Source organism: Beta vulgaris, chromosome 7 (genome assembly GCF_026745355.1).
Source record: "Beta vulgaris subsp. vulgaris cultivar EL10 chromosome 7, EL10.2, whole genome shotgun sequence".
Lineage (NCBI taxonomy): Eukaryota > Viridiplantae > Streptophyta > Magnoliopsida > Caryophyllales > Amaranthaceae > Beta > Beta vulgaris.
Genome location: NC_079208.1, coordinates 60176827 through 60237774, shown reverse-complemented (window position 1 = coordinate 60237774; position 60948 = coordinate 60176827). Strand labels below are relative to the sequence as shown.

The following is a 60948-nucleotide window of genomic DNA, read 5'->3' as shown; positions in this document are numbered from 1 at the left end:
TTTCGGAAAATTTAGTATCGAGTGGGTGGATTTCCCACCTCTAGCATACTTTGATATGTGGGATCCAACTTAGCAACAATGATTGTCTTTGAATAGTCTGTTACATCTCGAAGTGGGGTTATCTATCTAGTGAATAAATGTAGTTCTTTTTTTAAAGAAAATGGGCATGCGCTTGCTCGCCTCGAGCGCGAAGTAGGTCCACCTCTGTAAATCATCTGTGAATTGTGATTGAAGATGCAGGATGTATATGTGCCTCTGAATGACGTACTGTCAGTTGTCTGGTAAGATATTACACACATCGTCCTGTGATGAACTTTCCACTGTCACATTGGTGTATATAGATACTCGTCAGCATATATGTCATTGATTCTATTCATGTCACTTGGATATGATTTATGTCAGTTTGTTGACACAAAATCATTTAGTCATTCATTGGATTGTTTTGTTCTGTAAGAAAAGTGCAGAGAACAGTTTCGTGCAACATGATAAGGTAATAATGTTATCTTTTCACATATGATTTGAAACTAGGAAAAAAAACTCTACAAATAAATTAGAAAATGCAAAGAAATATGGGAAATATACATATCTTTTTTTTTTTTTTCTTTTGGTTCAGGAATTTCTTTGGCGCACACATGGATTACTACTTTGTCTTGTTTAAAAGGATGCACAAGCTTTTAATGAGAATCAGTGAACTGGGTTAAATTTCTAGCTTGTTCCTCATGTACATAGATTCAGACTTTCTTGATGCAAAATTTACGATGAATTCGACCTCAGTCCATATCCTGACATAAGAAGTCCAATGAGAGCAATGCTTAAAATAGCGATCCATAAAAAAATACCAATACTGAGATCGGCTAGAACAAGGTGAGAACTAAAAGGAATTACTAAATAACTTAGTAGAATTGATATGACTGCAATCGAAGGTCCAAGCCTGAATCTGAGTTTGTACAAGTATTGTTAGTCAGACTCCAATATAATCTAATGTACTTACACTGATAACTGCATCTGTTAGCTCTTTTCCTCTTTTTTTCTTTTTGTCTGTCTAGTTCCAATTAGATAAGAGGACCATTGGTTTTCCTTCCCTGGCTATTTTTTTGTGCATTTTAACATGCATGTAGTATAGATGTTAAACTCTTTTAAGTTGGTTTCTTTAGTCATAACTTAAAATTAGTGGTCATTTTGGCCTGACTTTTAACATTGAATTGCATCATTTCTGTTTCAATGCTCAGTTTGAACTTTTGGCTAGTGTACTGTTTGTTCAAACTTAAAACTGGTTCTCTAGAATAGGTATAATAAGAATTTAGAGTACAAAATCTACTGTATGAGGATCTATTATTCTTGCATGCATCCTCTTGTTTTGCAAAATTCTGGGAACACAAATTTCAGAACTCTAATAACTGATTTGGCAGGCTACAAGTCTTCTTTACTCCTTCTGGACATCCTTAACTTTTAGCCTCATCTTCCTCCTTAAACTCAACTCCTCTCTCTTCCTCTTCTATCCTTTTAACACCACCAAATTTTCCTTCTCCACCCTCTCCATTATCATCATCTTCAACATCGTCGTCATCATCATCATAATCATCATCATCTTCAACAGTAATTTCATCATTATCATCTTCTTCAACAACATTGTTGTCATCATCATCATCTTCATCGTTTGGTTGGATAAAGGTTAAACGGAGTCGCCCGTCTTCCCTACTAGCTTGAAGACACTCATGTGTCGGTGTCCTAACCTCCTTCAACACAAATCTTCCATTTTTCCTGTAAGACTCAAAGGAAACAGACGGTTTTCCTGTCTGTCCTATGTAAGGTATTGGTGGAGGGAATATTGTCCTTCCATTGAGTCTTATCTTCCTGCAGTAAGAGTCATCTGAATGTCTTCTAACATGCAGTTTCTCTCCCAAATTATGGTGACTATTGTTGTTACTACAACCATTGTTCTGAGCCTCCATCTTCAAATCCTCCGTATCGTCCAAGCTCTCAGAACCTAACCCTTCAGTGCACAACTGCAGGCTGTCAGAATTCAGAGACGAAAAACTTTCACTCTTACAATGGTATGGTTGCAAGTACCCATCACTTGTCTTCTCATCTTGTTGATTCTCATTGTCAGACCATTGTGAAACTGAGTTAATAACAGGAAATGATGCTGCTGCTGATGCTGATGATGACGACGAAGGTGGTACAAAGAAAGACGATGATGATGATGATGATGATGATGGTGGTGGGAAAAAAGATGATGGTGATGTAGTTTGGTTAGGATGAGTTTCTTTGAAATGAAGTTCACCAAAGATCTCAGTAAAAGAGTGATCAAGAGGTGGTTTAAGAGTTCTTATATGTTTCCACGACGATAGCGAATCTATCAAGGAAGATGAAGTGGAGGAGTTGTTTTCTGGTATTGTGTTCTCAAAGATGTGTCTTAAGCTTCCACAGGTTGCCATTGCTATTTTTTCTTGAAGACTCTTTTTATGTTTTTATGCCTTCAATATGAAACCTGGATAAAAGTCAAAAGATTATGCGGTGTTAAAGAGAGTTTAGGTTGTCAAAGAAGGGAAGTAGAGAACATCACGGGATTGATGTGAAAACAGGGTTGATCTGTTCAAAGATATAACAGGACGGTGAGTTTCTTCTTATATTTATGGTATTTTTTTTTTTTAATCTTTTTTTGGGATAAGAAAAATCAGATCTTTTCTTTTTGGGATTGGAGAAATCAGAAATAATTGATTTGTGAGGTAGACCTCCTTTTTTCTTGTAAACCCTACAAAAAAAATATATTTTATATTAGTAATATATTTTATTTTCTTAAAGCACCAATAAAATCAAATCTATTTTTTTATGGAGCGAAAAGGAAAATCGATATTTTTTGTTAACAAAAATTTTGGATGTTTTTTTTTTTTTTTTTTCCTTTTGACAAAGACGATAAACAAGTTAACTCATGAATTCAGATGGGGTTGTTATATTTGCATATTTTGAATAATTCTAATAATCAAGGCCGTTTTTTTCAGAGTAATATTTAAAAAAAGGGTCGCGTTTTTTGCATTATGTAGTGTTGTTGGATGTTTAGCTTCTTTGAGAGAAGATATTTGTGAAAAGGGTGTGCTAGGTATTATTGGGTTGGAAGAGGTGGAAGAGAGTGGTGGAGTTGTTCTGTGAATGCATCTAATAAACTTATCTACCCCTTAGGTAGTTGCATGGGCTCACTATTTGTAGGTGAAGTTAAGTAGCAAATGGGAAATAAAGTGATGGGAATAAAGAGAAAGAGTGGAAGGTTCCTCTTTTTTTTTCTTTCCAATTAATTTCAGCCATTTGTTTTCACCTCTTTGATAGTGAGTGTGCATAGCAAATTGATGTGGGTTTGCTGTTTGCATGATACGGGTACCCTTGTATTATTCATGGCTAGATTCTCTTGATTTTCTTTAAATTATAAGATTTTCTTTTGGTAAATATTGGGCCCACAAGGATTGTATCTTAGGGGAGCAACTATGGTGGAGAAAATCCATAAGGGATTGGGTGTGGAAGGTAAATTGTGCTAGTATTTTGCTGAGAATTACTCTTGCTTAGGCTTGGCCAAGCACTACCTAGGCACGGTACGTTTGTGTCGTGTCGGATCAGTCAAATTCAAAATTAAGGCGTAAATATGAAATGGTTAGTTGTGTTGTGTGTAGGTATATAACCGTGATATTTTTGTTGTTGTGCATTTTTATGTCTCATGTTGTGTTGTATTTTTCCGTCCAAAAATTTTGATATTTGTATAGCCCGATAACCTAACACACACAATAGTAAGTTTGCCTCTCTTCCAATGCTAAAATTTGTCTTTTAGGTAAGGGAGAAAGTTATTTTCCTAATAGGAAGATAAATAGTGGTTGCTCTTGTACATAGGCATATCAAAGTCATGTTACCCAATTTGTATAGAAGAAAAGAGAAAGAGGGGGCATCAAAGCATTGGAAACTGATGAGTGGATGAGAGAAGGGGAAGAGGTTGTCTTCTAACTGCACGTTTGCACATCTCACATCATCCAACTTTTAAACATACCTAATTGTAGATTATTAAATGGTGAGAAATATTGCAAAAATTATGTGTGGGAGTATTGTAAAAAATACGAGCGTAAATTCGATGACTATAAATTGATGACAAACCACTAAAAGTAAGAAAACATTAGTTTTTGCATTAGGGTATGAGTGAAATGAGAGAGACAAAAAGAATAAATAATCGATAACCAGAAAAATTAGTCTAATCATTACATATACTATTAAAAAATGTACTTGAATTTCCAATTTCCATTTCTTAGCATTTTTTTATTGTAATTTTTTTGGTCAATATGAGGATATTCCCACCAAATCCCTAACAAGAGTTGTTCTTTAATTTTTTGACAAAGAGTTGTTCTTTATTGGAGATGAAATCACTGGCTACTCTACCATCTTTCTTGTCAAATTGTCAACTATAGACAAATAAAAGTAGTGACGCTAACCTCGATTGAAAGTGTCATCTTATATCATTTGCCTAATTATTGGTCAAGTAATTCCAAACTTCACTTTGGCATAGCCACTGATTATGCCATAACGTGGTATGATGTGCAAATAACTATGATTTATATAATCAAAATCCTAACCTTCTCTGTTGCTGTTATTTTATCAAAAGTTTTCAGGCATTGTTGTCAGTGAAATATAACAAGCTTGACTAGTACTGCTTAATGTATGTGCTTAATATATTTTGTGAGGTTAGACGCTGAGTTGATCTTAAATTAGCTCGTTCCGATTAATCGGCGAAAATCAAGTTTCACTTTTTTCTTTTCTTTTCTTCTCGTGAGATTTTTTTTGACAGAAATTTGTGAGTTGATACCAAAGATATAGCGTAGCTTTTTCTTATTTGAGGAGATCTAAGGACTTGCTCTAGCTATGTTTTGTAGAGTTATTTTACAACTCTAAAGAATTCACACGCGTCAAGATGACTTAGCTCTTTTTTGTTCAGGAAATAAGGATGGGATAATTGGGGAGAATAAGTTTACAAATTCCCTTTTTCTACAAAGGTACGATTGCTCTTTTTAGAAATATAGATAATAAAAAGTTGTTTTTTTTAATAATACAAAGTATTTACAGAATTCCTCAAAAAATTGTATTTACAAAAGTAATTCTTCACACTGCTAAAAGTGTAAGAAAGGTAGTGTTAGAAAGAAAGTTTCAAAAATAGAAAATTGTTCTTCCTTACCTTCTTCTCTTTGATTTTGCATTCATCCTCTTTTAATATTTTTGTTTGTTCTCTAACAATTCTTGTGAGCAACCCAATAAAGGGAAACAACTAACAAGTTAACTATTTTGTTAATCCTTGGAAGATATTCTTTCACGGAAAATCATTTTCCATTGAAATTTTTTTCCGTCAAACCAAACAGACCCCCAAAGAATCACACTTTTCCGAAGATTAACAGTGACAAGCACCAGTCTACGCTACGGGAGCCAGAGAATCCTGTTAGCTATCCGTGCTATGTCACATAAGATCATCCAGCTAGAGCACCCAGGAAGAAACTGGGGCAAAAAGAGATGGAAAGAAAAAAGAAAAAAGAAAAAAAAAATGAAAGCAAGTGAGAAGTGTTATCTCAATTTCAATCTTCTCCAAAACATACATGTGCAGTGAGCATACCACTTTGAATCAATGGGCAAAAACTACACATATGGTCTAAGCAGAGTTGCTTTTACCGCCATGCTTCGATACGCTCTATCCTTGAACTTACACAGCTAAGGTTGCTCTTGCTCATAGTCCTCGGCTTCTCTGTGGGTCCCACAGGAGGCCGCCTGTTTAATTGCACAGAATCTTTCCTGACAATGGAAATACTTGATTGAAACACGGGTCCCGAATGGATCTTTAGACTGGCTTGAAACCCCTTAAAAGATTGCCAGTGAAATGGAGAATCATCAGATTCATCTCCATCCTCGGACTGTTTGGCGTCATGGGGGCTATCAAAAGCAGGTTCATCATCAGATGAGTAGTGCTCAACTTCTGATCCCTCAGTTTCTTCAGCGAGATAATCTCCCAGACAAAGCTGTGATGGGCTTTGATGGCCGCTCTCATCAGAAGGTCCCGAACAGGAAGCAAAAGCAGGGTCTATCCTTGCGTCTTCTCTGTCTTGCAGTCTTTTTGTGATTAGAGTTTTGAGGAAGTTCATCACTTGAACAGCGTACATCAATGCAGTTAAAGGATCTGCCATCTACAGTAGAAAACAATTCATGACTAACAGCCTAAAAAAAGCCATTTCTCTTACAAGCATTCTTGTAAAATATAACAATCACTAAGAAGGCATATTATATTCCAGGATACAAAGCCTATCAATATTCAAACCCTCAAAAAGAAAAACCCCTCCCATACAAAGTTTATACTTCCTCTGTTTCTAAATAAGTGCAACACTTCTTGTTTTCACGTTTGCCAATGCATTATTTTAATCATTAATATCTTCAATTATCAATAAGTAAAAATTATAAAAAGTTGATATTATAAAAATTCACATTCACACGAATCTAACAAGATCCCATATATGTTTTTCCTAAAATGTAAATCACCAAAGCTAATTAAAGTTTAAACTGTGAATAAACACTATGCAAATGTTGCACTTATTCAGAAACGGAGGAAGTATAAAGATATAAGAGTCAAGAATGGTGACAAAAATCAAAATTTCTGACAGAATTACCATCATATCAAGAAATCTTGCTGCTACTATTTGAAGTCAATGAGGCAGGTACCATTACCTGTGTCATATTTGGAGCAAACACCATAGCAATGTTGTGAGCATTCATCTTATTGTAGAGTTCTTCTTGAACAACATCGGCCATCAGGTTGATGGCCCAGTCAAGCAGAGCACTCTCTGTTGGAGGGAGCAGGCTCACAAGCTCGATACAATCTTCTTCAGACTGACACTGCATCACGTCCTCAGGTGCCAAAGGATCCAGAACTCCGGTTGGAAGTTCTCTAAACCAAGCCTAGAGAGCACGAAAAAATGAAGTGAGCTTAACAAATTGGCTGAAAAGACCTTAATTTATTCGCAAATTTTTTTTCAAGTTGATGTCGTGGCCCAAGAAAAGTAAAATGAGAAGGTAAAGATAATAATAAACAATTGGTGGGACGATTCAAAAAACAGAAAAAAAAAAGTGGGTAAACTAAGAAGGGACAACTTAGAAAAGAAAATGGATAAACAGTAAACTAATAAAAACTAGAGGGACTCAATCGGTGCAGCACTCTTGTCCATTGCAATTACCATGAAGTAGATCTTTCCGTGGATTATGTTCACCAATAATAGTGATTCAAACTAAAAAAAGGTTATTGAAATCTTGTTAAGAGTCCGAAAAAGTGAGTACATTGCTGCACAAAGGACAATTACGGCCAAGAAAGGGCCTAAACCACGTTGCAGATGCCACTGAGCTGAATTTATGAAGCAAATCTAGTGACTACAAACACTATATGACTCGCATTTCATGTAATTTCAAACAGTTCTCTACAAAAGATACACATTCAACCAAAAACAAGATCACTTGTCAATGTATAGCAAATTTATACCTTGATAAGACCGGCCAGACAATGAATATCTATGTCATCTGGTATAATACCCCCATTTAATTGGTCTCTAACAAACTCCTCCTGATTGTTGTCTCCAGTAATTCTAAAAATTCCTTCCTCCTGCAAACAAATATTTATCACTTTTAATAGCACGATTGCTAGAGCATACACATGAAAAGCACATTTGAAAGGAGAGGAACATCCAGCGACCGATAATCTCCAACCAACTCAAAATGGGGGTGAATGCAATGACATCATCAATGACAATAAAGAATACAGAGAGGATGCAAGAGATAGCATGTACCTGCAAGCCTCCTTGAGCATAGAGACACCTTTGCATCAAAATAAGTATCGTTGGCACACAGTTGCCTCTAGAGTCGTATGAGAGTTGCATGGATTCCGTGGAAACACCAAAGACTGATGTACTGCATATGCAAATGAGTCAAGGATAAGAGAAAGCAAAACAACAATGCACAGTACAAGGAGCCATATCATAAAGGTAGGAGGACTGTATACTATGTTCACTAAGGAAAAGACCAAAACTTTCATCCTGATGATTGACATAGAGGATCTTCAGTCAACCATACTACTTTTTCCCCCAAACTCCTACATGGCATGCTTGCCTACATCCCTACCTCACACTCAATCTACTCATTCAGCAGCCTATACATGCATATATCACCTCAGCACCTTCTCATTCAGCTACATCAGCTGAGACTATTTCTTGTACCACATCTTCTGCTCCTTTTAGAAGATCAAGCAGAACCCAACCTCATAGTGGCTTAATGACAATGGCACTCCTACATCTCTCCCTGTAGATAATCTAGCTTTCCAAAGAATTCAACCTGAGCTCATTCGCTTCCACACCAGATTGACAACACTATTGCTGATCCTCTACATTTTAAACATTCTAACAAACATCATCACAGGGAGCAAGCTATAGATATAAAGTAAAAACTCTTGAGCAAAGCAATGCTCACGAGGTGACCACCTTACCACCCAGAAAAAAAAAAAAAAAAAAAAAAACCATGGGTGTAAGTGGTCGCACAAAACCATGTACCGAACTACCAATATCTATTCAGAGATCTTAATTTTGCAAACAAAATTTTGGTGAAGATTGCAGTGAGTTTCCCCAGTACCTAAAATGGCTACGGTCAGAACTTTACAGCTCACTGGCTACGGCAGCAATCTAAAACTGAGTTACAACTCAAGCAGATGATTGATTCTAATGTGGTAATCTTGAATAGAATATATACATGACATTTTCATAAGCTTATACATGAGTTATTCTTGTTGAGGGGGAGTCACTTCCTCTCAAGCTACAATCTCATCAGGTTTGCAAAATGCAAGCTCAAACAAGCTCAAGGCAGTAGTTTATCAAACTGTTACTATCTTAGAAGTACAGTCCAAGGCAGATCACAGCTTATTGATCATGTGTTATGATCACAGGATTACCTTGGAGCTCATCTATGATGGTTTACAAACTTTGACATAACTCCCCTTAAGACTATGTTGTCTGATACATTCAATATAAAAGACCTCAGTCCTCTTAAGAGCTTCTTAGTTAGCACCTCAAAGGAAGTATACTTGTTGACCTCAAAGAAGTCATTATGACCTCCTCCAAACCTCTTAGCCTTCCTATAACTCACCCCACATAGGGGGTGTCCTTTGCCGAATGCCACTCCTTATCAAAGACTTCTTGTATAACTTATTTGCCTCACCATAACCAGATTGATATAGCCTTCTTGATCCATAAACTCACAATCGTTCATATATTGACGCTAAGAGGCTTCTTCGGCACTTAGAATTTCAACTCGGTTCACTTTTAGCCTCAATGTGCATACTATGATAGTGACTAGGAGAGCTTCCCTCTGACCAAGAAGTTGATATCTGGTTTCTGCATTTGTTGGGAAAGCACAGGTCTAATGCTGAATTAGTATATAAGCCATGGGTCTAATCATTTGTTAAGGCACTTGGCAGTGTTGACAACATACTATACTGAGATGCGACAGCCAAACAACTTCAGCAATGGCAGCAAATCTGGTTTTACACCCCTAAGAGAAACATAATGTAGAAATAAATTGTCACTTTATCAAAGACATAATTGAATCGGGCTTCGTTCACACCTCCACTGTCCAAGTTGAAGATGTTTCTGCAAGAGATGTCTAAGAGTTGTGCAAAGTGACATATCTTACAAGGCCCCTCATCTTAGAGGGCACAAAAATCTGAAGTTCATTGTTTTTTTAGTCACATTGTTCTAAACACTTAATATATTAATCTTAAGATAACTTTATTAGGGCTCATTTTATTTATTTAGCACAAGGCCCCCAAAATATTTGAAACGGTGCTGATTTTCACCAAGATCTTGTCTTTTACGCAGCACCACTAGAGGACAAGAAGAGTAGAATTTCGATTCTTTTTTAAGTTAGTCACTGATGCCACTATTGAGAAAGTAAAGATAGAAACAGTATTGAGAGGTAAAGGTAGAAAGTTTATTATCCTCTTGTTGGATATATATGAATGCATTGGGAAACTTATTCTACATTCTTTCTCTATCTGCCTCTAGCTCAAAATTCTCTGCATTTATTCAAGGAGATATACTCATTAATGTCACAAGCTCTGGATTTAATCCCCTAGAGACGACTACATGGCATTTTGTACAAAACAAACTTAATCAACAAAGTCAAAATTACTAAAAGCCACCGATTCCATTCTTTGTCAATCAAATTTTGTGGCAATTTCAATTTTCATCGTCGATTGGTGATCAGGAACAAGCTTCAAAATTTTCAATCAATTCTAACTGCATTGCTCACACGACATTCTTTCAATCACCTAAAGACAAGCATTACCATGTGACACACAAACAAACAGGCAGAAGAACACTTGGAATCAAATCGAGTAAGTTTGTGACAAAGTCTAATCTTGCTCCATCCACACCTCCACTGACCAAGTTGAAGATGTTTTCACTAAGATCTTGTCTGTTACGCAGCATCACTAAAGGACAAGAAGGTTAAAATATGGATTCTCTTTCAATTTAGTTAGAGAATAAAGGTATAAAGTTCGTCAGTATTGGGAGAATAAAGATAGAAAGTTTGTTATGCTCTTATTGGATAAATAGGCATGTATTCACTTCTTCCTCTATCTGAAATCTAGCTCAAAATTCTCTGCATTTATTCCAGGGTGGTACAATCTTTAACGTCAAAAGCTCTTCAACATTGTCATTGATCCTCTACAGAGGACTATATAGAATTTTGTACAAAACAATCAGAATCAACAAAGTCAATATTACTAGAAGGCCAATCCATGAATCATGTTTCTTGTCAATCAAATTTAGTGGCAATATAGATGCTCAAAATCAGTTTATGAGATACACACTTCCGAATTCACAATCAAGCCTCGGTACCTTACTCGGACAACATTCTTTTGATCAAGCAAAGACAGGCATGACCATGTGACATTCCAGACAAACAGGCAACATAACACTTAGAATCAAATCGAACAGGTTTATGACAACATAAGTGACCAGTCAAAGCAAAATGTCATGAACTCTGTGACCACAATAAGTTTAAAGGAGCTTTCCCCCTTCTTCAACCCACGCCACTCCGCCCCTCTCCTCTTTCAAACCAAATGACCAAGAAAAAAAAGGGAAATCCCTTCTCTATGATTGATTATCTGTTTCAAAAATTGGACATAAAGAATGCATTATCTAGATTCACATGAAAACAGATACACATTTCCAGTGCTTATGCCCACATCAGATTACACAAAAACTATGCCCTAACATTATCAAATAACAGATTAAAAATTGGCAATTTCAAAACCAACACAAGCACCCACATCACATTATCCCTAAAGTTGACCAAATTACAAAAAAAAAAATCATTAGAGAAAATACACCAAATTCAAAAACCCAAATAAAGATTAAGCATAAAAACCATTAAGCACAACCTAAAAACCTCCCAAATCACACTAGAAAAAGGAAAAATGTACCTTGCACTAGGAGCCCTCCTAGGAACTTCAGGCTCAAACTCAACAGGCAAACCTAAGAAGCCATTAAACCTATCAAATGTGACATGAGCCACGTGGCGGACATTGGTTGGCCAACCAATATCCATAGCAGCAGAAATACGAGCTTCCCTGTCAGTTGTGCAACCAATCAGAGACTTTCTAAACAAAGTCACAAGAATCGCCAGGAGAGAAAGTTGTTCCCTTTCTTTCTCTCTCCTCTTTATATCTTCACTTCTCTCTCTACAACTTGAACTTGAATCACATTCACAATCAACCCCTCTTCTTCTATCTACATAATTTCAATTAGGGTTTTGATTATATTAAAGTTGTGTTTTTTTTTTGTTGCAAAATGAAGAATCAGAAGGTGTAATAATACCTGAAGATGATGAGAAATGTGATGGAGAATGTAATACTTCTGTCATTGCTGTCAATTAATCAATGGGTATCAGTAATATTCCTCAATTTTTTTTAAAAAGATTGAAACTTTCAAAAAAAAGATTTGAAGGAAATTTTCAAAGATCAAATTTTTTCAAAAACTTGGGTATTTTGAGCTCAGATTATGGGTAAAAATGGAGGACGTGGGTAACATGAATGAAGATTGAATCAAAGATGGGTGCTTTTTTTTTTCCAGCTCTGCAAAAAAAAAGGAGCGTTGAAGAAGCACAGAGAAAGAAAGATAGAGCATGAATGAGGGAAGTTTGGAAGTTGTTTGTTCTTGGAGTATTAAATTTGAGTAAATTAATCATTTATTGAGACAGTTTTTTTGCCCACTTTTGTATTAATACTATTTAGGTGGACCACTTTTTGTTGATTAGGAGTTAGTTTTCTTCTGTATTTTCTCTTTTCTTGTTTTGATGGTTTGTGTTCTTCAAAAAAAGGTCTTCCCTCCAAAATGTGCTATGTTTGTTATCTGTGCTTGGAAATTTTGTGGAGTAGTACTCTACTACTCCTACTCCTACTCCTACTCCTACTCCTTAGGCCTGTTATTAACTTATTTTGCGACGGTTTCAGTTTAGTTCAATTCAATTTAGTTTAGTTTAGATTAATTTGATTCAGCTTAATGTAATTACTTTTCTCTCATATATTGTTTCAATTTAGTTGAATGCATCAAAAAAACAGGGGCATTAGTTCTTACTCTTTAGTATGTAATAATCAAATGGACGTGTATTAATCTCTCATTATATAGTTTGTACCCTACAAATGTCATCTAACTTAGTTGGTAAAGTCTTGTAGGGGATAATACTAAGACGTGAGATTGAATGTCATCTAAGCCATTGCGCTTAATCGCTCATTTACACCAAATAAGACATAGTATATCGTGGTATATTATTTGCATGTTATGTTATCGTTATTTTATCATTTTGGCACCAATAAGATATTATGTGAATTTCTTAATCATTTAAAGCATCTTTTAGGGAAAAGAACTAGTTATTAGGCCCGGGCTATGCCCCGGATAAGGAAAATTTTCATTTATTAATATTGTACTTTAAAATAATAACACTAAATATCACTTGGTCTAGTGGTTAAGACTTTGATATATAACCTTGATGTCATGGGATCAAACCTTGTGCTATGCAATTTCTAGTTTTTTTATTGTATGCGGATTACGTGGAGTAAAATGCTTTAGGGAGAGCGCGTATGCGGATTACGTGGAGTAAAATGCTTTACGGAGAGCGCCACGTGGTACCGTTTCACGTTTAGGAACGCCTTTAAATATATTAGTATAGATAGTTATGTTTTTTTTTATTGACAGGAAGAATAGTTATAGTTATAGTAATACTTATATTGATCCAAATCGGAAATGATTTATTAGAATGAGAGATGAAATTATGAAAAATCCAATCATGTGTTGCATACATGACTTTAGCCTTTAGTAGTTTAGTATATACTTCCAAATTAGCAATATTTTTCCGCTAATGTACTCAATGACTTATTAATTAGTGTTTATGAATGTCTTTCTCGTTTTTCTCATTTATGTATAATATGTACCCAATAGATATTGTATCTTTAAAGATACAGACCATCTTAAAATGTACTTCCTCCGTGTTTTTATTGTTGCTATATAGAGAAAGTGGTGGGGTTTTAAGAAAGGTAGAGAGAGAAAGTAGGGACCACCACTTTTTGAATAAAAAAATATTTGTTAAGGAAAAAGTATGAGTATTTTAAAAGAGAAGGTGGGGGACCACCAACTTTTTAATAGTATTTTAAGATTTTTATGGTGAAAAGAAATCCATTTATGGTATGTAGCATCTATTATGACATTTCCATTTAAGAGAAATGTAGCATCTATAAAAAAAACGGAGGAAGTAGCTTTTGTGCTACCAAGTTGGATTTACTAAGCAATATTGTGTAAATCATTTGATTTTGTTCATTGCTCCCTTAAAAATTATGAGTTCTCTAATAAATTAAAGGTCTTGTTAAAATTATGGGGTGCTTTTGTCTTGGATAATTATGTCTCTTCCACATTTTACTCACCCTTCTTTGTTTTCTCACTTCTTTCTCATTCTTTTTCGCATGTCCCCCTACACTACTTGTCAAAGGACCAACTCAACCAAAAGTTTAAGCTAATGGTTGAGGGTCCAGGAATAGATCTATACTCTATCATGCTCCCTAACGCAAGAGCCATTTGGGCTAAAAGTGTGGATGCAACACAAGCCTCTCTCATACTTGGCGCTAAATATCCCACTGAGAAGGGAGAGGGTGGATGAGATTTATTTTGTGTGTCATCATAAAAGTATGGGGTTGTTTGGTTAATAGTATTATTTAACATAAGAAGTTTGAATTTTTAGAAATTGTTATTTTTTGGTGTTGTTTGGTTAAGTAGAAATTCCTAATAAGTTCCACTTCCCACAAAATGGAGGAAGTTACTTACCTAGCAGGGGGACTTAGATAAGTGGAAATTCCCATGGAAATTTTCATTTTCCTTAAATCACGAAACAACATTTAACAATTCCTAAGAAATACAATTACATGAGAAGGCAATATTCCGAGGAATTTATACTCCATGCATTCAACCAAACAAGAATCTATGACAGTAGACTAGCTATGAGACCATAATGGTATTAGAACATGAACATGGATCTATATATCTATGGAACTTGCAACATGATTGACATTGTCTTACGATCATCACGCATGCATGTACCGCACTAATGCCACTATGCACTATCATTACATTACATAATCGCCTGAAATTCAACATAAAAACAGAAGCACAAATCATATCATAGTACATATTACATGTTATTTTCAACATAAATTAGTTTAATTATATTAGAACATCATGATTATGTTGTCACTATAAGTTCATGTTTGACTAATAAGCCATAAAAGAAGCTAATCAGAAACTACATGGATAGAATCTTATCAGTTCCTAAGGATCTAACGGTCTCTTTCGGTCATCTTTCAAAATTATAACATGTATTTGATCACATGTCCACGGCCACAATCCAACTGTATCTTACCCACCACTTTTAGAGTAGGTCAATGAGTTTCCCTCTTCATGTCTTTTTCAATGTTTCAAAAACTTATAAGTTAAATTTGTCTAAGGACTTGTTCTCCCCATCTTATTTTCAGTTCAATTCAGCTCGGTTCGGTTCAGTTCAGCTCAATTCTCAGTTCAGTTGTTTTATGTCGAATAGAACATGCCCTAAATTGCAAGATTATTTAACTACTAATGACTTATATAATAAACGATAATATATAAACATATTAATAATGATGATAACGGTCTCATAGTTCTATAGGGCTATTAGTCTCTTGATAATGTTAATGTAACTTGTATATTTGTAGTTTTAATTACCATATCTAAATACAGAAACGAATAAAATTAAGAAGTTTGAAAGGAAAATGCGTTATTTAACTACTAATGACTTATATAATAGATGATAATAAACATATTAATAATGATGATGACAATCTCGTAATTCTTTAGGGTTAGGCTCTTGATAATGTTAATGTAAGTTGTATAATTTATGTATTGCCAAGCCATTAGAAGATCCGTCACAAGCAAGGCCCATTTATAACTTCAATTTGGGCCCATTTACAACTTCAATTTGGGCCCATTTACAAGTTGATTTTGAAGGAGTATTGCCGTTTGGGGTGGAATCTATCATATCTTCAAGTGAAATTGTATAATATGGCATCCAACTTCAATAATATGTTTCATCAAGGCTGTCTTAAAAATTTCAAGGTCACTGTGTTAATCACAATTTGGAGCCTAATTATAAAATTATTATACCTAAATTGTAGAATTATAAATAATGTATTCTACAAAGTACTTATATCATTGTTTAATCTATTTTTGATAAAATAAAGCTCGAGTTTGAACAATATAGCTAAAAAACATTAAATTTAAGAGTTTTGACCTCTCTACAAAAACAGGACCCTATACTGTTGGAGTCGCTTTACACGCCCTATTACAAAGTCTTATGTTTCACCAAAAAAGAAAAATTCCATCACGTGTCTTACAAGCTATAAAACAAGTTTCAACAGATATATAACAAACTTTCTTAACGTCAAAATAAGTTGCACAAAACACAATACGAGTTCTTTTAAATTCGCAAAATAAAAGAGACAACACAAGAAAAGAAAGTTATGAATGGGCTTTGTTTCTCATTTCGGCCCTTGGGTTATATAAACACTACTATTTTGTCTATTCCATATAAATTAACATTACAACATTGATACAAAATATAATCCATATAAGAAAAAAAGTGGATCAAAAACATACAAAAGTTTCACTTAACAAACATTTGCATACTAGACTCATTTTCCTGATCAATAACATCAAGCATAACAGGATCAACAACAATACGACTATCCACGTGGACCTTAAACCTTGGGCTCCACAAAATCAATTTCGCCCAACCACAAATATCCACCTCAGCATCTAATACCATCATTCTTTTACCCACATCACTAATAAATCTTTTAGCATGTTGAACCAACTCTTGTCCATTAAGCCGAGCCTGAAGCCGAAGCAGCTGGCATGAGTTAGCCGGCTGCGAGCCAGCTGGGACATAGGCCGAGCCTAAAAACGAGCCGTCATAATATATTGATAGTGACGTGGCAGAGTACCTGACAGGTAGGATATTGGGGTTGCTGACGTGTATGGTCAAGATGAGGTCAGCATCAAGACGTGGAAATTTCACATTGTCTTGATTTTGGTGTTGTTTTTCTTTGGTTGAGTTTTTGAATTTTAGTTGTAATGATGTGAGGCTAACAAGCCGAAAGTTGGGTACTTTCGGCTTGGCTAAGAAAAAAGTGGTTGCGGCTGTGGCGGCGGTTGCGCCAATTATAGCCGAGGTCCAACTCCATTTTACTTTTTTACCCATATAGGTTCTGTTTGGCGATAGCGTTTGAGGTAGCGGGTAGAGGTTTGACAAGGTCAAAAAGCGACTAGTGTTGGGAAAGATAAGGTTACGACGAGGGGTATAAATGTCTTTTTCTTAGCGGTGGCCGATGAAAGGAGTTTTTTTGGGTGTGAAGTTATGGTTGTTGAAGAAGAAAGTAAAAGGGTAGAGAGCAACTTATTTGTTGGGTATTGACGATGTGGGAGTGTATACCAAGATAAAGAGATAAAAGTTGGTGGATTATATTATTATATTATATACTTCATCCGTTTCATATTACTCGCTACTCTTTTTAATTTATGGACTCCTATGCAATTTTTGGAGAACAAAGAGGTAGAGAGTAAAAAGAAAAGGGACTCATATGAGGGAAGAGATATAAAAAGAATTTATTGACCAAAAAGAAAATGTAGTAAGTAATGTGAAACTTGCCACAATGGAAAAGGTAGCGAGTATTATGAGACGGAGGAAGTAAATTTTGTCATATTGTGATTTGTTTTTTTCAATAATTATTTTTGGGTGATAATTGGTTTTAAATAACTTAATTATAAAAGGTAGGGTCGTTTGTACATTTACTTTGTGAGGGGTGAGCACTTGAATATAAAGATAGTGGGACTGTGGAAGGCAGACTTTTCTTTAGTGCTCATTTTTCAATATGCATCGAAAACATGTTTTTGTTACATTTATCTATGTTTTGATCAACCGTCCAGTCGTCCACTATATGATGGAGCATACTTTGGCTCTATTCTGTTTAACTTATTTTAATTTATTTAAAATCTTATAAGATTAGATAAGATGTTTTGTTAACTTATCTTCACTCAGAAAAAAATAAATGAAATCGGGTCAGAAAATATTGCAATTAATATGAAAATTCCAGAGAAATGAAATATCGTAATTAAAAAAGAATGCATAATGTAATTACTTTATGTCCATATTAGATTAATCTAAAATTTAGCAGTTGTTTCATATTAGTATCACATTTTACTATTATCAAGTAATCATCTTAGATTAAGCACAAATTTACAATAATCTAGAAGGTTATTCGATCCCAAGTCTCGATACCATCTTCATAATGATATCAACTAAACTAAAAAGCATCCACAACTCCACATGTTAAAACTCATATTAGATCAGAAAAAATAACTTAAAATTAGATCAACTAATAAGATGAACTAAACATAGTCTAAGATTGCAAATTAAATATTAGAAGCGCAGCTCAATTAGAGTTGATAAAATCAGCTCGGCCCGATTTTTGGGCTGGTTTTGGGCAGATTTTTTTGACTCACGATCGACTTGACTCGGTTTTTTTTTGTTTTGGACAAACTAAAAATAACTTTTTAGTCTATTTTTCAACCCTAAATAACAAGCTTTGGGCACAAGATTTTGACCCAATCCCACCCAACCAATGGACAATATTTTTAGGCGCAACCCGGCTCAAACCTGACCCATAATCACCTAATCATTAAACTTTTCATCACTTTCATTTCCAATTTCCCTAAAACACGTGATTTCATTACTCTTAATTTATAACACCAAAAAAATAAGACAAAAATATTAACTTTACAAATAACAAATTAACAATGATATTTTTCATAGCATCTCAATCTTGACCATTCGGCGAAAATAGTGTTCAATACAAAATAACAATTAACATCAAGAAACAAAAAGCTCCATCTGAGATCTATTATCTTGATCAATAACATCAAGAAAAACAGGATCAACAGACACCCTACTATCCACATGTACCCTAAACTTATGTTCCCACCACAACACTTTCGCAACACCTTCCACATCAACAACAGCATCTATAACCATCTCTCTCTTAGCCACATCAGACATAAACCGGCTAACATGATGAGCCACCAGCTCCAACCCACTAAGCCGAGCCGGAAGCCGAACAAGCCGACAAGACCTAGCCGGCTGTGAACCAGCTTCAAGCCGAGCCGTTCCAAGAAGTGAGCCGTCATAAAAGATAGACATAGTAGTAGTATCATAATTGATGGCTACGATGTTAGGATTGTTTACATGGACGGTTAAGATTAACTCGGCGTCTAAAGCTGGGAAATTGAGCTTGAAAGATGTTAAGTCGATGGAAATGACTTCGAAAGCTGGGTCTTTTGGCTTGGCGGTTATTAGTGCTGCGGTTGTAGCTGCGGTTGTTGCGCCGATTATGGCGGATGGCCAACTCCATTTTTGTGGTTTTGTTGTGGTCATGGTTTGGTGGTGGTGGTTGTTGTTGTTTGTGTTTTGGAGGATTGGGTGGAATGAGTCATGAAAAAGTTGGGGATTTGAGGGTGTGAGGAAAGAATTGACTAATTTGTCCTTGTTTGTTTATGGTTTTTATTTTTATTTTTTGGTGTTTTGGGATTATTTTGGCCTTTGGGCCTTGTTTTTTTTAAATCTTTTATGTGTTTAAAGTGAATGGTTAAATGTGGTCTTATTTTAGTTAGGATAAGTTTATTGTAAGTCTTAAAAGGAGTTTTGATTTGAAACTTTTGTGGATCTTGTGCAATAAACTACTCTAAGACTCCATAGTCTTAAAGTGAGTTTTGATTTCCAAAACTCAACTCAAGACTCCCCTTGCCAGATGTCTCAATTCTTAGAATTTTTTTTTAAAAAAATATTAGCCCAAATAAAAAAAAATCTTATTAATAAAAAAAAAAAAGTGAGTCTTGATAATAGTCTGGGGATAAAGTATAAAAGTAAAGAGAGTCTGAAATTAGTCTGAATTAGTGAAAAGCTGATGTGGTAGAGTCTGAAGTATAGTCTTAGAGTCTTGCAATAAACTTACCCTTAGAGTCTGTTCTTCCTAAGTTTATTTTCAGTTTAGTTTAGTTTAGTTATAATCAGCTTAGTTCTGAGATAAAACAAAGATGAGTTGTCAAGAACATAGAGGAGGTAGGATGGGCAGTTGGTCAAATTCAGTATGGATCGTACATGGACAGTAGTTGGAGTCGGCGGCTCTCCTATGGTTTCCTAATCTTGGATATGGGGGAAGAGGAACAAGTTGGCCCTTGTGAACAGCTTGATGCACTATCTCCCTTCAACCTTTTGAGCGAAATGCGGCACAAAGGAATTCAATTCAATTCAGTTCCAATTATCATTTCTATTAGTTATAATTTAATTCATATTAATTCAATTCAATTCAGTTCAGTTGCAATCAGTTTAGTTCAATTCAATTGTTATATATCAAAAAGAACATGGTTGTCATTGTTGATGATTGATTAGTTAGAACGATTACCACCTGATGGATGAAGGCATGAAGCTAAGGTGGAGTGGAACATCTGGAACATAGTTTAACATAGTTTATTTAACTATTTTTCTCTCACAATCTTACTTCATTTCAATTTAATTAAGCCAAAAGAATAAGGGGATAAAAGTTAGATATAATAGAGACTATAGAATGAGAGAAACTTAATATGTTAGTGGCAATTTTTCACTTTTAAAAAGCGATAATTACCATAATTCCTCAAATCGATACTTTGTCAAAATAGTTTTTGTCAATATAACATAATTTCTTAAAATGTAAACAAGAGTTTTGACCACTCTAAATAGATTTAGATACACGTAATGCATGTTTCAAGTTGTTAAAAGATGTAAATATTAACATCAAATTGTAAAATACTTTTTAAAAAATAAAGGACATTTAAGATTTTTTAAGTGGACACCAAAATTCACAAATATAATCTTATACTCCCTTCATTCCATAATATAGTGCTCATTTCTCTTTTTCACGCGGCGTTGATCTACAACAACCACAATTTCAGTTTCTTTACACTAGTAATTTAGTATGCACCCCCTTAACTTTATCCCCTATATCTTGGTCTTCAATTATCAATTGTAACTCTTCCAATACAAAAATTTGAAACCGCTTTTGTCTGCATCCTACAAGTCATCTCTAACTTTTTTCCCAACAACCAAACACATAGCAAATGTGTGTTTATATCGTTCATGGGCTGAGACCACTACCGAAAGTGAACCATAATATTTTGAGGCATAGGGGAGAGCTAAGTGATGGCCTACTGGCCTTTCCATCTCCCAGACATCCACCTAGAATTAGGAGTTGGAACTCGAATTCGGACCAGAATCGAACCAGACAGGAAAAATTCTGATCCGGTCTCTGATTCATGAAAATTTGAAATTCTGTGTTTCCGATTCGATGTGGTCCAAATTCGAAAATTTTCAATTCTGATCGGGTGACCAAAATTCCTTTTTTAATAAAAAAAATAGGTTTAATGGTTAAAAAAATCTTTAAAAACTATAAAGTTAAAACCCCATCTTTATTGCCTTTAAGATTCTTGCAGATAGAATTATTAGTAAAATTGAGTTATTTGGGCCCGGGGGGATTGACAGGACGAACTGCTAGTTTTCGGATACGAGATATCCACCCTAGTCCCTTCTTTTAATGCATTGAATCTAATATGTCTAAACCTAAGAAAAAAAAGATGTTTTTTGAATAAAAAATACAAATTGTGGTAAAAAAAACCTGGACCGGACCAGAATATTTTGGTATGGTCCAGACTCCAAATCCACAAAAATTTCAAATACTGATCCATACCGGTTCCTGGTCCCGGTATCGGACCGATGCACACCCCTACCTAGGATCAATCCCTCATCTTAGCATCCTTAGACCTTATTCGGAAGTATAAGAGTTTTTGTTCCAAGTCACATACATGCCTATATAAGGGTCTGTTATATTCAACTTATTTTTGTTTACGTAAACTTATTAGACCTTATTTTGCAAGAGTTACTTGAACATAACTTATCTGAACTTATTAATTTTTAAAATAATATGAGGTTATGTGATACACTTCATTGAGCTTAATACAAACCCACACTAGAGTAGAGTTTTGACTATATATAAGGTTAGTAGGGTCCCATTCTAAACCAATTACTAATAGGTGGAGTAACCCACCGATCTATAGATTAGTAATTCTCTCTAATTCTTCAATTAATTCAATTGTAGGTTATATCTCTTAATATTACTTGAACCTTTTTTATAATAAGAATTAAAAAAAAGATGAACAAAACATATCTTCAAGTTTTGAAACTTATGATAATGCTATGTTTTCTTGTACTGTTGTACAGCTATACTGCTGTGACTTCATCGAAAACTTCTTTCACAAAACAACGTGCAGATTACATGCAGCCAGAATTCCGGTGTCTAGAAACTGCTTGAATTGATGCGTTCATTTCAATAAATATGCAGCTGAATTCTAAGTTATTTCTAACACATTATTAGCATCACTTTCATGTTTCTTAGTTAAAAAGTAAGTAATTTTTTTTTTTACAAAAACAAGGGAATAAAGATGGTAGCATTAACGATGAAATTATCAATGAAACTCGCGCTATTAGAGCTTCTTTTGATGAGTTTAAGCATTATCCCATCTTATGGTGTTCTTCAGGTGGGCTTCTATAATGGAAAATGTAACACCACAAATGTCGAGAAAATAGTTTCTAAGGTTGTTAAGAAGCATTTCATCAGGGACAGGTTCATCACAGCTGCCCTTGTTCGCATGCAATTTCATGATTGCTTTGTTCATGTAAGGAAGTATATATATCGAAGGAAGTATATATATTATGCGCGTTTCTTTTTAGTGGTTACACTTATTTCGTTATGAACTTATGACCTGTGATGCGTATAATCCTTAATATATTTGTTACATTTTGTAAAATGATAAAAAAGTTGATATTTTGAATCTATGTATCAAAATTGATCTATCAGAACTTCACTTGATGATATAGTTTCGTTGTGATGAATAATAACCTTTTTACATAATTTTATGCATATGCACTAAAGATTAATTTGGAATGCATTGTTGATTAAGAATAGGGATGTGATGCTTCCATCTTAATTGATGGAAATCAAACTGAGAAGGATGCTCTTTCTAATGGAAGTGTCAAAGGTTTTGAAGTTATTGATGAGGCAAAGGCCACTTTGGAGAAAATCTGTCCTGGAGTGGTCTCTTGTGCTGATATTATTGTTATAGCTGCTAGAGTATCAGTTTTCTTGGTAAGCATACTTATTACTTTCTCCATTCTATATTGTCGAACTACTTGACTTTATGCACTATCTAACCAAGGATGTCTTGGCCTGATAGTTAAGATTGAAGTGCTGTGAATAATAGACCACAAGTTCGAATCCCCCCGACCTCCTCTTTTTTGTGCTTTGTACTGCTTTCGTGGCTCATATGGATAGTTGATTTATCTTGCCTCCTCAAGATATGGCTTGAAGTTGTCATTCTTCAATTGTTCATTTTCAGGATCAAATATACTAGTCCGTTATAGGATGTTTCTTTAACTTTAAGAGCCATAATATGTAGCTTGAAGAATGAAGAGAAAAGGCTATATTTAAGGAGCTAAACCAGTATTATTCGTCTTGATTAGTATTTCCAAAGTATCAACTTGTTATAGTTTTTTTTGGTACGTATTAATTAAAGATATAAATGGTCTAAAACTTGTATCGGAAACTAAAGAGTATGATACATTTAATTGATGCGGGAGGGGGTGTCACAAAGAGAGAGAGTCACTTAACAAATCAATGTAACATTGATATGATCATGTGTAGGATGGAGGAAAATGGTACCATGTCCAAACAGGAAGAAGAGATGGTCTCATTTCACAAGCAAGTGATGTCGATCTCCCTTCACCATATCTATCAATATCTGAAACAATTCAAGCATTTGCTAAGAAAGGACTAAGCATCCAGGACATGGTTCTTCTTTTAGGTAACATTGACGACGATAAATAATTGCTTCTTAATTTTATTCCTAAACTAAATACAAGGTGTATTTGCACGTGTGCGACGGTAACATATATAGTGCAGTTAAGTAAATTTAGTAACAAAATTAGGTAAATAGCAACGGATAAACGAAGAATCCGCCAATCAAAGCAGCGCGTTTAAAACCCGGCCCGTAGCTAATTGCCTATGGTACGTTGCATAGTGTAACTTGTCACACGCAAAGCAAAACTTTCTCAATTTATGTGGTAACAGTAAAAATGATGATAATAAAAATGATTTTATAAGTTATTTGTGAAGAAATTAAAATTTCATACTTAAATTTATGCTCATCATATCTGTCTATTCTTATATCTCTTATATTTTCTTCATAATTTTCTTTATCATCCACCATTACTTCAAAGTCGATTTTACCTCTTTTATAATTATCTTTATCATAGGGATGAGGAGCTAGCTCATGTGGTAGAGCACTCCCCTCTGATCCTTGAGGTCAGGGGTTTGATCCTTACCCCCAGCCCTTGGGCTGACTTAATTTCCCAATCAAAAAAAAAAAAAATTATCTTTATCATCCAATGTTACTTTAGAGATGATTACCTCTTTTATTTTCTTCATATATTTCGAAACCATCTTTTACCAATTTAAAGATGATACCGAATGATCTATGAAATTCAAAGAGAAACAATTATGTAGGGATGAAATTCCACTACCATATGAGTGTAAATATTATTTCTTTCGTACTATTTTACTCAAAAAGATTCCAAACAAGAGGAATACAAATAGAACATAGAAAGTACTATGAATATGAGACTCTTTTTTCTATATGATGTACAATGTTTTTTTTTTAATTAATTCATTGTCACCATTTGTTACGACTTACCATGATGCATGCACTGATGCATGTATGATAAATTTCATTAGGCCCGTACACAAGCTCATGTCGAAGAAGAGAGTGACCACATAAATGTTGACAAAGTTCCATCCTAAAACCAATTGGTGATAGGTGGAGTAACCACCAATCTATATGTTAATCAGTCTCTCTCTAATTCTTCAACGTGAAACAATTATTCCTAACTCACATGCGGGCTTTACTCTTAACAATATACGTATAGGTGGTCATAGTGTGGGAATGACGCACTGTACTTTCATCCAAGATCGTCTCTACAACTTCCAACACAGCGGGAAAACTGATCAAACTATGAATCCAACTCTAGCACAATTTTTGAAAAGGAGATGCCCTAAGGACAAAATTGGCCAAGTATTAATCCCATTGAACTCCAAGACCAATAATGTTAATCTCATAGACAACTCTTTTTATAAGCAAATATTGGTAGGAAGAGGTATACTTCAAATAGACCAAGAAATAGCGCTTGATTCTAGGACTAGTGACTTTGTTAAGGAGCTAGCAAAGAACAACAATACTTTCCTAGCTAAATTTGGTGAAGCTATGGTTAAGATGGGTGCAATTGAAGTGCTTACTGGTGAACAAGGAGAGATTAGAAGGTCTTGCAATTCTAGCCTTAGGTAAGCAAATGGAATGGTGCAGGATTACAAAAGTGGATCTACAACAGGTTCGACAAGCTTATGAATCCGCAACTTTTTGTACAAAAAATAGTTTTCCCTGTATCTCTTTTTAATTTTGTACTTTTACTTGATGTCAAAAAAAAAAGGTCTTGCAATTCTTTAACTTATAAGCGATGAGCTTAGAGATGTTTTACATTTGCAAATTGAATGTATTTTTGGGTTCATGAGAATGTTTATTGAGGTTATCTTTAGCTCATGAATGTTCGTACTCAAATTTGTTTTCCTTTATTTGATTTGGCAAAATCACTTTCTTGTGTTATGATCGGAATTCTTTTACACCTTTTATCCACAACGATTCACATTCTATGATGAGTTTGTTGTTACTTTGTTATTCAAAATTTATGACTAATTTAGTATATACCTAAGTTTTAACTACTTATTATTTTCGACAATCACTTAATTTCAATACTTTGTTAACTCGTTATATTCTTGTTAATGATCGTGGTCATATTGTGTTTAAGTTGGAGGGAGAACAAGATAGAAAACCAATAAGACAAGCACACTAAACAAATAAACAACCTCATGTGAACCTATTTCAACTAGAACAACATTGAAGTCTCTTCATCTAATTAAAAGTATGCTTAAAATTGAACAAGAATAATTCCAAAACCCAAGAAAAACAAATGCCAAGTTATTTGAAAGGGTGCATTTGGACAAGTTGATCCACGTTGATCTTTTTTCCTATGACTTCCATCAGCTCCGGCCACTCCCGCGTATGGAAGGAACCCCCCCTTTCCTTGGCTAACTCCCGAGCCACCACCTTCATTACCACGTCCTCTTCCATGACCGCTTCCATGACCACCGCTACTCGCACGACCTCCTCCGATTCCTATTGCTACTACTCTACCGCCACCTCCGCCTCCGCCTCCACCTCCACCACTACCACCACGCTTACTAATTGCTGTTATATGCACCCAATGATCCACTGATCCCACCTTCTTAAACGTGCTATTTTCCTGTCCATTTGAGTCTTGTCCACCTAATGTTATGTAAGGCATACAAGTGTAATTTGGTCATTTTAGATACATGAAATTTTTTTGGTCCTACTACCAGAAATTTTCCACTGCCTTTGGCGAGTGGACTAATTAATTGCGAGAGTTTGCATGGGTACCTCAAAGGGCAGCATCCCTTCCCACTTGGATTTTTTCCATATCCAAGGCTCGAACCCGAAATCTTGATTAAGGAGCGAGAGACCCTTAACCACTTACGTCAACCCAAGTTGATCAGATACATGAAAATTAATGTACCTGTTTTTTCTTGTTTTTCTAAGTTGGTGTGGGGGGAATGTAATCATTTAACTGCCAAATACATTTGATCCGCTTTTAGTGTGATCCATATCACGCAATACCAATCTATCTATCTATGATCCATCAATTTGATGTTATTGTCATGAAAAAAATCATTACTTTTCCCGTGCAGAATTAATAGTCACTATACGGTAAATTAAACAATAACACAAGTAAAATTTGTAATATATAGTCGCTAAAAGACATGTTTGTTGAGTTGTTATAATATACTAGGAGAATTTCGCAGCTTCATTATATATTCATTATCAAGTATTCAATCAAGGATTTTTTGACCTAGTGATTAAGATGAAGGTGCTGTAAACGATAGGTTACAGGTTCGAATCCCCCCTCTCCTTCTTCGTACTGTCTTCATGACTCATATAGATTAAAAAATTATCAAGTATTCAAATAAATATGTTATGTTTATGATAATAATTCATAATTACTTCTATGTAGCAAAATTATAATTAGCAGGGAAATTGAAATGTAGTATATGGAACCAAAGAAAGTGAACAAAACAATTGAATCTGGATTATAAAGAGAGAATGAAAGAGGAAGGATCATACCTAAATTGGAGCCTTTGGATGCAATTTGGGAAAACTGAAGATGCAAAAAAACTACCAAGGAAACAAGATAAAATCTCATGCTCCTTTTACTTTTAAATTGTGTTGTTTATCTCTTGTAATTTTATGAGCTTAATTTTTTTTTGACATCAGAAAAACTTGCATTAATAAAACTCGAATGAGTTATTGAAAGTGGTTTCATTTTTCACTTGCGTTAATAAATGAATAAACATTTATATAGACTTTGACCAAGAGTTTGTTAAGGAGGATAAACCCATGGTTGTAGGATTATTATTATTATTATTATTATTATTATTATTATTATTATTATTATTGTTATTGTTATTATTATTATTATTATTAAATAATAATAATAATTTGTCATTTTTTTAATGTTCCTAACCAAACAACATTTTTAATCAAAGAGAAACCTTTTCATCCTCTTTATAACCCTTTATCATATCCTTTCTTTTTCTTCTTAATGAAGCAAATAGTAATGGTTGGTAACAATGTTAGTTGAGTGACTTAGGATGTGAAGGTACTTAAAATCCTCAATAATATTCTATAAGGTTTCTAAGCTGACCCTCGATGAAAATGTATACATTTTTTTCGATATTTATTCATCGCAACACTTTGACTTATATATTTGACAACACATAATTTTGATAATAAATTATCTACTCAGAAAGAATGAAACAAATACCTACATTTTCACCAGAGACAAAAAGGTGCCTTTTCATCAAGAGATACTTGTAAACCCTTGTGTTCATGTTCAATTCATTTGTGATATCAAGTTAAGCCTATCTTATAAAGAAGGAGAGATTATAGGTTGGGATATATAATTTATACAAATTGTATTAATTAGTTTAGTATTTTGTACAAGTTGGATGGAAAATAAGAGATCAGAGAGACGAAGCGAAATAATTATAACCAAAATTACTAGGAAAATTTACATTTGTAGAAAGATATCTTGATTTTATATATTAAATCTCTCGTTCCACAATTTGTGTATTATTTACATGCCACTTTTTTTTGTTGCTTGATATTATCACTACAGCTCACCAATTTTTAATTCAAATATTTACACACAAGCCCGATCCCGGCAGTTTCTAGGCCAACGATTGTATGATAGATTTTTTTTTTATTAGGAAATTAAGTCAGCCCAAGGGTTAACCCCTAACAAGGCTACTAGCCTTGTAGGAACTACCAGCACATTGGCTGCATGCTAAGGAAATTACCCCAACATAATGCTGGGAATAAGGATCGAACCCCTGACCTCAAGGATAAGAGGGGAGTGCTCTACCACATGAGCTAGCTCCTCATCCTTACGATTGTATGATAGATGAAAGCCCTTTATGTACATATATTCTAATATAACATATTAATCATAGAAAAAAAATATCAATTTCGTTGAAATATTCTTTATATTACATAATTAGTAATGCATTATGAGTTCTTTTCTATTGGGGTTGTGGTATAGTTTTGCAACTCTTAAACTAGTTGAACTACAATTAACCTAAATAATAAGCTAATAAAAAGCTTAAAATTCAATGAAATAGATTTTTACACCTAACAAAAATAAAATTAGAGTTAACCCAACATGTGCAGTTGGACAAGTTGATCCTTTCTGCCTTTGGTGGCCATGGGATCTCCTTGCAGCTGCAGCTGCTGCTCCTGCTCCGGTTGCAGCTCCATAATATGGTCGACGTCCTCCTCTTCCACCGCTACTCGATTCACCACCACCGCTTCTTCCGCCACCATAACCATGACTATAGCCACCATTATGACCACCACCAATGCTATGACCACCTCCGCCACCATGACCACCACTGCCACCGTGACCACCACCACCATGACCACCAACGCCTCCACCTCTCTTACTGATTGCTGTTATTTGCAATCTTGACAATGCCTCTCTATCCTTGACACTATTGTGTACTTGCATGTCTGTAGGATCATATGTACATGATATTGTCAACATATATAAATCACAATGAATCAATAAAATTGGTGACTCCACTTCTGACACCAATTAGATCTTACTACTACAATAAAATTTGTGAACACACATTTCTTAATTCTATAAGGATTTATCCAAATAAAATGGTCTTATTGAAAAAGCTTATAGGAGAACTAGTTTTTTTTTTTTTATTGGGAAATTAAGTCAGCCCAAGGGTTACCCCTACCAAGGCTATTAGCCTTGTAGGAACTACCAGCACATTGGCTCGTAATGCATGCAAAGCATGCTAAGGAAATACCCCAACATAATGCTGGGGGGTAAGGATCGAACCCCTGACCTCAAAGATCAGAGGGGAGTGCTCTACTACATGAGCTAACTCCTCATCTTTAGGAGAACTAGTTCGTTAGTGAACAAGAGAAATTGCGTGGACTAAACTAGTCACCGAAAGAAATTATTAAATTACCCCATCATACCAGTTATTTCCTGAACAAAAATTATTAAAAGAGACGGTCTAATTTTAATATAAAAGTAGACCTAGTAACTAAATAGATTAAACTAGTCACTGAAAGAAATTAACCGAGTCACCATTGAGCTAATTTTCTTTTTAATATTGAGTTTACCCTTTCCTAATTTTAATTTAAAAGTAGGCGGTATCTTACGAGACAAACTCTTTGCTGAAAGTCGTTCTTGAATTACTATTAGAATAATATGTAAATAATCTTTGATTATTCTTAAATACTACCTCCGTATTTTTCTAGTTGCACCATTTGATTTTGTGGCACTATTCATCAATCAACTTTGTTAAGCTACCTCGCATTATTATATAAGAAAAAACATAGTCATGTGGGATCTTATTAGATTCGTCTCAATACGAGGATTCCAAATATCAAATTTTTCCTATACCCAATAAGATATATTGACGTTCAAAAAATCGTCTCGATAAATGCGAAAAAACAACTGATGCAACTAAAAATTACAAAAATTGTATTCTTTATACATCGTCTACCTAATTTAAAATTAGCTTACTATGTCGTAGTACATTGTATTCAAACCTATTTTAGTATTGAGAATAGTCAGGGAATATCTTCCTAGAAATCTACAATTACCCTTAGTCGGACTTAAGAGCATCTCCAATAGCTCTCTTTAGCACTCTTCCCTCATAAAAGTTTTGCCTTTTACCCCCACATTACGTGAGAGAAGAGTATGACATTCTTGTACAAACACTATTCTAGCAAGTTATATTATGCCACACTATGAACTATTCAGCAGTAGCACAATAACTTTTGATGAAAATTAATATATACACAATCACATGAGTCATGAGGGATCTAGTGTGCTTCATGCTCTTATTTAATTCCTACTTAGGAATTAGGATCCTAAAGTATTTTTTTCTCCAAACCCATCATTTATCTTCCCAATTTATATATATATCTGAAATCCAAGACAAACAGATATCATGTTGTCACATGTACTCTCTCCTCCTCCACGCAATCAAATGAGACATTAAACCGTAAAAATGTGTATTTCAAAACTCGAACACTTGACCTCTCATTTGTTATGTTAATTCTAACCAACTCCCTAAAATGCTCATGTTGGTCTTGTGGGGGTGACAAAATCATTTAAAGACATATATATATTTCTATTTTTGAAAAATTCAAATGCACTTCATTAAAAATCCAGAACGTATGATACCGGACAAGAATTGGTTACTATTCTAAACCATATAACAGTTATTAAACAGTGAGATATTATAGTAGTACGTTTTTACTTTTTAACACATACTTCTCCATTTCTTTCTCCTCAGTTTTTACTCATGTCATCCATTTTTTAGTTTCTCTCTTCATTTATATAATTTTTATCTCATACTTTTACACTTCTTCCTTATTTTATTTCAAAATAAAATGAGTAAACTAAATATAAAGGGAAGAACTATGACATAACCTTTCCTAAACACTAAATACAATTATATTTTCATTTCTCACCAACATATTAAGAAAAGAATTTCCTAATTTCTCCTATATCTCTAATATCTTCCAAAATTGAGAAAAATTTATTTCTTATATACCACATCTTTTTTTTCTATAGTTATAAAAAAATCCTATCTTTGTACATCATTCACAGACCAACATTTCTTCCTAATTAAATAAATTATGTCTTCTATTGATATTATAAAAACAATATATAGCTGAATACTAGGCCCTCTTCTATTCACCCTAATCTTACTAAACTAGAACATACATACTTCAAGTATAGTAGTAGTATTTTACTAACTCATTTCCCATTTTGTATTTGTTGTATGAAGTCATTTGATTTTTACAGATCATTCAAACTGATTATTTCTTAATAAACCTAATTCTTACTAATTAGATAAATTTTTTTTAAAGAATAGGGCCTATGTCATATCATTGAAACAATTTCTAGAGCGTCAATCATCGGCTCTATCAGATAGAGTATAAAACTATTTCTGCGACCTCAACCAATCAGTTTAAAAAATAGTTTTATACTATACAAACAAATCTTTAACAGTTTCTTTAAACTATTTCTTCAAACATTGTTGTAATTTAGCAGAAATATATTGAATGTTAAGGAGAGAGAAAAAAGAAGTGTACCTAAATTTGAGCACTTTGAAGTGACTAGCAAGAGATGAATATGCAGAAAAAATACCCAGAATAACAAAAACCATCTCATATTTCTTCAATCTTTCAGTATCTTCTTTTTGTTTTTGCAGTTTCTCTGTCTTTTTTACGTGGTACTCTCAAACTCTCTTCTTTTCTTGTGCTAAGAACAATTTATATTTATGGGAAACTTTACTTTTTTCTTTTACTTTTTATGTGGTAACTAATAAATTAATTAATAAAATTAGAAATAGAAGAATTTGGGAAAGAGATGATCATCATTCATCTCTTGTCTATCTAAAACAATTTGGATTTCTCTTTCGTTTTCGGCTCCCTTAAATTTTTCTCTTTTGGGCTTTTTAAGGTTTATCATGGGCTTGTTTGTGGGCTAAGAGTGCAAGTAAATCCAGCTTAGTGTTGAGTTGTTGATGGGTACATGTTTTTTGAAAAGTTGTAAAATGAAATACCCTACTGAAGTGGCACCTCACACTAATATAACTAGTCAGATTTGCAGGTCAGACTCTCGGAAGGAGGAGGAATGGTAAGGAAAATCTCACACCCAAAGAGTCCCTAGTAGGATTTGATCCCATGACGGCATGACCTTGAAATCATGAGGCCAAATCTTTACCATAAGTTTTGTTTGGTTTTTTGGAATTGTACATGTTTTGTTATACTCCCCTCATTTTATTTTGATGAATATTCTTGCCTAGAGGTGGGCATGGTCCGGGTCGGGCCTGTTCACGGGCTCGGCCCGCGGGCTTGAGTAAATGACGTGCCGCGTTTGGCCAGGGCCCATGAGTGGCGGGCCGGGCTTAAAATTAAAAAAAAATTCCAAGCCTCGGCCTACGGGACCGCGGGCCGGCCCATGTTTTCTGTTGTATTTTTTACAGTTTTAGGGTAAAAAAAACAAAGGAAATGAGTGTTCGTCCCGCGGGACGGAAATAAAATTTCTTGACCGTGACAGGCCCGCGGCCCACCTAAGCAGACAACGGGCCAGGCCTCGAGCGGGGTCGGGCCCAAATCGTGAAGGGCTGGGCCGGCCCACGTGCCGGCCCGACCCATGCACACCTCTATTCTTGCCTATACAGGTAGTCAGGTACCACACCAAGTAGTACTTGGTCTAGTGGTTTGGTTTGTATCTCACAACCTTGAGGTTGTGGCCTGTGGGATCAAACTCCACTAGAGACACTTTAGAGGTTGAGATTTTTCCCTACCATTCCCCTTACTTTCAAGAGGTCTTGCCTGTAAATCCAGATCGATTGACCTGAACGAGATTTCGATCCGATTAGGAAGCTTATTTCTCCTTACCTTTAAAAAAAATAGTCAGATATTACGCAGGTATTCCTTTCTCCTCTCACTCACATTCCATCATATTATCATTTCAGTCGCTGGACTCCTCCACGCCAATCCTACTTCAAGTTAAATTTTGATAGATCAGTCACAAGACTATTTCATATTTAATTAATCTCGGAATTGTTTTGGACTATTATTAATCACTCCCATGAATTCATTTAACATTTGTTCTTTATAATGCATTTCGATTATTTAAGATAATGTTGGACTATTTAAAATTGTTTGGTTTGTTTGATCATTCTATTAAAGAAATAAAAATATTGTACCATTATCTTATTAATCAAGAAATAGAGGTTCTTGAAACTCGAGTATAATATTGTACTATTAGAAGACTTGAAATAAGTCAAGGCCAAATCCTTGTTACACGTATGTCAAAGTAGTGCTTGCCATGCATCTTAGACTATGTTTGGCACAACTGACTGAAATGGAGCTGAAACTGATAAGGTGGCTGAAACTGATTAGGTAGCAGCTGAAACTGTTAAGGTGCTGAAACTGTTAAGCTAGCTGATTACATAACCTGTTTGGTAATATTATTTATGAATGTAGCTGAAATATCTTTTTAAACTTAAAAAGATAAAAAGAAACTATCTTTTTCGGCTTAAAAGGATAAAAAGAAAATAATAATTATAAAAAAATTTCAGCACCTTATCTCAGAAGCTATAATTTACTCCAACTCAATTTCAGTCAAATTTTGGACTTAAATTTTATTTAAGTTCCTCCACCAAACATCACTAATCATATAAGGTGACTTAAAATTGTAGCATCTTATTATTTAAGTCACCTAAAATGCTTCCCCAAACAGTGTCTTAATCAATTTAAGGAATATTACATTTTGTAATTAGTATAAAAAACCTTATGCACCACCTCTAAAGCAAGATAACTTCTAACAAACTTTGCTACATTTGATTTTTTGAGGTCAATGATCTCTAACCTTGACTTTCAATACAACCTTTTGATATTATAGCCTTTTGCTTTATCTTTCCAAAACTACAATCCAATCCCACTTTTTAAAGTAATACTTTCTTCCTCCTGAAAATAAGTGAAATACTTGTCTGCATGGTACATTCAAGGCCTCAAGGATGTCTATGAGATACCGACATACCATAATAGTAGGCATTTCAAAGCGTGCTAGTGAAGAGATATAAAACAATGCGAACCCAAAACAAGATAAATCGACAAGTGTTAAATTTATCATGAAACGTCTATTATTAAAGTGTTAAAAGGTATTTAGAAGCGAAGGAAGTGAAAGCTAATTAGCTAGGCCGAAAGTCAAAGATACAATAGTTGGCATTACCAAAAAAATTGAAGAGTCCATCAAAAATTCTCAACAAATGCATGCCTCATTAGTTGATATTTTGATAACTGAATATGCATGCCTGATTAGTTGACTATTACATCAATAATTATAAATCTGATAAGCTAATTAATTAATGTTTTGTTAAGTTGATCAAGGCACGTTAATACAACACTTACTAGGGAATAAAGACCTGTCTTTGCGCTAAGTAGTCTCGAATCCCTCTATAAACTACAACAAAAATCTATAGCCATGGCCATGGCCAGGGCTCGTTCTTCGTGTACCGCGACGCTAGCCATTGTTCTGCTCTTAATGACCCTCGTTGGTGAGTCTTATGGTCAATTGAAGGTTGGTTTTTACACTGGAAAGTGTGGGACGAACGACGTCGAGAAAGTTATATTCAGCATTGTCAAGGCAGCTTTCAACAATGACAGGACAATTGTAGCAGCCCTTCTTCTATTACAGTTTCATGACTGCTTTGTTAGGGTAATGTTTCTGCATCATTTATTTTAAGAGTTTGTCTTATAAGAGACCGCCTACTATTAAATTAAGATTAGACAATGGTAAGCCGAATATTAGAAAGAGAATTAGCCCAATAATGGCTAGGTTAATTTCTTTTGGTAAATAATTTAATTCATTTAGTGTCTCTGTTTGGCATTACTAGCTGAAAATAAAGTGAAACTGATAAGTTAATTGAAACTGATAAGATAAAGCTAAAACCTGATAAGGTGCTAGAACTGATAAGGTAGTTGATTAGTTTAACTGTTTGGCAAAATTAGTTGATTAAGTTGATAAATTATTTTAGCAAAATTAGTTGTCAAAATTCTGGAAAGATTTTCCAAAATTCCAGTCACCTGATATTGAAAAGGTAAATTTTCAAACTTATTATTTAAGTCATTTTAGCCACCTGAAATTTTATTTTAGGTGCTCCCTAAACACTACAAATCATTTTAGCACCTAAAATATGTTAGCACCTAAAATATGTTAGCAACTTATCATTTAAGGTACGTAACTAAAATGCTTCTCCAAACATAGCTAGTGACTAGGTCTAATTTTATATTAAAATCAGACAGTCTCTTTTAATAATTTTTGTTTACTTAAAAAATTTGTAATTTCGTGTTAATAAGTTTGATGGTACTACATGCTAGTCTAATTGATGCTTAATTATCTTGTCTTTGTAAAATAAGGGATGTGATGCGTCCATTTTGTTGGATGGAAGCAACACAGAGAAAACTGCATGGCCTAAACACATTGTTAGAGGTTATGATATTATAGACACAATCAAGGCAATTTTGGAGCGAAGGTGCCCACAAGTTGTCTCGTGTGCGGATATCATTGTCATATCGACTAGAGTTGCAATTTTTCTGGTAAGCAAAATACTCATAGAGCAAATATTATTCATAGTTTCATACATCTATTTGTAGGAGTTAGGACAACCTACTAATAATTAGAGTACGGGAGTACGTGATGCTTGAATTTTCACAGTTTTCAATGCTCATCTTTGATTATAATATATAGAAATTAAGAACAATCTCGTTATGACTTATGAGAAAAATATAAAATAAAGTATCTATGTATGTCTTTGAAAATATTTATAAGAAAATATTATTATTATCAAGCACTTGCTCCGTTCATTATCTATTGCAACATAATGGGGTTGGACACGTTGTTTATTAAGGAAATAAAAAATAGCAAGGTAAAGCAAGGGTAATATTGTCAACTAATTAGTTGGTGGGTAATTAATGATAGTTTTAATAAGGTAAAACAAGGGTAATATTATCAACTAAAGTTATTTTTTTAACCAAAAATAACATTGTTACAATAAATATGAAACTAACATAAGTAGTCATTGTTGCAATAGATAAAGAATGGGGGAAGTATATAAGATGCTGATAGGTAGCAGTATAGATGACAATATTTTATAGTTGTCATATATGCAAATAGGTACATATCATATCACTACGGGCATGTTCTCCCCAACTTATTTTCAGTTCAATTCAATCAGTTCAGTTCAGCTCTGAACAATACTTTAGTATTGTTACTCTCACATATTACTATTCATTTAAGTTAAGTTCAGCTGTTTTATGCTTAAGAGAATAGACCCTACGTTTAGTTCTTTACTTCTAGGGAAAGTGAAGATTTTTTAGAAATTCGCTGAGAAACTTCGTAAGATACACTAATTTTCAGTTCAATTCAATCAGTTCTTTACCTCTAGGGAAAGTGTATGACAAAGCTCTAAATCATTCAATCTAATTAGGCAGGAGGAGTGTGGTACGATGTCGAAAATGGAAGAAGAGATGGTGCCATTTCACTAGCTAGTGAGGCTACTGCAAACCTTTCTGCAGGATCAACAACAATCCAAGTTCCCCATACTGTTATAGAATTTGCTACTAACTTCTTGACTGCTGCACAAATCAATGGTGTCGTTTCGACTGCCATGGATGCTGCTGTTACTGCAAACCAATATACTGAAGGGACATTTATCCAAGTTCAAAATGATGTTCTAAACTATGCTATGAGCACCTTGACTGGTACTCAAATGATGACATTCTTGAGCATATACACTAAAGTAGTACAAGAATTGGGAGGATCTCAGAAAGCCAAAGATACACTTGAGAAAAGTGGTCAGCAAATTTTAACTGAATCATCACTTAACACACAATATGTCTCGCAATTCGTTTCTTCGATGAAGATACTTGGTAGAACTGGTGTTCTTGCCGGATCAGAAGGCCAAATCAGAAAGAATTGTCGTCGGGTTAATGATAGCATACTTAAGCTTGGGACTCATGGATTTTGAAGTGATCCATCCCCTTAATTCTTTCATTACTGGTTCTCTTTTATGCAGTTTACATATGAATTGAGTGTGTTTTTAAGTATGTACTTCCTCCGTTTCCTAAAGATCTTCCCTCTTTTCGTTTAAGTGCGTTTATCATATGGTCCACCATTGCATTATTAATTCAATTTTACTCTGTTTCTCTCTCCTACTTTAACCCCTTTTTATTTGTTTATTTATCTTAACTCATTTCTCTCTTCTACTTTACCCATCCCATACCCCACGCAAATAGATCCTCCTTGGTATTTGTAGGAATAGTAACAAGGAAGATCTTTAGGAAACGGATGAAGTACAATGCAGTACAAAAAGATATGGGAGCTCAAGGAGGCAAAAGTCTTTACCGAATGGTTAACCAATTTGCTGGATTTGGTAAACTCCCTTGATTGGAGTGATATAATTGATCACGATATATAGGTTACAGGCTAAGACATATCCTAAACATATTAGGGAAGCTAACTAGAATAGGATTATAATTATACAAACTATATCCAAATATAAAAATATTGCACATGATATTTTTATATTCTATCACACCTTCGCAATTTTAGCGGGAGGATGGTGAACTAAGATTGGACTTAAGATCTAAAAACAAATGTCGTGGAAGTCCTTTGGTGAATATGTCAGCAAACTGATATTGAGTAGGAACATGCAAAACTTGACTAATTGCTAAAATGTATATCCATCCCAACGTACATATTGTTGACACTTGAGTAATCGATATTTAAAAACTTGCATCATGTGATCAATAACATTTGCATTTTTGCATAGCATTGTTATATTACTAGAATTCACAAACAAGGAGAAGGTTAACACAAAAATATGATTACATTTGTGGAGTTTTTGCAATCCTTAATCTACATATCAACTTAAAAAAACCAACCTACTAATAATTGATGAAATAGATTCCAACACCTAACAACAATGAAGGTAGAGTTAACCCAAACTTTGCACTTGTAGTTGGACTAGCACTAGCTGATCCATTATGGTGATGGTGGGACATGCTTGAAGCAGTAGCTGCTCCTGCTGCACCATATAATGGAAGACGTCCTCCTATTCCACCGCCATGCCCTCGGCTACCTCCGCGACCACCACCAATACCAAAGCCACCTCCACGACTACCACCAATACGAAAACCAATTTTCTTACTGTCTATGTGATTATGTTCTTCCATATCTGTGTGACAAATACAATAGATCAGTATCTATCCCCACATTGAGTATGTTAAAATTAATAATTTGTTCAATTTAATAAGAATCATTAGTTCACCAAGGATGTCTTGGCCTAGTGGTTAAGATTGAGGTGATGTGAACCAAATTTCCCTTCCCTTCTTTATACTTTACCGCCTTTGTGGCTCATATGAATGAAAAATAATAAAATAATGATTATTAGTTTATTCGAATTTTTGTTGCATGGATACTTAGGAGTGATGTAAAGTGTTAAAAAATTGACTTGTTAGATTTAGAAATTTGTCAAAAGTAATTACGTTATTGTTCTACCAATATGTGTACTACTTTGTGTATAGATATGAGTCATATGACCCAAGTATGTTAGCGGACCTGTGACCAGAAGATCAGTCCAATAAAGTTGTCCAACAACACTATTGGCGTCCATCTAACACGAAAAACTAAGGGAATCTTTCCTTATGTAGTACTTAGCTACATTCTAAACACTAATTTCTCTCTCTACTTTCTCTTTTTAAATCATTCGTGGAATATTGACTTTAAAAATAATTTACTTTAAATCATTCGCGGATACAATACTGACTTTGAAAATAATTTACGTTTGTTTCCTCGCAACTATTCACTAGCGGACGTCCACCTCATATAAATAATGAAAATATGATATAGCAGTTTGTAGTGGACTAAATAGTAGTAGAACAACCAAAAAGATTGGAACTTGAATTAAAAGAGAAAAAAGTAAGAAGTGTACCTAAATTGGAGCTTTCGGAAGTACGTAGCAAAAACTGGAGTTGCAGAAAAACCACCAAAATGACCAATAATAGTCTCATCCTTTTCCGATTTCTTGTTTCCTGTTAAGATTGTATTGAAGGTAAAAGATTGAGCATTATTATCGAACTAATGTCAATATTTATAGTACATCAAATAAAACCTAATAAAGATAATATAAGGAATTCAAATCTTATCATAATAAATTATTATCTTTAACTAAATAATATCCTAACCAAATATTATCGCTAAAATTTTATGTCTTCTTTCTATATGGGAATCTTGAAACTTAGTTGTTATTATGGAAGCATTTAATGATATATAGCGGTATCTTCGAACTTCGAAGCTTACACGTTGATTTTTTTTTTTTTCCATTTTTAGCTTTTTATATATAGCTCTTAGGGTTTCATTTCACTTTTTCTTTTTTGCAATATATTGTGATGATGAATATCAAAACAGATTAACCAGAAGTTTGTTTAGGAAACTATGATTTAAATGGAAGTTTTTTGGGGAAAAAGATCTCGATTTTTCTTGCTATAAGGTAACTCTTTACAGTTTGTAATTATAGTTTTTTTTAAAAGAAATTTTATGTGCTTCAAATTCTCATGTTCTTGTTGGGCTTTTAATTTTAGATTGGGCTGTTATTTTGGTTTTGCGTACTAGCCTTATATGTATGCTATGCAGAGCGTAGAGTGGAATTGTTGTGCATATTTTTTAGGGATCGGTTTTTTCCCTCAAATTAGAGGACTACAATTTGGATTTTTTGTTTTTAAGTAGAAAGGGTGGACACAATAATACTTAAGAGCTTTTATATATAATAGAGGTAAGAATATCCCGCTTAAATCGAACTTACAATTTCATGGACCCGCTGTTAATCTTTAAATTACTTAGAAAGGATGAACATCAAAATATTCAAGAGTTTTCATATATAATAAAGATCAAAATACAAACTTAAATATCGAACTTATAATTTCATGGGCCCGCTGTTAATCTTTTACTTTGTTCTTTACGTTTGGATGAGCAAAGTGGCATTTACTATGGATCATTACCTGTTGTTGGACTCTCTGACAGGCCCAATAGTAAAGGTAGGGCTTAGGAGGGTGAGCACTTTTGAAAACCACTACTCGTCTACTCCCTATATCACTCTTATTTTTCTCACTAGATTGAACTCCACGAGTTATTTACATTTGGGTTCAATATATATTCTACACGAGGGTGTAACATAAACTAACTAGTCTTCTTGCTCACTTATTTTTTTTGGTTGCAAATGAGCCATAAGGACGGGGATGAGAATTGACCTCGAGATTACCTGAAATCGGGAAGGAAGCTCTAATCAACCGAGCTATCCCTCACTCTTTTCTTATTTGTCGAGATCCAAATAAGCAAACAAACCATCATCTTGCTGCTTGCATGGTCTCACACATCTCTGTCATTTTATATGACTGAGACGAGGTTTATGTTATCAGTTTATAGGTATAAGATTATCAGTTATGAAATAAACTATCAGTTTATGAGTTTATAAATTGATAATTAGATATGTTGGGTTTAACTAATAGATGTCTAGATTACAATTATATATGTTGAATTAATTTAATTAATAGTTGTTTGGTTATACTGATAGATGTATAGCTTAAATTGATATCCATCTCAGCTTTGTCTTGGACTGAGTTGGTCTCACGTTAGACTTTTCGATAAGCAAAAGATTAACGAATAAAAATAACTGAAATTTTTGGATGTAACCGTTAGAACTATCCAACACTCTTCAGTCCTACTTTTGAGTTGCATGTATTCTTGATATAGTTTAAGCAACATTTGGTTATATTACTAGAAATCAATAATTATTAAAGTATAAGGTTAACACAAAAACAATTATGAGTATATTTTTAACAAAGGAAAATACTGCCTTTACTTGGTTTTCTGATCACTTTGCAACGTAAACCTTCCGAAATCATATTCATATTCTATACAAGGAAAAACAAAACAGAAAGCAACCAAGCACAATGACAATTACTCTGTTAGGATAGATTTAGGTTTAGGTTAATAATAATTCGAACCTTTTCCCTTCAATTTATCTTGTCACACACCTCCGACAATTACATTTGTGGAAATTTTGCAATCCTTAATCTACATATTAACTAAAAAAACAACCTACTAATAATGAACTTATTATTGAATGAAATAGATTCCAACACCTAACAATAGTGAAGGTAAAGTTATCCCAAACTTTGTTGTTACACTAGCTGCTCCTTTATGGTGGTTGTGGCCCTGGTGTGACCTGCTTGAAGCAGCAGCTGCTCCTGCTGCTCCTGCTGCACCATAGATTGGAATAATTCTTCCTCTTCCACCGCCACGACCTCCGCTACCACCACGACCGCCTCCACGACCACCACCACCTCCACCACCGGCTTTCTTACCAATTGCTGTTATATGCAGTAATCCATCTTCTGGCAATGCTTCCCTCCCCTTTATGTTATTATGTTCTTCCATGTCTGTGTGACAAATGGATCAGTATATTCAGTGTTTCAACCTCTCCCTCCCAATCCGGATTACTTCCTCCGTTTGTTTTTACTCACTACACTTTGACTTTCACGCTTGTCGATACACTATTTTGACTATTAATATATTTAATTTGTATTAGAGTAAAATATAAAGATTTGATTTCATGAAAATATAACGAATCCAGCAACATATTACATTATGACATTTAATTTTATCTAATAGTAAATAATGCATGGTCAAACCTCATATATGAATAGTGGAATTTTCACAATGTAGCGAGTAATTTGAAACGAAGGAAGTATTAGTTTGTTGAATTTCTGTTACTTCTTCCGTTTCCTTTTAACGTGACACTTTTACTTTTCACGCATGCATATGCAAAAATTTAAGAATATATATCTCTAATTTTGTATTTGTAAAAATTATAAAAAATACATATAAGACGAATCTAACAAGATCCCACGTGACTACACTTTTATTCATGTATGAATCAGAAACGATGGTCAAAGTAAATTTGTGAATAATGTAAAATGTCAAAGTGTCACATCTAAAAAGAAACGGAGGAAGTACACGAATCCTTAACATTGACGTAAAATATTATAAAACTGACTTAGGGCCTGTTCTTTTCGGCATAAAACAGCTGAACTGAATTGAACTGAACTGAAATGAATAGTGATATGTGAGAGTAAAAGTATTATCCATAGCTGAATTGAACTGAAAATAAGTTGGGGAAAACAGACTCTTAGACTAAGAAAGTTGTCTAAACTAATTAAGTTATGGTTCTACCAAAATTCTACTATGATCAATCAAAACAAAGAAATTCGAACTTTCACTCGTGGCGGTATTTAATTTCCACCGGCCAACGTTAAATGGACACTAAAATCCCGTGGGCCGTGTTTAGTTGAATAAATCATGACAAATACACATTTTGAGATTATGTGACATCACCTTTTGGAAAGTGACTTGATATTTTGAGATTATGTGACAAATAGACATTTATAATTTTATATATTGTGGTTATAACTTATAACAAATATGACCTTGGAATAATTATAGGCTCATATTTTCTTTGAGCCTATATTTATTATTATAACCATTATAGAATCTACAATGATTTTGCAAATTGTATAAAAAAATTATATTTCAATATTCATTATATGTTAGACATAAGAAAACATGGGAAGTAATAAGATTATATTCTTTGAATTAAAATTAATTAAATTGAATTGCGAAAAGAAACTAATTAAATTAGAATTGAGTTCAAAAGAGCATTGTCTAAATTTTTTTTGGTAAATGTAAGATAGAGAACTAAAACTTTGTAATATTTCCATTATGAGGAAAAAATATAGGAAGCTTTATATAAATTTGAGCATCTTATTGAACAAATTCTACTTTCCATATAAACTAAACAACCATTTACACTTCTAAAATAATTAAATAAATTGTCTATAGGGCAATACTTTCTAAAAGAGCTATTTATATTTGGAATCGTCGATTGAAAATTATTTCTTAATTATGAAAATATGATATACTCGACAGCTTATTTGGTAAAGTCTTGAAAGGGGATATTTGAGACTTCAAATAGAATCCCGTGTACATCACTGTGCTTAGTCGCTCATTTACATTAGTTGCTCATTTACACCGAAAAAAGAAAATATAATACTCTCTTCATCTCCAATAAACTTTTCATTTCTCCTTTGCACGTTCACTGCACAATTTGTATGATTAATATCTCCTATTATTTATTAATAAAAGTCATAAAAGTTTGATTATTGTAATGTATGCAATACAAATGAAATAAGATCCTAAATAACTACTCCCTCCGTCTTTTTTTATTTGCTACAAGCACTTTTTCACAAAGACCAAGCAGGGAGTGGGGACCATTGACATAAATGGAATTAACAAAAAAGCAAATAGGTAAATTGTGGGACCTATGTATTATATATGGAAACATTTACAAAATCAAGAAGGGAGTGATGACAAATTTGTAAATAAAGTGTGGGACCTATGTACTATATATGGAAATATTTGCAAATGTAGCAAATAAATTGAAACACCCCTAAATGGCAAAATGTAGCAAATAAAAAAAGACGGAGGGAGTATATTTTTTTCTAATTGATGAATAGTGTCGAAATTAGAAATGAGAAGTCTATTGAAGGACGGAGAAAGTAATACATTGTAGACCGTAGTGGACTAAATTGATAGTTTGGTAGTACAACAATATATACTTCCTCCGTCCTCTATTAGTCTACCCCTTTCTTTGGGGCACATTTGCCGAGATACTAATTTGAATCTTAATATCTCTAATTTTCGATAAGCAAAAATTACAAAAAGTTGATATTTGGATAATACACATTGAGACGAATTCAACAAGATCTCACATGACTATATTTTTCCTTAAATACAAATCACAAGAGATAGTCAAAGTCATTTATGTGAATAGTGTCAAAAGTCAAAAGGGGTAAACTAATAATAGACGGAGGGAGTATAAAAGATTGTAACTTGAATGAAAAGAAGAAAAAAAAGAGAGGAAGAAATGTACCTATATTGAAACAGTTGGAAGTGAGTAGCAAAAACTGGAGTTGCAGAAAAACCAGCAAAAAAATGACCAATAATGTCCTCATCCTTCTCCAAATCCTTATTTTCTCTCTCCTCTCTCCTCTCTGTGTAGGAACCTTGAAACTCAGTTGATATTATTGAACCATTATATCAGTTACTTTGAAGTTCAAAGCTAATTTTTTCTATAATTTATGATATTCTATGATAATAAAATAGCAAAGTAGAGGAATCAGAAGTTTGCTTATGAAACTATTTTGGGAGAAAAGATGTTTATTTCTCTTGCAATAAGAAAATTCTTTACAGTTTGGAATTATTATAGTTTTTTTTTTTTTTAAAGGAATTTTATGTGCTTTAAGTTTTAAGGTTCTTATTTGGGCTTTTACTTTTAGATTGGGCTGTTATACGGGCTTTGAGTTTAATTATATCAAGCTTATAAATTCGCGGGCCCTCTGTTCATCTTTAATTTTGTTCTTTTTCTTTGGATTGGGCAAGGAATTGGTATATATCTTCTGAAATGTACAAGCAACTTTTTATAGATTTTTATATCAGTACTCTTCCGTATATGAGAAGGCAAGAATAGAGCTGTTCACGAGTGGGACGGCCCACTAATTCCGCCTAAATCGACTCGTTAAAGTTGCGGGTTTGGACAACAAATTTGAAAAAGATTTTAAATGGACGGGCCAAGCCCAACCTGCTACTATTAATGGGTGGATATGGACAACCTTAAATATATCATAGTAGGGGTGATCCGTTGGACATAGATCCAATTTTTCAAATTTTTTGAGTCCTTGGAATTTGTTCGGCTTGGTGGTATCAAAATGCCACTGTGTCGGGATATCTTATCTGTCTCTCCAGGAAAATGGATATCTCCCGAAAAGGCTAGCACATCCGGCCCGTTTATTACAAAATCTATTTTTTTTATGAAATTTAATTTTTTAATCTTACTAATTTAGTGCTGATTTATCTTTTGAAATATATAGTTTATTTGCGCTAATATAGCTTTGGCAACAAATAATTATTTTTATTCTTTCCTTCCCAACTTAATTTGTCATCTTCAAACTTTTTTTTTACGAAAAATTTCAACTCTCTTTATCTTACATTGCGGTTATCAACTTTTTTTTGTATTTTAACCAAAATTATGTTTTAATCTATATATATAAAATAAAGAAACTTAGCTAGACTTATTTGAAAAATAAATAAATAAAGGGTCCCGAAGAAGTCTAAAACTGTGACTTATAGCCTTCAATTTTGATCGTTTTAGGGTTCCTCCGGACCCGATTATCTTTTTCGCCGAAAACCTACCTATGGGATGCAACGCGACTTATAATGCATTCCGGTTGCTTTGCACCATATGAAATGCCCCAGAATGCCACAAAATGCCACCAAACAACCCATTTATGATTGTGTGGTGCATCCACGGAATGTCCCCGAAATGGTCGTAAAAGTTGTCCTTATTCCCGTTCAAAGTCGTTGAAGTCCTTAATATACCATCCCAATGTCCCCTCAAGGTATCCCATGGCATTCGGTGCACGATTCCCGGGGACGTCTAAAAGCGTGAGTTATAGCCTTTAATTTTGTCCGTTTTAGGGCTCCTCTGGGCCCGATCATATTTTTTGCCGAAAACCTTTCTATGGGTGTGGCAAGAATTATATTGCATCCCGGATGATTCGCATGATATGAATTGCCCCAGAATGCCACTAAACCACTCATTTATGATTTTGTGGTGCAGCCACGGAATCCCTGAAACGGTCGTAAAAGTTGTTCTTATTCCCATTCAAAGTCGTGGAAGTCCTTAATATACCATCCCATGTCCTCTCGAGGTATTCCACGGCAATCAGTGCACGGTTCCCGTGGACGTCTAAAAGTGTGAGTTATAGCCTTTAATTTTGACTGTTTTACGGCTCCTCCGGGCCCGATCATATTTTTCGCCGAAAACGTTCCTATGGGGTTTGGCACGACTTATAATGCATTTACGGTACTTTGCACCATCTGAATTGCCCAAAATGCCAACAAACCACCTAATTAAGATTTTGTAGTGAAGCCACGGAATGGCCCCGAAACGGTTGTAAAAGTTGTTCTTATGCCCGTTCAAAGTTGTGAAAGTCCTTATTATACCATCCCATGTCCCCTCGAGGTATTCCATGATATTCGGTGCAGGGGTCCCAGGGACGTCTAAAAGTGTGAGTTATAGCCTTCAATTTTGACCGTTTTAGGACTCTTCCGGGCCCGATCATATTTTTCGCCGAAAACCTTTCTATGGGTGTGGCACGACTTATATTGCATCTAGGGTGCTTCGCCCTATATGAATTTCCTCTGAATGCCACCAAATCACCTATTTACGATTTTATGGTGCAGCCACGGAATGACCCTGAAACGGTAGTAAAAGTTGTTCTTATGCCCGTTCGAAGTCGGGAAGTCCTTAATGTACCATCCCATGTCCCTTCTAGGCATCCCACAACATAATGTGCGTGGGTCCCGAGGTCGTCTAAAACCGTGACTCATAGACTTCAATTTGGCCGTTTTAGTGCTCCTCAGGGTCCGGTCATATTTTTAGCTGAAAACCTTGTTATGGGATGCGGCACGACTTATAATGCATTCCAGCTGCTTCGCACCATGTGAATTGCCCAGAATGCCACCAAACGACCAATTAATTTTTTTGTCGTGCACCCACGGAATATTGTAAATGCTTTTCTTATGCCCGTTCAAAACCATGGGAGTTCGGTGCACATGTCCTGTGGACGTTTAAACGTGACCGTTTTAGGGTTTCTCCAGGCCCGATCATATTTTTCGTCGAAAACCTTCATATGGGTGCGACATAACTTATAATGCATCTCGGACACGTCGCACCATCTGAATTGCACTAGAATGCCACCAAACTACTAATTTATTTTTTAGTCTTGCAGCCACAGAATAATCCCGAAACGGTCGTAAAAGTTATTCTTATGCCCGTTCAAAGTCGGGGAAGTCCTTAACATACCATCCAATGTCCCCTCGAAACATCCCACGACATTCGGTGCACGGGTTCCGTGGACGTCTAAAAGCGTGACTTATAGCCTTCAATTTTGACCGTTTTAGGGTTCCTCCAGGCCCGATCATATTTTTCGCCGAAAACCTTACTGTGTGCGGCACGACTTATAATGCATCTCGGGTGCTTTGCACCATATGAATTGCCTTAGAATAATGCCACCGAACCACCCATTTATGATTTTGTGGTGCAGCCACCGAATGGCCCCGAAACGGTCGTAAAAGTTGTTCTTAGTCTCGTTCAAAGTCGTGGAAGTCCTTAATATAGCATTCCATGTCCCCTCAAGGCATCCCACGACATTCAGTGCACGGATCCCAGGGGCGTCTAAAATCGTGACTTATAGCCTCCAATTTTGACCGTTTTAGGGCTTCTCCGGGTCCGATCATATTTTTCGCTAACAATTTTCCTATGGGTTGCGGCACGACTTATAATGCATCCCGGATGTTTCCACCATTTGAATTTCCCAGAATGCCACTAAACGACCAATTTATTATTTTATTGTGCAACCATGGAATAACCGCGAAATGGTCGAAAAAGTTGTTCTTATGTCCATTCAAAATCGTGAAAGTCCTTAATATACCATCCAATGTTTCCTCGAGACATCCCACGACATTCGGTGCACGGGTCCCGTTGTCGTCTAAAAGCGTGACTTATAGCCTCCAGCTTTAAATGTTTTAGGGTTCCTCTAGGCTTGATTATATTTTTCATCGAAAACCTTTCTATGGGTGCGGAACAACTTATAATGCATCTTGGGTGATAGGCAACATTTGAATTGCCCTAGAATGCCATTTTACCACCCATTTATGATTTTGTGGTGCTGCCACGAAATTATCTTGAAACAGTCGTTAAAGTTAATCTTATGCCTGTTGAAAGCTGTGGATGTCCTTAATATACCATCCCATGTTCGCTCGAGGCATCCCACTACATTTGGTGCACGGGTCCCGGGGGACATCTAAAACTGTGACTTATAGCCTTCAATTTTGACCGTTTTAGGACTCCTCATGGCCCGGTCATATGTTTCGCCTAAAACCTTCATATGGGGTGCGACACGACTTATAATGAATCCCGGGTGCTTTACACATTATGCGATGCCCCATAATGCAACCAAACTCCAATTTATATGATTTTGTGGTGCAGCCACGGAATGGCGCTGAAACAATCGTAAAATTTGTTGTTGTGCCTGTTCAAAATCGTGGAATTCCTTAATATACCATCCCATGTCCCCTCGAGACATTCCACGACATTCGGTGCACGTGTTCCGAGGACGTCTAAAACTATGACTTATAGCCTTCAATTTTAACCGTTTTAGGGCTAGTCCGGGCCCAGTCATATTTTTCGCGGAAAACCTTCCTATGGGGTGCGTCACGACCTATAATGCATCCCGGGTATTTCGCACAATCTGAATTGTTCCAGAATACCATCAAACCACCTATTTATTATTTTGTTGTGCAGCCACGGTTGTTTCTCCTCAGTTCAAAGATCACGGTTTAAATATTAGCTTGTGTTGTAAATTTTATGATCTTATATTAAGAATAATTTAAATTAATTTATTAGCTGTAGTTTGCACGATTATGGCTCTGTCTTCTTTATAATAATTAGTTTCACCATTACAATTTTCTTAGAATTGACATTAAACCAAAAAAAAAAAACACATATATTGCTTAGAGTAATTTGATTAACTTTAACTTATGAGTTGTGTCAAATTATGATTGTTACTCAATTCACCATTAGCGAGCTTTGAGTTACTCAATTCACCCTTAGCAAGCTTTAGAATTCAATTTAGTCCTAGTAGAGTGTCAGCACAACGGTTAAATTAGTAAAATTAATAGGTTTATATTTAATTACAACTTGAACTCTTTATTAATATTTCAGTTGTATATGTTTTATTAATCTCAAGTTTGTATGTATCCTCTAATACTAGTTACAAATAATCTATTATGTATCTCAAAGGTCGAAATTTGCTCCCTATATTTTGCAACATTTTGATTTTCTCCCTTCACAAAGAGTACTCTTCTTCCCTAAGCTGACATGGCCAATTAGGACATGTTCTCTTCGGCGTAAAATAGCTGAATTGAACTGAACTGAATTGAACTGAACTAAACTGAATTGAGCTGAACTGAAATGAATAGTGATATGTGAGACTAAAAGTATTATCCAAAGCTGAATTGAACTGAATTGAACTGAACTGAATTGAACTAAACTGAACTGAACTGAAAATAAGCTGGGGAGAACAAGCCCTTAGAATATGTCAGTCACAAGGACAATTTTTGCCTGATAATTTGGTCAACTTTATTTAGGGACCAATATATATATAGAGATTATTAGAGTGTATCCTCAAAAATAGAGATGATTAAACTTAGAATAATTAATATAAGAAGACTTCCAAACTTGGAAATGATAGTGTAATTTTTTTCCTTTTTTTTTATCAACTTTTGCAATGTCTATTGAACAAGTAGTACTATGTTTGTATGCACGTTGACATGAAAACACCACTACGTGCACCCAAGTACTCTATAACTTAGTTGTGTGACCATGTCTTTGGACAAACCGTCCTCGAACACCCCTGTATATAACCGGCCTCGAACTTCCCCTATATATCATATGATCTAAAAATACAACATATACATCTAATTTACTTAGCTACTTCTTTAATCTTAGTCTTGTCTTAATACATTTAAGAGAAATAATATGGCTAGGGTTAGGACAAATTCGTCCTCTACTGCGGCAGTAGCGGTTGCTCTTCTGATGATGACCCTCGTAGGCCAAACTTATGGTCAATTGCAGCTTGGGTTCTACATTGGAAAATGTAGGTCGAACAACGTTGAGAAGGTCATTTTCGACATCGTCGAGGAAGCTTTCCGGAGCGACAATAGAATTGTAGCTTCTCTTCTAAGGTTGCAGTTCCATGATTGCTTTGTTAGGGTATGTAATATATTTAATAACTTCTTATTCGACTAGTCTTTGCATTACATACTTCGTCTGTTCTGAAATAAATGAAACACTTTTTTCAAAAAGTTCTCATATAAAAAAAAAAGCGTTTCATTTATTTTGGATGGTGGAAGTATTTCGTTTTCTAACGATCTAATTGTTTTAATTTCTATATATGACAAGGGATGTGACGCGTCCATCTTGCTAGATGGGAGCAACACTGAAAAAGCTGCTGGAGCAAATACAGGAGTTGGACCCTTTGATCTTATTGATAGATGTAAGACAAGTTTGGAGCAAAAATGTCCCGGAGTTGTCTCTTGTGCAGATATCATCGTCATAGCAACTAGAGTTGCAGTTTCCTTGGTATAGTATATGTATGATTAATACATCATATTGCATGAAGTTAATATATTGATCCATATTATGAGAGTGAGCGATAGCCTAATGGCTAGAGCTTCCCTTTCGGAATTTCGGTTTCAGGAGGTCCCGAGATTGATTTTCACCCTAGACAAGTTGGGATTCCCTATTTCTCCCAATTTGTCGAGGATTCTCCTTGCCTTATTAAAAAAAAAATATTGATCTATATTACTAAAGCATGCATGCAATAATAGATAATGAAAAAGTGAACTAATAATATGAAATGTGGATTATTTATCTTGTTTAGGCTGGAGGAAGATGGTACCGTGTTGAAGTTGGAAGAAGAGATGGTGTTATTTCACGTGCTGAAGATGCTCAATCAAACCTTCCTGGACCAACAATCTCTGTTCCTGGCGCCGTCGATGTATTCGCAAGAAGAGGACTAAACACTAATGATTTTGTACTACTTTTAGGTATGAAACAAACCTATTTCCTTCGTTTTTCTATAGATGCTATATAGAGAAAGTGGGGAGTTTTTAAGGAAGGTAGAGAGAAAAAAATGAGGGACCATCACTTTTTGAATATAAAAACATTTGTTAAGAAAAAAGTATGGTGTATTTTAAAGAAGAAAGTGGGGGACTACCAACTTTTTAATACTACCTCCATTTTCTATTATTTGCAACGATTACACATTTTTCCTCTTTACTTTATGTCAAATCGTTGCACATAATAAAAAATGGAGGTAGTAATATTTTAAAATCTTTATGGTGAAAAGGGATCAGTTTATGATATATATATCATTTATTATGACATTTCCATTTAAGGAAAATGTAACATCTAAAAAGAACGAAGAAGTATATAACTACCATTATGTAGTGAAGAACTATGTTAGAGTATTGTGTGGATCCACACCTATTTACGGTTCCTACTCCTTTCCTATTGAATTGCAATAATCCGATTTTTACACTAATTAAATCCTTTCCTCAAAACAAATATATTTTCGAAATATCAACTTTCGATAATTTAAGTAACAATACATGAGTTTAAATGTTTAACTAACTTGCTTTCTCGTACTTTGCATAGGTGCTCACACTACTGGTAGGATCCATTGCTCATTTATGTTGGAGCGTCTTTACAACTTCCAAGGATCAGGAAGCGCAGATCCAACCATGAACCCATCCACTGTCTCATCTCTAAGGAACACATGCCCTCGCAGTGGATCAAACAACTTCGTTTTCGCAGACCAAACTCCAGGAAGTGAATTTAAGGTGGATAAGGGTTTCTTCTTGGCAATTAGGCAAGGTAAAGGTACACTCCAAATTGATCAACAAATTGCACTCCATCCACTTACTTCAGGGATTGTAAGAAGGTTGGCAACAACTGGTGATTTTGCATTCCAATTTCCTGGTGCAATGGTCAAGCTTGGTAGGGTTGGTGTTCTTACTGGTAGTCAAGGCCAAATCCGAAGAAACTGTCGTCGTGCTAACTAATACTACTACTACTAGTTGCCATTTCTTCACTGATTTGGTCGCCATGCATTTTCAGTGGAGTACTGTCTCGAATTCAAGCTCCAACTAACGCATTATATTATGTTTTTGTTTTCTCTTACAAGTCCTATTGTTTTGTACCCAGATAATACTATGGTTTGATCTTTCCATGTTACATGTTTTTTGCTATTCTAATAATTTCAATTGGAAGAATTATTTGCCATTTGAGATATATCTAGAGTGCTTATTTAAATTTGGTGAAACGATGTTGGATTTTATTTTTTTAATTTTGTCGCCTTAAAATCTCTGAGCGTGGTCATATAATTTGACGCAAAGTAATTATGTCTTTCGAACATGTGACCTATCGTTCACAACACCTCAATCTTAACCACTAGGCCAAAACATTCTTAGTATTCCTATTTCTCAGTGATATCCCACAATCAAAACATACTAATATGTTATTGCTCATTCTAGTAGTAATTCCTTTATTACAAACCAAAACATAAAGAAAAATTGGATTTCCATCTAATACTCTTTCTGTTTTTAGTTCAGTACTCCATTTTGACTTTTTGTAGTACTATTCACATTCTCTAATTTGATCGTAATTTTCTACTTATGTGTAGAATTCAATGGTAGCATATAAGATGTTGTTCAATTTGTCTCGACATACATCATCAAAATATCAAATTTTATAATTTTAAGATTTACTAATGGATAATTAGAAATAGCTGATGGCTAAAGCGCATGGTGCATTGACAAATGTGCAAGTCACCATATAACAGAAAACATCTTCCACTAATGGGGCCCAATCAACATTTTCCCCTAAAACGCTAATATAAAAAGTACAATCGAATTCTAAAAGCCATTATATCTTTAGAATTCATGATTTAAACCCAATTACGAGTGTGCTGGTGAAAATTCATTAGTTTTAAGTAAATTATATTCAAATTGGAAGTTTAAAACTATTGAGTATGATCCCAAATTTGAACCTAATGAGTTTTGATGAAGGTCTTATAGTGATCCAGTCCAAAAAATGACAGGAAACAACTCCAAAAAGGTTGGTAACCGGTGTTGAAACCCACAAACAAAAATTTGAAAATTTGGATATCCAAATTTTGGGATTAGATATGATCCATAATGTGAAAATGCACACCCCTAAAGATCCGTATAGGTTCATTTCTCTCCGGATTGATCAATGACGACCCATTTTGACACTTTCTGTTGTAATGATGAGTAGATGCCTCTTAGTGTTTAAGAGGATAATGCATATATGAGGGTTAACAATGAGATCTTTTCTAGGGTACGAGCCCCAACATTATGTTCTTTTTGGTAGAAATATATGTCAAAGCTACATTATACTCTGACTGTCGAGTTGCTATACTAGATGTGCTTTATGCTTTGGAGGAAAATGCTAACAAATATTCAAGTATCTTAAATCATTGCAGAAAGTAGTTACGGAAGCAAGCTCCGTAAGTGAAGATTGAACATTATGGTAGAGAGTACAACAAAGTGGCGAATGTTTTAGTCAAGCATGAAAGAATTGTGGATTGTACTAGTAATGTAACTACGATGCTTCCCACTCCCCCTAGTTATTGTATGAACTTACATGTGACGGATTGTAAAAACCATTTAATATGGTTACTTGATTTCGGTTGCGTTGATCACCAAAAAAAAGTTACGCTATTACCATCCGAATTATATATATTGTGGCATGCAATGAATTAGTGGGTTTGCGGAGATTAAAAGGCTAGTTATGGAGCAGTCCGATTTCATAGTCATACACGTCTTTGCCATGGAGTTTGTCGATCTTTTAGAGTCTCTTCTACGATGTACCTCTACATTATGTTTAAAGGCCCTTTATTTTCTGACTTTTAGTAATTTTAAGTATTATTGACTATGATTTTTTTAAAGATAATGGGATTTACTTAGGGGACGTAATGATTCCCAAGTTGACATATAATTTATGAGAAGAAAGTTGTTATATATATGTTTCAAATCTATATTTAATTTTAAGTTTACTTTCAATGAGAGAATGTATATTGGACTGATCAATGGTGTTAGTTTATAATCTTATAATCAAATTTTGTCGAGTATACTACCGATGGTGACATCTTTAAATCAAACCTCTCAATATCTAAAATATTAGCAATAAGAAATTTGGAGTGTGACATACACACATCCACTAGGTGTGCCCTTCACTAGGTCTTCCAACGACATTATCTAATTTTCCATATTGAATTTGAGGTACTGCAAAGCGTGTGAAATGCTTGGACATATTCCTAAGAAGCATCTCCTAATTATTTATTTGTCTTAGATCAACACTTATAGTTGGATTCATCACTTTAGTAGAAGTAGACACAAATTGTAACATCTTCGAGAACTAAATATTTTAATAGTTCACCATTTCTTATTTTCACGCATGTCGATGTATAATTTTAATCATTAATATCTTTAATTATCAATAAGTAAAAATTATAAAAGTTTATTTTAAAAAAATTTACATCGAGACAAATCTAACAAGACCCCACATGACTATATTTTTCCGAAAATATATATCACCAAAGACAATAATAGTATAAACTGTAAATAGTGCACAAAATAAAAATGGTGCAACTATTTCTAAACAGAGGAAGTATATAGTCGTACATCATTGATCGGGACATAAATTTGTTCTTTACTAGTGTTATTAAACTTGGTCGGAAGCATATACGAGTTTCAAACAGTTGACTTTGGCCTCCTATATTTGTAATACTAGTATGTTTCATGTTTGTTTGTAAGTTGTAAGCACGTTGATAAGGTACCGTGTAATTCTTGCATCCAAATAAACAACTTGGTCGTTTAACCGAGTCTTTAATCGAGCAAGTTGGCTTTGAATACCACCTAGCTATAAGTATGTTGTGTGCACCTCCATATATGGTATGTCATACTACCAATTAAAAACTGCAACAAACAGTAGCTACTTCAATTCCTCCTGCTTGATTAAGGAAACATGGCAGGGAATAGGCTAAGTTCTACGGCGGCGGCGGTGGCGGTTGCTGTTCTGATGATGACCCTCGTTGGCCAATCTTATGGTCAGTTGAAGCTAGGGTTTTACATTGGGAAATGTGGGAAGAACAATGTTGAAAAGGTTGTTTTCGACATTGTCCAAGATGCTTTCAGAAGCAATAATAGAGTTGTAGCTTCTCTACTCCGATTGCAATTCCATGACTGCTTTGTCAGGGTAATTTCATGTGCTTCATCATATATAAATAATACTTCCTCCGATCCGTTTGTTTTTAAGTGACACACTTCTTTCTTTATATGAGATCAGAGCTTTGCGCGAAAAGTATGCCACTTAAAACGAAACAGAGGAAGTACCTACATGCATGAAAAAGTCTATTAACTACCTAATTGATTTCCTTCCTTTAATCATATGTACAAAAAGGGATGTGATGCCTCCATATTGTTGGATGGAAGCAACAATGAGAAATCTGCACCAGCAAATACCGGTGTTGGACCTTTTGACCTAATCGATGCTTGTAAAACAAGTTTGGAGCAAAAATGTCCTGGAGTTGTCTCTTGTGCGGATATTATCGTCATAGCAACTAGAGCTGCTGTTTTCCTGGTACTGTGAATTCATTATTAACATATTGCGCGCATGTAATAAATGTCAAGATAATTGGTGTTATACTCACAAAATAAATGTGGATGAAATAAAATTGTTTAGGCTGGAGGAAGATGGTATCGTGTTGAAGTTGGAAGAAGGGATGGTGTTGTTTCACGTGCTGCAGAAGCTCAATCAAACCTACCTGGACCAACAATCTCTGTTCCAGGCGCCATTGATGTATTCGGAAGAAGAGGGCTGAACACTGAAGATTTCGTACTCCTCCTAGGTATGTTATACTATATATTGCGATGGCCTACTAGTTAAGATTGAGGTGTTGTGAACGGTAGGTTATATGTACGAATCATCATTCCTTTTCTTTGTACTGTCTTCGTGGCTCATATGCATAAAAAAAAAGTTAGAGTATTGTATGGATCCATTTACTTATTGCTCCTACTCCATTTCTATTGAATTGCAATAATATGATATTTACGTTATTCACATACTCCTACTTTGACAATAATTATTGTTTTAATTTAAAAGCAAAAATCTTAATTAATATGTAAGCATTGACTTAATACTCCCTCCGTCCCATAATATTGTGTCTACTTCATTTTTAGTTGGTCAAACTTTAAAATCTTTGACTGAATATTCTCATTTGTAAGTATATAAAAAAACATATTCATGTGGGATTTTGTTAGATTCGTCTCAATGTGTAGTTTCATAATATCAACTTTTTATATTTTTTATTAATACGGAATTAAAGATATTGAAGGTTAAAATTACGTCTTGGAGACTGTGTAAAAAAGAAACAAGCACTATATTATGAGACGGAGGGAGTATGTTTTAACTAACTTGTTATCTTGTACTTTGTATAGGTGCTCACACTACTGGTAGGATCCATTGCTCATTTATGTTGGAGCGTCTTTACAACTTTCAAGGATCAGGAAGTGCAGATCCAACCATGAACCCAGCCACTGTATCATCTCTAAGGAACACATGCCCTCGTAGTGGATCAAACAACTTCGTATTCGCGGACCAAACCCCAGGAAGTGAATTTAAGGTGGATAAGGGTTTTTTCCAGGCAATCAGGCAAGGCAAAGGTACACTCCAAATTGATCAACAAATTGCACTCCACCCACTTACTTCAGGGATTGTAAGAAGGTTGTCAATGACTGGTGATTTTGCCTTTCAATTTCCTGGTGCAATGGTCAAGCTTGGTAGGGTTGGTGTTATTACTGGTAATCAAGGCCAAATCAGAAGGAATTGCCGTCGTGCTAACTAATACTACTCGTTATATTAGTCCATCTTTATGACGGAGAATTGATATTTCAATTTCAGCTCATCGACTCGATATTAGTTCGTGTGTTGGGTTGTTATCCAATTATAGGATGATAAGTTCTTTATGAGTATTATTGTATTGGAACAATTTGTGTGATCATCTCGAGTATTGTGTTGTTTTGTTACAAATTAGATGGTATTCGATCTTTTAACCAATAAAAAGGTTCACACGATTTTGTATATATATACTATTAAAACGTGTGAGAGGAACTCCACATGAATGCTTACATGACTCATATAGAATAATCTAACAAGACATTCCTCTTTTATTTTAAAAGAGTCAAAAAGCAGTCCGAAAAGTTTGACCCCCTCATCAACTAATTATAATATTATCATTTCCACGATCAAGCTACACCACCTTCTAATTTTTTAATAAGGCCCAAACTCAAATACATTCACTATAACAAAATGGGCCGATGTTGTGGCATTTAATTTAAATACCCATTAACTATTCGTTGTAAAATATACATATGCCACGCTGAAGTTGACTATTAACTGCTGTATCAGTTTTGTAAATGATACAAAAGGCTATAACTATATGAATATGACACTATAGCATAACCCTTCATTAAAACCATGCCTCCTGTTGTAACCTAAGGGAACACTCAAGAAGGGGGGGGGGTTGAATTGAGTGGTGAAATCTAATCGTTTTTCGCAAAAATCCTTTTACGGCTCAGTGCCAGGCTCTGAGCCAAACACTCGAAAATCGCTAATTTACGTTTTTGCGAATAATAAACTTGAAAGATATTAGATTTGACACAAGATATAACGTGGTTCAATCTCACCTCTGAGATCTACGTCCACAAGAAACAAAAACTCTTTTATTTCTTTGAATCCTATAATATCAAACTCTTGATACAATACGATTCCCCTCACTACTAACTCTAGTAATGACTCCCAACACTTAACTCTAAGTGTTGACACTCTCAATAATGTAAAAGTTACAGAAAAGAACGATCCTCAAAGATGTGCTTCTTAGTCAAGCAAATAGAGGACAATTACAATTGTAAATAGTAACTTAAACCTAACCGCTCAGTGCTATGCTCAGTGCCAAGGAAATAGTTTTCAGCTTTTTTATTAGACTCGATTTAACTCTCTGAAAACGTGAGATTTAAAAGTGAATTCTGATTCCCTTTTATAGGCTTGGTTAGGACGAAAATCACTTAAAAATATCTTTATCTTTTAATCCTTGATTTAAGGGATAAAACTTTATCTTTTTCTATCTTTATCTTTTAAACAAAAAAAGATAAGTTTTTCACATAGATTTTCTTTTTCAACTCAAAGTCTGTTTATATCTAAAAAGTATTTTTCCAAAATCTTTTTAGAAAATCTGAAAACAAGTTTTAATAAAATTCTGTTTTATAAAAATCTTTTTACTTAAAACCATGGTTTTTATCAAAAACGATTTTTATCAAAATCTTTTTTCAAAAACTCGTTTTATAAAAACTGATTTTTATTAAAATCTTTTTCAAAACTCGTTTTTATCAAAAACTTATTTTTATTAAAATCTTTTTCTTAACTCGTTTTCATCAAAAGCTTATTTTTATTAAAATCTTTTTCTTTAAAAACTCATTTTCCTAATCCCTTTTGATTTCTGATTTTAAAAACTTATTTCCTTTTTATATAGAAATATAATTTTAATATAATTATTTACTTTCTTAACTCAAAGAAGATAATAATTATATTAACTTTATATTTCTATATTGAGCACATTGCATATTACTAAGCATATTACATTTGAATCTAAAGTTACTATTCTAAGAAATTATAAACTCGAACTTCATTCTTGATTCTTCTTTTCTTCAAAGTCTTCGTTTATCAATTTCTTTCTTCTTCATGCATCTGCTGTAACTGTTACATACTTTCATGCTATAACATATTATATAATTTTCATCATCAAAACATAACATGTGCATAAAACATAACATGTACATGCACAACAAATTCCCCCTTTTTGATGATGACAAACTCATGAATATAATATTGTTACATAAACATTTGTTCCCCCTTAAAGTATGCATATTGACTTTTGTTCCCCCTCAAACAATGCATGGATTAAATATTTAGTAGTATTTACCCTTTTAGAATCTATCCGTACCTTAGATTAATAGCTTCAATCATTCACTTGTCCCTACATGCTCATTTATATTTTATTCACATTATCTCAACCTAGGATATCATCAAGATTCTAGTCAATATTATATGCTTTCTTTTCCCCCTTTTGTCATTCTCAAAAAGCATCAAAAAGACAAAAAAACACACATATAGTCAGAATAGATCCAAAATAATCCAATAGCTCAACCAAGTGGGCTAGGGATGCTGGTGCTACAACCAATACCAATTCACAATCATCAGAAACATCCAAAAAGTATCCAAAAGTACCAAAACATTTTAACAAAAACCACAAGTTTTACAAAAAAACTACAAAGCATCATCATGAGTTCAAAGTAGGACTGGGACAAAGGAAGATGGTCATGGTTTGGACATAAGTTGACGGTGACGTTGAGCGGCAAGGGTATCACTGGCTCGTTGACGGGCCACAAGCTGCTGCATCTGTTTTTGCATGTCACGCAAGTACTCCATCATCTTCAAACAGTTTTGACATGCCTCCTTTGGTGTAAAACCCCGAAAATCTTTCTTCAGTAATTCTCCTTCCAGCACACACAAATCCATTTTACTGAGGATACCATCATTCATCGTATCACTACTAGTAACTCCCTTTGAATTCGGAGCCAACACATCAAAAGCATCAAAAATTTTTGTGAGCCACAACCCGTAAGGATAGTACAAAGGAGTGTGGGACAGATTTTTCATATGAAGAATCATGAGATGAGGAAGGCTAATAGGAATGCCATGGATTAACAGCCATAAAAGAACTTGGTCCATAATTAAACATTCCCCTCGGTTTTCAATACGGGGGAGAACATATTTTGTGACGAGGTTGCGGAGAAGTTTATGTTGGGCCGAAAGATGGGAAACCGAAAAAATTTGAGCATGTATGGAAGGTTGACCCGATAAAGTACGGCTAATTGTTGCACTGTCAATTCCAGACAAGAGGGGCCACGACTGATGAGGTAAATCCGAAAACCCACTTGTGGGAACACCTAAAATTTGGCCGAGTTCAATCACAGTCAAGGAAATCCCAACTTCATTAACAACAGTAGAAAGAACCAAATTCTCATCAATTGATAGGTTGGCATAAAATTGATGTATCTCAGATTCATAATAACCTTCATTAAAATTCAGTAAAGACACCCAGCCTTGAGATTGTAATGCATCCAACAAGAATTTAAACTCCGGCCGTGAGACCCAAGTGGTCGGGAAAACACGTCCGGACAGAATCTTGACCGAAGAACCTTTCGGCTTTTTGGAGGAAGACTTACCGGAAGTTGAAGCCTTCCGTTTTCGAGATGGAGATGCGGTGGATGTCGTAGCAGCGGAAGTAGACTTGGGCGCCGGAGAATTATCAGATCTTGTCACGGGTTTGCGCGGTTTCGGAGCAGTGGTGGAAGGGCGTTTTGTAGTGGATTTTTTAGAGACAAAGGGTGTGGTGGACGGTGGTGTTGGCTTTGGAGGTGGGGGAGGAGGAGACGGAGGTGGTGAAGGTGGGGGTGGTGGAGACGGTGGGGGTGTCGGAATGCGTGGAGGAGAGGACGGAGGTGTTGGTGTGGGAGAGGGAGTGAGTGGGTCGACGGTTTTCGAGAGAAATCGCCGGCGAGCCACTGTTTTCCGGCCCATGACTGTGTGGTGGGAAGAAGGAAGAGAGAATGTGGAGAGTTTTAGGGTTTAGGAGGGTGTAAGGAACCGGTTATGAGGATGGGTTTTGGGGTTTGGGTATTTTGAAAGGGTTGGGTAGGAGTTTAGGGTTATGTGTTTAGGTTTAAGTCCACTAAGCTCTTTTACTTCAAATGCCTTGCATTATTTTCTTAAAAAAATTTTGAAAACCAATTTTAGAAATCATTTTAGTTTTATCAAAGCAACATCAATAGAGATTTTCGAAAATTGTGATACTTTTGTTGGAATTTTTTCATGGAATTTTTCTGAAGCAACTTAGGAGTCAGTTATCAGGACAACATCAATAGCCTTTTCAGGAGTCTTGAATTAAA

General features: G+C 34.7%; 11 protein-coding genes across 11 annotated transcripts; 4 read left to right on the top strand and 7 right to left on the bottom strand.

Annotated features, from left to right (window-relative positions):
* Positions 1-805: 805 nt before the first annotated feature.
* LOC130592041 (protein FANTASTIC FOUR 3) lies at positions 806-3232 on the bottom strand. Its single transcript, XM_057396106.1, has one exon. It carries the CDS (start codon positions 2436-2438, stop codon positions 1443-1445), a length of 996 nt encoding a protein of 331 aa, XP_057252089.1. The 5' UTR covers positions 2439-3232; the 3' UTR covers positions 806-1442.
* A 1816-nt stretch (positions 3233-5048) lies between these two features.
* LOC104900475 (rho GTPase-activating protein 5) lies at positions 5049-12284 on the bottom strand. The gene is made up of 6 exons (XM_048648199.2): positions 11922-12284; positions 11528-11834; positions 7842-7962; positions 7538-7657; positions 6733-6963; positions 5049-6197 (listed from the first exon to the last, which is right to left on the bottom strand). The coding sequence occupies exons 1-6, from the start codon at positions 11965-11967 to the stop codon at positions 5685-5687; spliced, it is 1338 nt and encodes a 445-aa protein (XP_048504156.2). The 5' UTR covers positions 11968-12284; the 3' UTR covers positions 5049-5684.
* Positions 12285-16139: 3855 nt separating this feature from the next.
* LOC104900303 (hypothetical protein) lies at positions 16140-17144 on the bottom strand. Its single transcript, XM_010687694.4, has one exon. The coding sequence runs from the start codon at positions 16879-16881 to the stop codon at positions 16285-16287; it is 597 nt and encodes a 198-aa protein (XP_010685996.2). The 5' UTR covers positions 16882-17144; the 3' UTR covers positions 16140-16284.
* Positions 17145-18468: 1324 nt separating this feature from the next.
* Positions 18469-19880, bottom strand: LOC104900302 (hypothetical protein). The gene has a single exon (XM_010687693.4). The coding sequence runs from the start codon at positions 19108-19110 to the stop codon at positions 18550-18552; it is 561 nt and encodes a 186-aa protein (XP_010685995.2). The 5' UTR covers positions 19111-19880; the 3' UTR covers positions 18469-18549.
* Positions 19881-22205: 2325 nt separating this feature from the next.
* LOC104900474 (peroxidase 60-like) lies at positions 22206-25449 on the top strand. The gene is made up of 4 exons (XM_048648200.2): positions 22206-22439; positions 22730-22909; positions 23465-23624; positions 24745-25449. The coding sequence occupies exons 1-4, from the start codon at positions 22206-22208 to the stop codon at positions 25158-25160; spliced, it is 990 nt and encodes a 329-aa protein (XP_048504157.1). The 3' UTR covers positions 25161-25449.
* A 348-nt stretch (positions 25450-25797) lies between these two features.
* LOC104900473 (glycine-rich cell wall structural protein 1.0-like) lies at positions 25798-26214 on the bottom strand. Its single transcript, XM_010687888.2, has one exon. The coding sequence runs from the start codon at positions 26212-26214 to the stop codon at positions 25798-25800; it is 417 nt and encodes a 138-aa protein (XP_010686190.2).
* A 2239-nt stretch (positions 26215-28453) lies between these two features.
* LOC104900301 (glycine-rich cell wall structural protein) lies at positions 28454-32035 on the bottom strand. The gene is made up of 2 exons (XM_010687692.4): positions 31635-32035; positions 28454-29012 (listed from the first exon to the last, which is right to left on the bottom strand). The coding sequence occupies exons 1-2, from the start codon at positions 31711-31713 to the stop codon at positions 28606-28608; spliced, it is 486 nt and encodes a 161-aa protein (XP_010685994.2). The 5' UTR covers positions 31714-32035; the 3' UTR covers positions 28454-28605.
* A 2471-nt stretch (positions 32036-34506) lies between these two features.
* On the top strand, positions 34507-37254 carry LOC104900472 (peroxidase 57). Its single transcript, XM_048648203.2, has 3 exons — positions 34507-34773; positions 35475-35654; positions 36545-37254. The coding sequence occupies exons 1-3, from the start codon at positions 34540-34542 to the stop codon at positions 37082-37084; spliced, it is 954 nt and encodes a 317-aa protein (XP_048504160.1). The 5' UTR covers positions 34507-34539; the 3' UTR covers positions 37085-37254.
* Positions 37255-40991: 3737 nt separating this feature from the next.
* On the bottom strand, positions 40992-44514 carry LOC104900300 (uncharacterized). Its single transcript, XM_010687691.4, has 2 exons — positions 44105-44514; positions 40992-41555 (listed from the first exon to the last, which is right to left on the bottom strand). Exons 1-2 carry the CDS (start codon positions 44184-44186, stop codon positions 41233-41235), a joined length of 405 nt encoding a protein of 134 aa, XP_010685993.2. The 5' UTR covers positions 44187-44514; the 3' UTR covers positions 40992-41232.
* Positions 44515-49373: 4859 nt separating this feature from the next.
* LOC104900299 (peroxidase 57) lies at positions 49374-52198 on the top strand. Its single transcript, XM_010687690.3, has 4 exons — positions 49374-50068; positions 50258-50437; positions 50739-50904; positions 51515-52198. The coding sequence occupies exons 1-4, from the start codon at positions 49835-49837 to the stop codon at positions 51919-51921; spliced, it is 987 nt and encodes a 328-aa protein (XP_010685992.2). The 5' UTR covers positions 49374-49834; the 3' UTR covers positions 51922-52198.
* Positions 52199-54865: 2667 nt separating this feature from the next.
* LOC104900298 (peroxidase 57) lies at positions 54866-56941 on the top strand. The gene is made up of 4 exons (XM_010687689.3): positions 54866-55138; positions 55343-55522; positions 55625-55790; positions 56380-56941. The coding sequence occupies exons 1-4, from the start codon at positions 54908-54910 to the stop codon at positions 56784-56786; spliced, it is 984 nt and encodes a 327-aa protein (XP_010685991.2). The 5' UTR covers positions 54866-54907; the 3' UTR covers positions 56787-56941.
* Positions 56942-60948: the final 4007 nt, after the last annotated feature.

What these genes read in the sequence shown, in the direction of transcription:
- LOC104900300 (XM_010687691.4), bottom strand. Translation starts at nt 44,186, where the DNA reads ATGAGGACATTATTGGTCATTTTTTTGCTGGTTTTTCTGCAACTCCAG. An exon ending in TTCCAACTGTTTCAATATAG is followed by an intron (nt 41,556 to 44,104) that starts GTACATTTCTTC and finishes TTTGTCACACAG; the next exon opens with ACATGGAAGAACATAATAAC.
- LOC104900473 (XM_010687888.2), bottom strand. Translation starts at nt 26,214, where the DNA reads ATGCCTTACATAACATTAGGTGGACAAGACTCAAATGGACAGGAAAAT.
- LOC104900301 (XM_010687692.4), bottom strand. Translation starts at nt 31,713, where the DNA reads ATGAGATGGTTTTTGTTATTCTGGGTATTTTTTCTGCATATTCATCTC. An exon ending in TTCAAAGTGCTCAAATTTAG is followed by an intron (nt 29,013 to 31,634) that starts GTACACTTCTTT and finishes ATGATCCTACAG; the next exon opens with ACATGCAAGTACACAATAGT.
- LOC104900299 (XM_010687690.3), top strand. Translation starts at nt 49,835, where the DNA reads ATGGCTAGGGTTAGGACAAATTCGTCCTCTACTGCGGCAGTAGCGGTT. An exon ending in TCCATGATTGCTTTGTTAGG is followed by an intron (nt 50,069 to 50,257) that starts GTATGTAATATA and finishes ATATATGACAAG; the next exon opens with GGATGTGACGCGTCCATCTT. An exon ending in TGATTTTGTACTACTTTTAG is followed by an intron (nt 50,905 to 51,514) that starts GTATGAAACAAA and finishes TACTTTGCATAG; the next exon opens with GTGCTCACACTACTGGTAGG.
- LOC104900298 (XM_010687689.3), top strand. Translation starts at nt 54,908, where the DNA reads ATGGCAGGGAATAGGCTAAGTTCTACGGCGGCGGCGGTGGCGGTTGCT. An exon ending in TCCATGACTGCTTTGTCAGG is followed by an intron (nt 55,139 to 55,342) that starts GTAATTTCATGT and finishes ATGTACAAAAAG; the next exon opens with GGATGTGATGCCTCCATATT. An exon ending in CTAGAGCTGCTGTTTTCCTG is followed by an intron (nt 55,523 to 55,624) that starts GTACTGTGAATT and finishes AAAATTGTTTAG; the next exon opens with GCTGGAGGAAGATGGTATCG.
- LOC104900472 (XM_048648203.2), top strand. Translation starts at nt 34,540, where the DNA reads ATGGCCATGGCCAGGGCTCGTTCTTCGTGTACCGCGACGCTAGCCATT. An exon ending in TTCATGACTGCTTTGTTAGG is followed by an intron (nt 34,774 to 35,474) that starts GTAATGTTTCTG and finishes TTGTAAAATAAG; the next exon opens with GGATGTGATGCGTCCATTTT. An exon ending in CTAGAGTTGCAATTTTTCTG is followed by an intron (nt 35,655 to 36,544) that starts GTAAGCAAAATA and finishes CAATCTAATTAG; the next exon opens with GCAGGAGGAGTGTGGTACGA.
- LOC104900474 (XM_048648200.2), top strand. Translation starts at nt 22,206, where the DNA reads ATGGTAGCATTAACGATGAAATTATCAATGAAACTCGCGCTATTAGAG. An exon ending in CTAGAGTATCAGTTTTCTTG is followed by an intron (nt 22,910 to 23,464) that starts GTAAGCATACTT and finishes GATCATGTGTAG; the next exon opens with GATGGAGGAAAATGGTACCA. An exon ending in GGACATGGTTCTTCTTTTAG is followed by an intron (nt 23,625 to 24,744) that starts GTAACATTGACG and finishes ATATACGTATAG; the next exon opens with GTGGTCATAGTGTGGGAATG.
- LOC104900302 (XM_010687693.4), bottom strand. Translation starts at nt 19,110, where the DNA reads ATGACCACAACAAAACCACAAAAATGGAGTTGGCCATCCGCCATAATC.
- LOC104900475 (XM_048648199.2), bottom strand. Translation starts at nt 11,967, where the DNA reads ATGACAGAAGTATTACATTCTCCATCACATTTCTCATCATCTTCAG. An exon ending in AGGAGGGCTCCTAGTGCAAG is followed by an intron (nt 7,963 to 11,527) that starts GTACATTTTTCC and finishes TTGCATATGCAG; the next exon opens with TACATCAGTCTTTGGTGTTT. An exon ending in GTCTGGCCGGTCTTATCAAG is followed by an intron (nt 6,964 to 7,537) that starts GTATAAATTTGC and finishes CGTGCTCTCTAG; the next exon opens with GCTTGGTTTAGAGAACTTCC.
- LOC130592041 (XM_057396106.1), bottom strand. Translation starts at nt 2,438, where the DNA reads ATGGCAACCTGTGGAAGCTTAAGACACATCTTTGAGAACACAATACCA.
- LOC104900303 (XM_010687694.4), bottom strand. Translation starts at nt 16,881, where the DNA reads ATGGGTAAAAAAGTAAAATGGAGTTGGACCTCGGCTATAATTGGCGCA.